The sequence below is a fragment of the Littorina saxatilis genome, linkage group LG12, assembly GCF_037325665.1.
Source record: "Littorina saxatilis isolate snail1 linkage group LG12, US_GU_Lsax_2.0, whole genome shotgun sequence".
Lineage (NCBI taxonomy): Eukaryota > Metazoa > Mollusca > Gastropoda > Littorinimorpha > Littorinidae > Littorina > Littorina saxatilis.
The window spans coordinates 3,918,221-3,990,309 of record NC_090256.1 but is presented as its reverse complement, the minus strand read 5'-3'; the positions used below and the strand labels follow the sequence as shown (position 1 = coordinate 3,990,309).

Here is a 72,089-nt window from a genome sequence, read left to right as displayed (position 1 = left end):
TTTGATTTATCATTTATAGTTTGAATTTTTCTTTAATGGAATTAGTCCAAATGTAAATACATCTAAGGTTGCAATATTGTTTTCTTGTATATACCCTTAAAACTACCACTTCGTGTAAACAAAATTTAATTGTAAAAAGAAGTGTTTGTTCAAGGGAGATAATTTGAAGCGAATTTGTTTTTAAATCAGTAAAACTGCGTAGTGACATCCTCCATTAAATAAAAAGAATAAGGAATAAAGGTATACACACAGGTTGTACCCATTTTCTTGATTGCACTGCTTTTAAGTAGAAAGCTTTTTTTCTCAGAATTATTTTACAAATAAAATTCAAGGGAGGTAATTGATATGATAAAAAGGAAGAATTTTTCTTTTCTTAGAATACTGTACACATTTAGTAAAGTATAATTTACAAGACAAAACACAGGGTTTTTTGGTTTTTTTTCTGTGCCTACTACTTGACAAGAGAACCACGAGATTTGTGCAGATTATTTAAAAAATTTCTGTACAGTATATTTTACAAAGACAGATCCATACAATATATATAATTTTGTAATAGATGTTTACAATTTGTGGGTATGGGTTTTTTTTTAAATCAACAGTTCGGATAGCCACAACAAGTGTGTTTGTCTTGTGATTTGAGAGCTTTAGCACTGGATGCTTAGAATCCTCTTGATCATTTACTTCAGTAGGTTAAGCCACCTTCTCCAAAATCTTCTCTCCTATTCTGTGCTTACTACAGTGGGTTTGACAAGAGAACCACGAGATTTGTTTTTGTACATATGTTGCTTTTATTCTGTACACTTTAATATTTGCACCATTTTTTTTTAACTGTGTTTTTTCTGTTTTTTTCCTGTATTCAAAGTGTGTATGGAAACCACAACCTGTCACAGCAGTAGGCCTATTATTAATCTGGATCTCCCTGCTAAGAACGTAATTAACAGAACGTGTGCATGTAGCTAAAGAACTTAAAAAGAATTTCTGCTACTTCACTCAAAATACGTCTATCCTCACACTCATATTTTCTTAAAATAATATTTGTTCATACAAACATGTTTGCGAATTATTCAATTTTGCGTAAAATATTCAATTACGATTTCTTTGTGTGTTGCAAAATTTTGTGATAAAATTATGCAAGATCAAATTCAAAACAGCAATAAAGCTGCTGACGGCAGAATACCTCTGTTGACTTCTCTATCTGTTGGGTCAAACTATGCCACAGGCACGTTTCTTCTAGTAGCTCAATATCATGTGATACAGTCTCAAAGACAGAACAACGCAATAACCTTTTTTTGTGTAGATTCGATTGACTTTTTCCTGAAATAAAATATTCATGAAGCGGGTTCTGACTGAGTTAATATTTTTCTGGAAAGCTGAACAACGCAATGCGTCTTTGACTGGTGAAGAAGCAGGACTGGAGCTTTTTGTATTGTTTGTCGTTGGTTTTATTACACACGCACTCACATACGGTCAACAAAATGTTGCATGTTCCTCCTTGACAAACAAATGCCTGCGTAAGGCGAAAATACAACATTTAGTCAAGCAGCTGTCGAACTCACAGAATGAAACTGAACGCAATGCAACGCAGCAAGACCGTATACTCGTAGCATCGTCAGTCCACCGCGCACGGCAAAGGCAGTGAAATTGACAAGAAGAGCGGGGTAGTACTTGCGCTGAGAAGGATAGCACGCTTTTCTGTACCTCTCTTCGTTTTAACTTTCTGAGCGTGTTTTTAATCCAAACATATCATATCTATATGTTTTTGGAATCAGGAACCGACAATGAATAAGATGAAGGTGTTTTTAAATTGATTTGGACAATTTAATTTTGATAATAATTTTTTAATTATATTTTTAATTTTCAGAGCTTGTTTTTAATCCAAATATAACATATTTATATATTTTTGGAATCAGAAAATGATAAAGAATAAGATGTACGTAAATTTGGATCGTTTTATAAAAAAAATATTTTTTTTACAATTTTCAGATTTTTAATGACCAAACTCACTCATTAGTTTTTAAGCCACCAAGCTGAAATGCAATACCAAACCCCGGCCTTCGTCGAAGATTACTTGACCAAAATTTCAACCAAAATGAGAGCGTGACAATGCCGCCTCAACTTTCACGAAAAGCCGGATATGACGTCATCACAGACACTTATCAAAAAAATGAAAAAAACGTATGGGGATTTCATACCCAGGAACTCTCATGTCAAATTTCATAAAGATCGGTCCAGTAGTTTAGTCTGAATCGCTCTACACACACACACAGACACACACACACACACACACACACACACACACACACACACATACACATGTATACACCACGACCCTCGTCTCGATTCCCCCCCTCTACGTTAAAATATTTAGTCAAAACTTGACTAAATATAATGATTCTTTTGTTCAATATGTGTTCACGTGCTTCATTTCTGGGGTGAAAGTGTAAAATATATCGATGGATTGATAGAACAATATAGCCTCAAGTTCACCGCACCAAAAAATACTTATCAATCAACATTGTCATCACTCGATCAGCTATTCCATCTCTTTCATGTGTGTGTGTGATGGTGTGAGCGTGTGTGTGTTTGTGTACGTGTGTGTGTGTGTGTGTGTGTGTGTTTGTTAGGCCAAAAAAAAATAGGTGTGGTTACGGTAACATAGCCAAAAAAATTAGGGTAGGTAGGTAGGCAATCACTTTTTTTTTTAAACTTTTTTTTCTAATGTGTACAAATTAAACCTACTTGACAGGGAAATAAGTGTGCGACACGGGCGCTTTCGCTTTCATTGCGTTTTTTGCACTCGTTTTTATATTTAGTCAAGTTTTGACTAAATATTTTAACATCGAGGGGGAATCGAAACGAGGGTCGTGGTGTATGTGTGTGTGTGTGTGCGTGTGTGCGTGTGTGTGTGTGTGTGCGTGCGTGTGTGTGTGTGTGTAGAGCGATTCAGACTAAACTACTGGACCGATCTTTATGAAATTTGACATGAGAGTTCCTGGGTATGAAATCCCCGAACGTTTTTTTCATTTTTTTGATAAATGTCTTTGATGACGTCATATCCGGCTTTTCGTGAAAGTTGAGGCGGCACTGTCACGCCCTCATTTTTCAACCAAATTGGTTGAAATTTTGGTCAAGTACTCTTCGACAAAGCCCGGGGTTCGGTATTGCATTTCAGCTTGGTGGCTTAAAAATTAATTAATGACTTTGGTCATTAAAAATCTGAAAATTGTAAAAAAAAAAAAAAAATTTATAAAACGATCCAAATTTACGTTTATCTTATTCTCCATCATTTGCTGATTCCAAAAACATATAAATATGTTATATTCGGATTAAAAACAAGCTCTGAAAATTAAATATATAAAAATTATTATCAAATTTTTTTTTTCGAAATCAATTTAAAAACACTTTCATCTTATTCCTTGTCGGTTCCTGATTCCAAAAATATATAGATATGATATGTTTGGATTAAAAACACGCTCAGAAAGTTAAAACGAAGAGAGGTACAGAAAAGCGTGCTATCCTTCTCAGCGCAACGAATACCCCGCTCTTCTTGTCAATTCCACGTGCACTGCCTTTGCCACGGGCGGTGGAGTGACGATGCTACGAGTATACGGTCTTGCTGCGTTGCGTTGCGTTCAGTTTCATTCTGTGAGTTCGACAGCTACTTGACTAAATATTGTATTTTCGCCTTGCGCGACTTGTTTTTTTTTTGTTTTTTGTTTTTTGACAAATGTAATAAAAAGTTATAGGATCGGCCCCTAAAAATAGGGTAGGTCGGGTTACCGTAACCACACCTATTTTTTTTTTAGGCCTTAACAAGCTTTGAAAAACGTATGTTTACCTTGCTCTAGATCTACTGATTTTCGTAGGCGGAGACTTCTCTGCCGTGAGGGCGGCTTCGTTTCCCTGGCAGAATTCAACATCTTGTACAGATCTGCCGGTGATTTTCTTTTCCTCCGCTTCGTGAGTCACTTGATCCACAGATTTAACGAACATTGAATGTTCTTTTGGTTCTTGTGACGGAAGTACAATCAAGGAATTAAGTGGGCATTCCTGAGTCCTCTGCTGGCTTCATGTCCAAAATACGTAAACCGGAAAAGGAAGCGCATCAAAACCAAAATGGCAGCCCCCATGAAATCCGAAAGGTCAAGCAAACAAGTCGTGAATAGTGTCAGACTAACAGGCCTCCTGAGCGAGCCACTTTCCAAGGGCAGCTAAATTCGCGTGTGGAAACAGTACTGTCGTCTGGGATGCCGTTTTCAGTATTCTGAGCGTTGAAGAATTTGTAAAGAGAAGAAACGATAACAGCAGGAGAAATAAAAGTCGTGTGTGCTTTTTGGGGGGACGATTTCGAGTTTGAATCCGTTCTTGCACATGCTCCAAAGCGTGTAAATAGAGAATACTACATGGCTTGCTGTGTCGTACCAGATTTACACGAGTTGGTTTTTTTTTAAATATTGAACTGCGAGCGAAAGCGAGCTGTTCACTATTTGAACAAGCAACGAGTGTAAATCTGGTACGAAACAGCAAGCCATGTAGTATTCTGTTTATCCTACATACTGTACTTATGTGTATTTTACTGAAAATGTCCTGCAGTCGAGGCAACTAAATTGAAGACGCTTGTTTTGGAACCTTGATCTCTTCTAAAGCCTCGTGCAATCTATTACGTCAAAGCAAAGAAACGTCACTCTGAAAGTGTGGCGTGACGTGTTAGCCTCTAAAGATTCATCGAGGGTAATTAGCGAGCGCAATTTTTGTGACTTTGGCATCATAAGCAGTGGAAAAACAGGTCCCTGCCAGACTTGCTTGACATGACCTCATTTACATGATATACACACGGGTGATTTGAACGATTATTATCTCACGGGTGTCTCTCTCACGTATGTAGGATAACATACAATCTTGCACACGTTTGCTTTAGTAGTGGCAAAGAAGGAAAGCGTGTGACATAGTGTTATGTATCGATTGGACATGGGATTTCTCTTCTTTGAGCCATGTGACGTCAGAGGCCGACAAAACTTCATATAAATTAGGCGTCCAGCCGAGACTACAAAGTAGTGCATGTTTGTGTGTGTTCAATCATAAAAACTAAAAGGAATTCTAACCAGAATCGATCGACACATTAATGTCATTTGTACTTTTGACCAAAATAATAATATGACATGTTTCATAGATCTCGACAGTCATTGTTCACCTCGACAGGTAGCGCGGTCTCGGAGGAACACTGATTGTCTCGATCTGTGTAAAATGTCATATTTCGGTCAAAAATACAAATAAAAATGTTTTAGACAAGACAAGACGCGACAAGATGCGACAGGACACAACAAAACCAGACCACAAATCTCTGTTTGCGGGTAGTGGCATAGATAGGCACACACCGTTGGTTGTGTGTGTGTGTGCGTGTGTGTGTGTGTGTGTGTGTGTGCGTGCGTGCGTGCGTGCGTGCGTGCGTGCGTACGTGCATGCGTGCGTGCATCCGTGTGTGTGTGTTGTTGTTGTTGTTGTTGTTGTTGTTGTTGTTGTTGTTGTTGTTGTTGGTGGTGGTGGTGTTGTTGTTGTTGTTATTGTTGTGGGACTCCTCAAATAGTTCTCAGGTGAGAAAAAAAAAGTTCGTTACTCATATATGACTCACCATCTTTCGGTACCGCCATGTCACTTCATTGCCCTTCCTGGGATCGAAGCCAAAGTACTTATGGCCAGCAATCAACATGCCCAGGCACAGTAGGTCGTTCTTCAATGACACCAATCTTACATAAATTGGTTCACGCTCCCTACGCGTTCTCTTATTGTCCGAAGGGGGCTGTTGTGCTTTGTTCTTCTTGGCGCCGTTTCGGTCGTGAAAATTACCCCAGCGTGCTCTCCGATTGTCCGAAGGGTGGTGTGCTCGGTTCTTCTTGCGTTTGAAGTGGTCTTGAAAACCATCCCCAATGATCTTCTGACTGTCAGAAGACCCTTGCTCTGGGCTCTTCCTGTCGGAGAAAATGACTTTTCCTGTGTTTTCTTGCTGTGATAAGTTTCCAATCCCCAAACCTGCATTTTTCCCAATCGACAACACAAATTGAGATCGATCGACGTTTCCACTGGTTACTGCTTGAGATTTGTTTGCGCTGGGAGCTACGTGTGCTCCCCAAACCAAAAGCTGGTCTTTCCCCTGGGCAGGTTTCCCCGTCACAAGGGCTAGGAAGGCTTGATCGTGATTGTTCTCCAAAAGCTGGTCTTTCCCCTGGGCAGGTTTCCCCGTCACAAGGGCTAGGAAGGCTTGATCGTGATTGTTCTCCAAAAGGTGGTCTTTCCCCTGGGCAGGTTTCCCCGTCACAAGGGCTAGGAAGGCTTGATTGTGATTGTTCTCCAAAAGCTGGTCTTTCCCCTGGGCAGGTTTCCCCGTCACAAGGGCTAGGACGGCTTGATCGTGATTGTTCTCCAAAAGCTGGTCTTTCCCCTGGGGAGGTTTCCCCGTCACAAGGGCTAGGACGGCTTGATCGTGATTGTTCTCCAAAAGCTGGTCTTTCCCCTGGGCAGGTTTCCCCGTCACAAGGGCTAGGACGGCTTGATCGTGATTGTTCTCCAAAAGCTGGTCTTTCCCCTGGGCAGGTTTCCCTCGTCACAAGGGCTAGGACGGCTTGATCGTGATTGTTCTCCAAAAGGTGGTCTTTCCCCTGGGCAGGTTTCCCCGTCACAAGGGCTAGGACGGCTTGATTGTGATTGTTCTCCAAAAGGTGGTTTTTCCCCTGGGCAGGTTTCCCCGTCACAAGGGCAAGGAAGGCTTGATCGTGATTGTTCTCCAAAAGCTGGTCTTTCCCCTGGGCAGGTTTCCCCGTCACAAGGGCAAGGAAGGCTTGATCGTGATTGTTCTCCAAAAGGTGGTCTTTCCCCTGGGCAGGTTTCCCCGTCACAAGGGCAAGGAAGGCTTGATCGTGATTGTTCTTCAAAAGGTGGTCTTTCCCCTGGGCAGGTTTCCCCGTCACAAGGGCAAGGAAGGCTTGATCGTGATTGTTCTCCAAAAGCTGGTCTTTCCCCTGGGCAGGTTTCCGCGTCACAAGGGCTAGGACGGCTTGATCGTGATTGTTCTCCAAAAGGTGGTCTTTCCCCTGGGCAGGTTTCCCCGTCACAAGGGCAAGGAAGGTTTGATCGTGATTGTTCTCCAAAAGGTGGTCTTTCCCCTGGGCAGGTTTCCCCGTCACAAGGGCTAGGAAGGCTTGATCGTGATTGTTCTCCAAAAGCTGGTCTTTCCCCTGGGCAGGTTTCCCCGTCACAAGGGCTAGGACGGCTTGATTGTGATTGTTCTCCAAAAGGTGGTCTTTCCCCTGGGCAGGTTTCCCCGTCACAAGGGCTAGGAAGGCTTGATTGTGATTGTTCTCCAAAAGCTGGCTCTTTCTCCTGGGCAGGTTTCCCCGTCACAAGGGCTAGGAAGGCTTGATTGTGATTGTTCTCCAAAAGCTGGTCTTTCCCCTGGGCAGGTTTCCCCGTCACAAGGGCAAGGAAGGCTTGATTGTGATTGTTCTCCAAAAGCTGGTCTTTCCCCTGGGCAGGTTTCCCCGTCACAAGGGCTAGGAAGGCTTGATTGTGATTGTTTTCCAAAAGCTGGTATTTCCCCTTGGAAGGTTCACCCACCATGAGGGCTAATGGCGCTTGTTTGAGTTGGGCTATGGGCTCTTGTTTGTGCTCCAATAGCTGGTCTTCCCCCTGGACGGGTTTCCCCGTCACACGAACTAGGGGCGCTTGTATGTGGTGGGCTATGGGCGCTTGTTTGTGCTCCATTCGCTGGTCTTCCCCCTTGGAAGGTTCCCCCGCCATGAAGGCTAACGGTGCTCGTTTGTGATGGGCTAGGGGAGCTTGTTTGTGTTCGCTTAGCTGGCCTTTTCCCTGGGCGGGTTTCCCCGTCACACGGAATAGGGGCGTTTGTTTGTGGTGGGCTATGGGCGCTTGTTTGTGCTTCATTCGCTGGTCTTCCCCCTTGGAAGGTTCCCCCGCCATGAGGGCAAACGGTGCTCGTTTGTGATGGGCTAGGGGAGCTTGTTTGTGCTCCAATAGCTGGTCTTTCCCCTGTGCTGGTTTCCCCGGCACACGGACTGGAGGCGCCGTGGGCGCGTGTTTGTGCTCCAATAGCTGGTCTTTCCTCTGGACAGATCTCCCCGCCACGAGGGCTAGAGACGCTTGATAATGTTCCCGGGAGCTTGGTCCAGGCGGCAACGACAACGACGATCGGCGATCGGCGGAGCGGCTGGGGTAGAGGGGGAGGGGGGGGCCAGTGAAAGAAAAGGGGAGGGGGTAGAGAGATGGTTTGACAGCGTGTGGACCGAACAGCTTCTGACGATATGACTCCGTGTGCCGGTTAAGACCGTCATAATCAATAAGCAATTTGCTCAATCCTCGGACCTCTCTCTTTGTTTTGCCAACTAAAACCAGACCTGTTTGTTCTGGGATCCACTCTCTGCGGAAGTTGCTCAAGGAGGTTGACAGAGGGGATCTGCTTCTTCGTGACAATTTCTTCCGTGCTGGGAGAACTCTGTCATCCGATAGACTGCGCATTTGCCAGGGCATTAATGCCAAAAACGCGTGCTTTTCCGTTGTGGCATCCTTTCCATTTCTGAGACCGGAGCTGGAACTATTATTACGAACGTACGATTGCAGGTGCTCCGCTTTGTTCAGAAAGGAAGCTCGTATTGATCTATGGCGGGTTGCTGATGACATTTCACTGTTCAAGGCGAAGTTAATGGCGAGAAAAGCAAAATAGAAATGGGGAAGACCCATCTTTCACGTTTCGCGGCTAATTCTTTCAGACACGGTGCACAAGAATATGTGTTCCAGTAAAGGAGTGTTCCTTGCGTCATTGACGGTCGTATGACGTCATTAAACGTGTTGTCGCTTTTCCGGACTGAACCACAGGCGCTTGAAACTACTTGACTGGCAAGTTTTGTTATTTCATGGGTCTCAGTGTCGTCTGTGTGGGACATGTATACAGACAGAAAACCTTGCTCTGCTCTTTGTCTAGCCCGGGTTATCCCTTTCATCAGTCCTACGCTGTTTAAACTAACAATGTACTCGTTCCGTGTCAAAAATAGTATTAGCAAGATCTCGATGTGGCACTTTTCAGCACGTGTACGGGAACGTGTACGGGTAACGTCATAAAATATAGTGTTTACGTCACGCGTTTGCCAAGATCTGCAGTCTTGGTGGGAGCAAAACAACGTATGCATTGGGAACATTAGAGAAAAAAATGAGTCACGCCGGAGTGACGCAATATCTACATGTACGCGTACAGGTCTTTGCTACACAATAATGAGAGAGAAAAATGTGTGTGTGTGTGTGTGTGTGTGTGTGTGTGTGTGTAGCAAGGACCAAGGCAAGAACAGATAACTCCAATCTTTGTCCCCAAAAATGGCCAAAACATGGGGTCAAGGCATGGTCAATTAGTGGGGTTGGAAAAAGACGGATATTGGTTGAGGAGACAGTTCATCACGTATGAAAGTGGGAAGGTAGGGGAAAGGCTCCTATTATGGACCGGCTCCTAATATGGACCACCTCCTGTTCTGACAAACTAACGGCGCTAGAGTGCTCAAAACAATTTCATTCGCTTTATTCACCCTCTCTGGATGAGTTGCACATGTCAAAACAGTTGCAGAAACACAAACCTCAAAACCGTTAGGCTTTTTCGCTTTTTTTCACTTTTGGCAGCGTTCACTCTAAATGTGCCGCCTAAAACGGACTCGTTTCTGTCCACAGCCAAAGCTTTCATAACACAAAAATGGCTATATATGACAGCTAAGGCAGTATTTGTTACATTCTAACAGTGTGTACCCCGAGTTTCTACTGCAAACAAAAAATAATAGCAAAACCTCAAAGTATGTGTGAGTCCCCTAATATGGACCACCTTCAACAAATCGAAGAAAATAAAAACTAAAGGCAATTTTAATTAATTCATTAAGAAGCTTGCTGAAAATAACCTATAACTAGCCCTCGAGATTTCAAAAAAATATAACAAATAGTCTTTTTTTTGTGGAAGTTGATAATTTCACTTATTTTCACTCTGTTTTTGATAAGCTTCTTCAGTTTCCTGGTGTGCTTCAAATAATGCTCTCATCAACCCGAAACAGCTAAATCTAAAGCATAATTATTTGAATTAGTCTGACTTGCACACTAAGTTGTATCATGTTATTTTGAAGTAAAGGGGGGCTTTTTACAGTGATTCGCGAAGGCCGCTTCACTGGTCCATATTGGGCGCCCAGGCTCCTAATATGGACCATTTGTGATTTTTTCTGTATTTAATTTTTTCTGAAGGTCTATCAAAGCTATTTCACTCTAATTAGGCCTAACTGTTCAACTAAGAGAGAAGGACTACCAACCACAAAATAAAACTTCTTCGCAAGAAAACAAGCTAGTTATCAGCAATAAACAAAAAGTGGTCCATATTAGGGGCCCTTCCCCTATAACTCAAAGGTGAACCCGTTTTCGCCTTCCACAGTGCTAAATGTGTGGTGAAAACGACGAATTGAATTGTTTGAGAATGTAATTTTCTGCTTTCTAGATCGTGCACCATCACAGTCTTCACAGTTTAGTGATATGTGAAGTCCCAAGAGTGCAAAACGATGATACAAATAAAAATTCGAGGTGGGGAAATATTGTTTTGCGATCGATGTAACTTTCCCCTGTTTCTTACAGGCGAAAATTGGCGAGTGGGGCGAGGAAGTACCGTTTCTTGGGAACATCTCGCCGCGAGTGACGCTAGCCGAAAATGCAGCATGACAATTTATTTTTAAATTTGTATCTGTGTATACAGTTATAATGTATTAAGTTTGATGTGATAGTTCTTTGATTATATTGTTTTCTGTACTTGTTGACCCTATATTAGGGCGAGGGCTGGATGTAAAAAAAAGCAATATTCTTGCTTATCAAGAATGGCTAGATAAGCAAGAATATTGCTTACCCTCGATAATAAAGATTTTGTCTTGTCTTGTCTTGTCTTGGGCTTGCTCGCTTGGCGAAAAAACATGGCGGCCACGCAGCTGCCCATCCGATTGGCTGTCCATGGTTTTTTACCGACCAGTGCAGACGACCTTTTCGGAATCAAGCAATGGTGTTTAATTCTTGCGTAGCTAGCCATTAAACCGTTTCATAGACAATCTCGCCTCGATCCTAGCTTCGCGAGCGGCTAGCCGAAAGAATATTTCGCCTGAAAGAAACACGCGTCAGGTAACACTCCCAATTTCCGAGTATTGACGAAGATGTCCGGAAGTAATCGAGCTGTCTGGTGAATGGCCTTGTCGGCATTCTTCGATTCCTGATTATCAATTTTTACAAAATTGAATGAATTCCACAAAACGTTGTCTTCTTCTGAGTTAGCGTTTTGGGCCGCCGCTGCTTCCAAAACTGGTAAACAAGTCTATATGCATGACGCAAAAGTTTGGCGTCATCGGTGTTATGACGTATTGCTTTGCGAGTGACATCATCTTCTTCTGGTCAGGCAAAAAGTGAAAGTAGATCTTGCGTGATTTCACTGTTATGTGTGTTTCCGCATAAGCGATATTTTAGGGTAGTGTTCATGGCTTTTTCGGCAGTGGCGAACATATTTTCTGTCTTCCAAAAGATCATAGAACATATCTGCATTTGTACTATAAACATTTACTATAGAGAACGGGTTTATGGCAATTTAAATTGCCTTTGATAAAAGCCTAAAAGTCTGATATGTTACAGTGAAATACTGGCATTCATACAACATACATATAATTATTATAATCATTTTAATAGTTTTGGGGGGAAAAACTTTGTTTGTACATAGAATAATGATATGATAAACTTTCTTCATAATTTTCATGATTCTGTTTTAACAATTCTACATTTGAATGGGGGGGTCCCACTTTTTTCACAAAACGTGCCCGAGTGGTGTGTGCACCCTACCCAATTAAAATCATCACAACAGATACATTTTAGTTGCAATTCACAAAAATAAAATATGTTCTGGCTTCTAAACTCCCATGCATTAAAAGAAAAATGTAAATCTCAAAAAGTAAAAATTGGTTGGTCCATGCTAATGTTAGTGTGTGTGTGTATGTGTGTGTGTGTGTGTGTGTGTGTGTGTGTGTGTGTGTGTGTGTGTGTGTGTGTGTGTGTGTGTGTGTGCAACGTTGTCAGTGTCCATAGTGGACTCAATCGCACGGGCTACTAACTCCTAAACCTGCACCGTTACTCAACCTTTATTGACTGACATCAAGACCACAACACTTTTTCACGAAATCGACAAGAAAACAAAGTGTCAAATCTGACCACCCAAAACACACACGTACAAAGCCAACACATCGCTGAAAAGGCCCATGCAGCTTCTCCACGAGGGTTACGAAACTCAAACACACACACACACAGATAGCCTGAGAGCCAATGCATACTGCCACCCCTAAAACTGAATGTACTCATGGACTGAGCTGTCAGCGATTGGACTCGTCTTCTTTGGTCAGTGTAAGTAGGGAGGGCTGTCTCAAGTACTTGAAAAGCGACTGTTCGCATGATCGCCCCCAATATGCATGAATGGACTCGGCCGTAAGCGAAGAGACGAGTCTATTTCGTTTAAACTGAGTAGGTGGAGAGGGTAGTATTGCAAAACGTTTTTCGTGTGTTGCTTACAAACGGAAAACTTTTTGTCTCTTCTCAAATAGAACGAGGAGGAAAGAGAAGAGATGTGTTTTACGTCTAAATGTCATTATCCTGCTCAAAAACGGACAAAACAAAACATCCCCAAGTTCGGCGACCTTTTGGTTTTTGAATTGGCCGGACAAACAAATAACAAGTCGCGTAAGGCGAAATTACTACATTTAGTCAAGCTGCGGAACTCACAGAATGAAACTGAACGTAGTCCGCCGCTAGTGCAAAAGGCAGTGAAAGTGACGAGTCTGTTTGGCGCGGTAGCGGTTGCGCTGTGCTTCATAGCACGCTTTACTGTACCTCTCTTCGTTTTAACTTTCTGAGCGTGTTTTTAATCCAAAGATATCATATCTATATGTTTTTGGAATCAGGAACCGACAAACAAAGAATAAGATGAAAGTGTTTTTAAATTGATTTCGAAAATTTAATTTTGATCATAATTTTTATATTTTTAATTTTCAGAGCTTGTTTTTAATCCAAATATAACATATTTATATGTTTTTGGAATCAGAACATGATCAAAAATAAGATGAACGTAAATTTGGATCGTTTTATAAAACAAATATTTTTTTTACAATTTTCAGATTTTTAATGACCAAAGGTCATTACTTAATTTTTAAGCCACCAAGCTGAAATGCAATACCAAAGTCCGGCCTTTGTCGAAGATTGCTTGGCCAAAATTTCAATCAATTTTATTGAAAAATGAGGGTGTGACAGTGCCGCCTCAACTTTTACAAAAAGCCGGATATGACGTCATCAAAGACATGTATCGAAAAAATGAAAAAAATATCCGTGGATATCATACCCAGGAACTCTCATGTCAAATTTCATAAAGATCGGTCCAGTAGTTTACTCTGAATCGCTCTACACACGCACATACACACACACACACACACACACACACACACACACACACACACACACACACACACACACACACACACACACACACACACACACACACACACACATACACCACGACGCTCGTCTCGATTCCCCCTCTATGTTAAAACATTTAGTCAAAACTTGACTAAATGTAAAAATCAGATCGTTGATCAGAAAATGGACCTGATTACCGTTTCCTTGATGTCAAGATGGCGATCGTCCAATGTTCATGTTTTTATATTTAGTCAAGTTTTGACTAAATATTTTAACATCGAGGGGGCATCGAAACGAGGGTCGTGGTGTATGTGCGTATGTGTGTGTGTGCGTGCGTGTGTGTGTGTGTGTGTGTAGAGCGATTCAGACTAAACTACTGGACCGATCTTTATGAAATTTGACATGAGAGTTCCTGGGTATGAAATCCCGGAACGTTTTTTTCATTTTTTTGATAAATGTCTTTGATGACGTCATATCCGGCTTTTCGTGAAAGTTGAGGCGGCACTGTCACGCCCTCATTTTTCAACCAAATTGGTTGAAATTTTGGTCAAGTACTCTTCGACGAAGCCCGGGGTTCGGTATTGCATTTCAGCTTGGTGGCTTAAAAATTAATTAATGACTTTGGTCATTAAAAATCGGAAAATTGTAAAAAAAAATAAAAATTTATAAAACGATCCAAATTTACGTTTATCTTATTCTCCATCATTTGCTGATTCCAAAAACATATAAATATGTTATATTCGGATTAAAAACAAGCTCTGAAAATTAAATATATAAAAATTATTATGAAATTATTTTTTCGAAATCAATTTAAAAACACTTTCATCTTATTCCTTGTCGGTTCCTGATTCCAAAAATATATAGATATGATATGTTTGGATTAAAAACACGCTCAGAAAGTTAAAACGAAGAGAGGTACAGAAAAGCGTGCTATGCAGCATAGCGTAACCACTACCCCGCTCTTCTTGTCAATTTCACTGCCTATGCCGTGAGCGGTGGATCACGAGTATACGGTCTTGCTGCGTTGCATTGCGTTCAGTTTCATTCTGTGAGTTCGACAGCTACTTGACTAAATATTGTATTTTCGCCTTACGCGACTTGTTTACATTTAGTCAAGTTTTGACTAAATGTTTTACCATAGAGGTGGAATCGAGACGAGGGTCGTGGTGTATGTGTGTGTGTGTGTGTGTGTGTGTGTGTGTGTGTGTGTGTGTGTGTGTGTGTGTGTGTGTGTGTGTGTGTGTGTGTGTGTGTCTCAGTGTGTGTGTGTGTCTGTCTGTATGTGCGTGCCAGTGTGTGTGTAGAGCGATTCAGAGTAAACTACTGGACCGATCTTTATGAAATTTGACATGAGAGTTCCTGGGTATGGTATCCCCAGACATTTTTTGACTCACATGCGAAGCAAAAGTGAGTCTATGTACTCACCCGAGTCGTCCGTCCGTCCGTCCGGCCGTCCGGCCGGCCGGCCGTCCGGAAAACTTTAACGTTGGATATTTCTTGGACACTATTCAGTCTATCAGTACCAAATTTGGCAAGATGGTGTATGATGACAAGGCCCCAAAAAACATACATAGCATCTTGACCTTGCTTCAAGGTCAAGGTCGCAGGGGCCATAAATGTTGTCTAAAAAACAGCTATTTTTCACATTTTTCCCATTTTCTCTGAAGTTTTTGAGATTGAATACCTCACCTATATATGATATATAGGGCAAAGTAAGCCCCATCTTTTGATACCAGTTTGGTTTACCTTGCTTCAAGGTCAAGGTCACAGGAGCTCTTCAAAGTTGGATTGTATACATATTTTAAAGTGACCTTGACCCTGAACTATGGAAGATAACTGTTTCAAACTTAAAAATTATGTGGGGCACATGTTATGCTTTCATCATGAGACACATTTGGTCACATATGATCAAGGTCAAGGTCACTTTGACCCTTATGAAATGTGACCAAAATAAGGTAGTGAACCACTAAAAGTGACCATATCTCATGGTAGAAAGAGCCAATAAGCACCATTGTACTTCCTATGTCTTGAATTAACAGCTTTGTGTTGCATGACCTTGGATGACCTTGACCTTGGGTCAAGGTCACATGTATTTTGGTAGGAAAAATGTGTAAAGCAGTTCTTAGTGTATGATGTCATTGCTAGGTTTAGTTATTTGACCTTGACCCTGAAGGTCAAGGTCATGTCAAGGTCAAGGTCAAGCATGTGAGTCGTATGGGCTTTGCCCTTCTTGTTTTTCATTTTTTGGATAAATGTCTGATGACGTCATATCCGGCTTTTTGTAAAAGTTGAGGCGGCACTGTCAACCTTATTTTTCAATGAAATTGATTGAAATTTTTGGCAAAGCAATCTTCGACGAAGCCCGGACTTTGGTATTGCATTTCAGCTTGGAGGCTTAAAAATTAATTGACTTTGGTCATTAGGCCAAAAAAAAAAAATAGGTGTGGTTACGGTAACATAGCCAAAAAAATAGGGTAGGAAGGTAGGCAATCACTTTTTTTTTTAAACTTTTTTTTCTAATGTGTACAAATTAAACCTACTTGACCGGGAAATAAGTGTGCGACTCGGGCGCTTTCGTTTTCATTGCGTTTTCTGCACTCGTTTTCTTGTTTTTTGTGGGGTTTTTTTTGACAAATGTAATAAAAAGTTATAGGGTCGGCCCCTAAAAATAGGGTAGGTCGGGTTACCGTAACCACACCTATTTTTTTTTAGGCCTTATAAAATCAGAAAATTGTAATACTTTTTTTTAATAAAATGATCCAAATTTACGTTCATCTTATTCTTCATCCTTTTCTGATTCCAAAAACATATAAATATGTTATTTTCGGATTAAAAACAAGCTCTGAAAATTAAAAATATAAAAATTATGATTAAAATAAAATTTCCGATATCGATTTAAAAAGGAATTCATCTTATTCCTTGTCGGTTCCTGATTCCAAAAACATATAGATATGGTATGTTTGGATTAAAAACACGCTCAGAAAGTTCAAACGAAGAGAGGTACAGAAAAGCGTGCTATGCAGCACAGCGCAACCACTACCGCGCTAAACAGGCTCGTTAATTTCACTGCCTTTTGCACGAGCGGCGGACTACGGTCATTGTGAAAAAAAATGCAGTGCGTGCAGTTTCATTCTGTGAGTTCCACAGCTTGACTAAATGTAGTAATTTCGCCGCCTTGGCGCGACTTGTACTTCTTTGTCGCTGAGTTTAATCCCTTTCTTCATCTTTATTTTCCTCTTTGTCTTTGCTTGTTTACCCAATGGCCGAACGGATTTCAAGTTACCGAGTCAGTGTTCGATCTAAGAAGATGACAATGGCATGGGGTTCCGAGTCTGTACTTATTTCATGTCCGGTTTCGGAGTTGTGTTTGTTTGTTTGTTTCACGGTTTGCTTGTATACTGTATGTTTGTTATGCGGCAGTGGCTCAATGGTTGTGCAGGGGCGGACGAGGGGGGGGGCACAGGGGGCACGTGCCCCCCCCCCCCCCAAAAAAAAAGAAGAAAAAAAAAGATTTTTCTATGCTGATTCTATGACCATTTCTAAGTTCAAATGGCACCAGATGGCACCATTTTGCTTCTTTGGGCAAAAAAATTTTCCGGGGGAGCATGCCCCCGGACGCGAATTTGCGATTCCTAAACCCCCCGGACCCCCCTAGCAAATTCGGGCGCTTCGCGCCCATCACATTCACTTTCGATTCAAAGTGCCCCCCCCCCCCCCCCTTACAAAGCAACTGATCCGCCTCTGTTGTGTATCATAGGAGACATTTTCTTTTGTGCTGCTTGTTTCTCAGGGTTTGCGCGTTTGTTCTCCTTCGTTATGTAATAATCATTTATTTATTTATTTACTTATTCATTTATTTATATATTTATTTAATTTTGTTTGTTTGTTTGTATACTGTATGTTTGTTATGCGGCTGTTGTTGGTTGTGTATTTTGAGACGTTTTCTTTTTGTGTTGTTTGTTTTCTCAGGTTTTGTGTGTTAGTTCTCCTTCGTTATGTAATACATATTTATTTATTTATCTATTATTTATCTATTTAAAGTTTATTTTATTTCAAGTACTTTTTTTGCGTCACAATCTATTTTTCTATCTTGTTTCTTCAGCTTCTATTCTGTAATCTGAGTAATGAACCATTCAAAAAGCTGTATGTGTAATTATGAGATTATCGAATTTGGTAACATCAACCATGTTGTGCTTTGTTTGTTCGGCGATACGGGACAAGGGATACAATCCAAGCTGTTTTGAGCGCATAACTTGCTAGAGTGACTTCCCTTCCATAGAGATTCGAATCGGACCAGTGAAAATCGCTGTTATCCTCAACTGCAAATGCATTCTCATTGGACGAGTCAAACTGCGCCCGGTTTGAACAGGAAACGTAAAGACAACAAAATGCCGAAACCAGTGAAAGAGAAAAACCAAAACATCCAAGTTGCTGTGCGATGCAGGTAATTTGTCTTTTCTTTCGAAGTCAAAAATAAAATGGCCTCGCTATTTTTCTTCGATTTCGTTAGAACACTCGATAAGCTCGATCGCAGCATGTTTCGTCAGTTTTATTCGCTGTAACTAGACTACTAACTCAGTAACTGTTAGGGTTGCCACTCCGACAACACTCCGTTGAGTGATTCATTCTCAAAGTCAATGGGGCAGTGTCAGGGCTGGGCACAGTTCATGTATTCAAAAGTACAAACCAAGTCAATTTTGCCTCAGAGTTAGAGCAGTCAGAGACACATTTCAAGCACATTTGGAAGTAAAGTAGTGAAACTGAAAGCCTGTTTCAATGTCAGTGTCACGGCATGTTTCCTTCATTTCATATTCATAAACCACCCCTAATTTTAGTGCTAACATTTTAGAATGTGTTCGTCACGTTTGAATACACCCGTGTTTTGATTTTCATAGGTACACTATCCACTTTATCTTTCACTCTAGGGAAATTAGGCGCACCAACCGAATTGAGGATAATTGCCCTCACTATCTTGAAGAAGAAGAAGAATAATACATGTGGATTTGCACTGTACATCAGTGTTTGTAATTTGTATAGAATACTGAATAGTGCTGCTCAGTGTCATATATCATTATCAGTAACATAACAAAGAGCGTTTCTCAGTCTCACTCACTGTGATTGTGACTCAGTCACTGCATGTCTCATGGATATCGCACGAGAGCTACTCAAACACCGAAACGGTCGATCCATACCATCCCATTCCATTTCCTAGCATTAAATGACTCTTGAACATAGCCCCCAAGCCTTAATTTGGAACAGATTGAATTCAAGTTCATTTTTAACACAGGAAAAGCTAGGTCAACAAAATCAGGTTTTATTATTGATAAATATCACAATATTAAAAACCACTGTATCACTATCAGCAGGGTTTCATTAACTAGTGCGCCATTGGCCATTAAATCTGAAAATGTCCCATCACAATTCCCTTCAGTGCGTCAAAGGGCGCATTGAGATTACATACCACTGCGCCAACAATGGTACACTTTACGTCAGAACACACACACATACGCACACACATAAAGAGATAACACGATATAGCGGCTAATTCTCAAATGGCACCATAATCCACCATTTTGCATCTTTGGTCAAAACGCGTGCAGGCCTCTTTGGCACTTCTTGCCTTCGACTATGTCCCATCGGAATTTGGTTGAGGGGGACAAAAGTCCCATTGCCTTTTTCTCCCAGGCTAAACCCTGTATCAGTGAATGTGTACAGTGGAGCTAAGATCACAAGCTTCACTGTTACTGTGTTAGTACATTATTAATATTATTCTGCAAATTTGGCAGAAGTTTACACAGTTTGTGAGTTGAACTGAAATCCAGGATTTGTCGTTTGCACATATAATTATAAAGTGAAATTGAAAATAGCCCATAAGGCATTAACTCCATAAGAATATCCTTCAGCAAGTCAATGTGTGCATAGACTGATCGAGTTTAAATGTACCACTCTCCATCCTGGAGTATGAATCTGAATGAGTCTGACAATGTTACATCAGAACACAACACACACACAATTAATGAATTATGTAATATGACAGTGGCAAATTCTAACTCTTGAAACCTTAGGTCACAGGTGGCACCTATTTTGCATCCATTCTTCTTTTTTAGACACAAACATTCCCTCAACACCCCAACCCTAGCCTGCTTCAGTGCTTGTACTGACCAATGCTTCATCTTTTCCCATCAATTAATTGAATTATTCAATATTTGGCTGAAGGGGGTCAAATAACCTTATACTTATTAACTTCCGAACTTATAGCCTTTTTTCTCTCAGGCTGAACCCTGGAAGCTTACAGAGTAACATTAACAATCACATGTTAATAGTGAATTATTCTTAATGTAATATTAATAATGGGTAGTTTTCAAAACATTTCCTGTAAATGTAATCAAATGAATGGCTTTATTTTATTTCCGTTCAGGATTAGTTTTTATATTTAGTCAAGTTTTGACTAAATATTTTAACATCGAGGGGGAATCGAAACGAGGGTCGTGGTGTATGTGCGTCTGTCTGTCTGTCTGTGTGTGTGTGTAGAGCGATTCAGACTAAACTACTGGACCGATCTTTATGAAATTTGACATGAGAGTTCCTGGGTATGAAATCCCCGAACGTTTTTTTCATTTTTTTGATAAATGTCTTTGATGACGTCATATCCGGCTTTTCGTGAAAGTTGAGGCGGCACTGTCACGCCCTCATTTTTCAACCAAATTGGTTGAAATTTTCGTCAAGTACTCTTCGACGAAGCCCGGGGTTCGGTATTGCATTTCAGCTTGGTGGCTTAAAAATTAATTAATGACTTTGGTCATTAAAAATCTGAAAATTGTAAAAAAAAAATAAAAATTTATAAAACGATCCAAATTTACGTTTATCTTATTCTCCATCATTTGCTGATTCCAAAAACATATAAATATGTTATATTCGGATTAAAAACAAGCTCTGAAAATTAAATATATAAAAATTATTATCAAAAATTTTTTTTCGAAATCAATTTAAAAACACTTTCATCTTATTCCTTGTCGGTTCCTGATTCCAAAAATATATAGATATGATATGTTTGGATTAAAAACACGCTCAGAAAGTTAAAACGAAGAGAGGTACAGAAAAGCGTGCTATCCTTCTCAGCGCAACGAATACCCCGCTCTTCTTGTCAATTCCACGTGCACTGCCTTTGCCACGGGCGGTGGAGTGACGATGCTACGAGTATACGGTCTTGCTGCGTTGCGTTGCGTTCAGTTTCATTCTGTGAGTTCGACAGCTACTTGACTAAATATTGTATTTTCGCCTTACGCGACTTGTTCTTCTTCTGATCGGCAATAACTACTGTGAACTTCATTAATGAAGATAACATTAAAATTATGACTATCCTGAATAGTTAATTGCTTTGCTGTTTCAGGCCAATCAACTCCACCGAAAAGCGCCAGGGCTCTTGCTCCGTGGTCAGCTGCGATGCCGACAAGCGTGAAGTGTTTATCAAGGAGAAGCAGGGGATTTACCCTCACTGTAAGACCTTCACCTTTGATCATGTCTTCCCTCCAACAAGCAAACAGATGGACATCTACAATGCCATGGTCACGCCTGTTGTTGAAGAAGTCCTCATGGGTTACAACTGCACCATCTTTGCGTAAGGACTTGATAGTTTTGTTATTCTGGGAGGGATGGAGCGTTGTTGTTTGTCACTTGTCTTCTGCGTTTCGTCTTATTTCTATCAACTCTTCAGTCTTGTGACATGTTTGTGTCAGCTACAACTATTATAGAGTGTAATGTTTCTGAATTGTCAATGCTGGGATAATGTCAGATCTTGAGTTCCATGTGTGTCCATGTGAAATTGTTATACTTCTATACTAGTACTGAAACTGTTACTGTTGCCACCACTGGTATCAGTATCACTCCCATTTCTTTCTCTCTTTTTTTTTTTACCTCGCCTTTTCAGTGTTTGTGACTGTCTGTGTATTGTGTGCCACAGATGTCCACTGAGACATAATTTTCTTTTTATGAATTTGATCTAGTCTTTTGGGGGTATATTTTGTATCCATTTCTTTTGTGCCAACAATGACTTTGTTTTGAACTCGATTGCTGATCAGTTACAATTCACATGAAAATATTGTGCTCAACAGTAGTACTTAACATATATTGTTTGTACTCATTTTCATTGTTGCAATTTGTAAATTTCAGTTACGGTCAGACTGGCACGGGAAAGACATTCACCATGGAGGGGGAACGGACAGATGACCCCAGCATCTCTTGGGAAGATGATCCTTTGTCCGGACTGATTCCTCGTTCTATGCATCAGATCTTCGAGCAGTTGCAAAGCCAGGTCTGTTCTGAGTATACATGTATACCTAGTATAAGTATTATTTTCATTGGATTATTGAATTTCAAAATGACATTTTGCAGCCACTTCGTTGTTTTTTTCTGCCTTGTAGCAAGCAAGGCATGGTTGTAAATAGTTAGATACTTTCATTATTCTTCTCTTCTTCTTTTGCTTTAAGGAGGTGGAGTTTTCTGTGCGAGTATCCTTCCTGGAGCTGTACAATGAGGAGCTGTTTGACTTGCTTGGCTCCACTGATGACCCCCTCCGGCTTCGTATTTACGAGGATGCAACCAAAAAGGTACACATGTGCTAGTATTTTTGTGTTGGTTGTCTTGGTCAGCATACAGCTGATGAGTTATACGTAACAGCTGATGAGTTATGCATAACAGCTGATGAGTTATACATAACAGCTGATGAGTTATGCATAACAGCTGATGAGTTATACATAAAAGCTGATGAGTTATGCATAACAGCTGATGAGTTATACATAACAGCTGATGAGTTATGCATAACAGCTGATGAGTTATGCATAACAGCTGATGAGTTATACATAACAGCTGATGAGTTATGCATAACAGCTGATGAGTTATACATAACAGCTGATGAGTTATACGTAACAGCTGAGCCGGGTAGACAGTGGAACCCCCCTTTTAAGACTTCCAAACATCTGAGAAAATCGGGTCTTAAGATGGAGATTGGGGGGGGGGGGGGTAAAAAATGAGGTTAATTTTACAGAGGTAATGAAGAGAAAGTCTGAGAAAACAAAGTCTTAAAAAGTAGGGGGTCTTAAAACGAGACTTCCACTGTAGGACTATAAGCCCACTGTAGGACTATAAGCCCACTGTAGGACTATAAGCCCACTGTATGACTATAACAATAAGCAGGCATGGGAATTGTCCGCCAAACGACGGATTTCCGCCGAATTTGTTTTTTTGTTCCGCCGAAAATGCAAAAGTGTCCGCCGAAAAAATAAAGGGGGGAGGCACACAAAAAAAAGCACCGGTTACTTTGGCCTTTGCGCAAAAGCCCGCGAAAACTTTCCGTACTTTGTTCACGCACTGCTACCGCCCGCCTCAGTTACTTGAACTTGTATGTTTGAAAGTAAACCAGATTGCACAGATTGTGTTACAAGTTACATGTTCCTGTTTGTCTCAGATCAATTTTTTAACAAATTTAAACCATATAATACATGTATATATTTTTTTTCTTCCAAAAAGCAAATATTGGTACATTTTTGTACTAAAAACTCTGATTCTAAGAACAGAATTTAATGGCAAACTTGGAGCTCAGATGACACCAGATTGCACCATCTGGGTTCTTTGGAGAAAAAAATTTCCGGGGGGGCATGCCCCCGGACACCCCTAGTAAGGCTAGGCGCTTCGCGCCATCGACATGACGCTTCGCGTCTTCAGTTATAAATTTTCCGCCTTTTTTACAATTTTCAATTCCCATGCCTGAATAAGCCCACTGTAGGACTATAAGCCCACTGTATGACTATAACAATAAGCCCACTGTAGGACTATAACAATAAGCCCACTGTAGGACTATAAGCCCACTGTAGGACTATAAGCCCACTGTAGGACTATAAGGCCACTGTAGGACTATAAGCCCACTGTAGGACTATAAGCCTACTGTATTTTCGTGGCAACATCTTTTCAACCAGCTATGGCAACAGTCAAATGTCGCTTTCAGCCTTTCTCAAATTTATATATTTTCAACAGAATGCCTTTTTCATGCAAGTTTTCAAGCAGGCAGATGTATCTCAAGTTTCTCTACCGTAGTACACAGTTTTAGCAACTGAGTAAATCGCTGTCGGCCAAACCGGCACGGTTGGCCTAGTGGTAAGGCGTCCGCCCCGTGATCGGGAGGTCGTGGGTTCGAACCCCGGCCGGGTCATACCTAAGACTTTAAAATTGGCAATCTAGTGGCTGCTCCGCCTGGCGTCTGGCATTATGGGGTTAGTGCTAGGACTGGTTGGTCCGGTGTCAGAATAATGTGACTGGGTGAGACATGAAGCCTGTGCTGCGACTTGTGTGTGGCGCACGTTAAATGTCAAAGCAGCACCGCCCTGATATGGCCCTTCGTGGTCGGCTGGGCGTTAAGCAAACAAACAAAAAAGCTGTCGGCCAAAAAGTTTTGAATCAAAAATGTCTCGCTGTGGCTTTCATTTTCTTTTCTGCTTTGATGTGCAGGGTTCACTGATCATCTCTGGGCTGGAAGAGGTGGTGGTGAGGGGCAAGGAGGAGGTGTACAACATCATGGAGAGAGGGGCCAGTCGTCGTCAGACCGCCGCCACCCTCATGAACGCTCAGTCAAGGTGATCATTGCCCGTAGCTTTGTACATCGACTGTATGACAAAGTCTTCCAAGAATGACAGATACCTACTACTGTATGACATACTCTGTTCATTATTTTGTAAACACCCAATATGGAGCAACTGCCCTGCCCCCTACTTTATGTCAAACCCTGTGCATAGGGTATAGTGTCGAGTAAACACCCAATATGGAGCAAATGCCCTGCCCCCTACTTTATGTCAAACCCTGTGCATAGGGTATAGTGTCTAGTAAACACCCAATATGGAGCAAATGCCCTGCCCCCTACTTTATGTCCAGGCATGAAAATTCTCCGTATTTTCCGTATTTTTGAAAAAAATAAACCGTATTTTGTTTTATTTTCAGTATTTTTCCTTTTTTTTTTTTTTTTTTTTTAAATTTTTTTTTTTTTTTTTTTTTTTTTTTTTCCTAGTCATTGTTATAGTAAAATAGTTTTGGGGCCATGTTTGAATCCAATTTTAAGGCTCAGATAGCCCCAGATTGCACCAAATTGCACCCTTGAACAAAAAAATTTCCGGGGGGGCATGCCCCCAAACCCCCCTAGAAGTCTTGGCGCTTCGCGCCTGCGAAACTTGGCACTACGCGCCTGCGAAACTTGGCGCTACGCGCCTTCGAATTTTGTTTTCAGTATTTTTTTTTTTTTCAGTTTTCATGCCTGATGTCAAACCCTGTGCATAGGGTATAGTGTCTAGTAAACACCAGACCCCCACGTTTGTTCAAAGGCTTTTAGAATGCCCTCCTGCAAGTAAGATTTTGTATTTTTACCCCCCATCCATGTAGTTACGAGTGGGGAAGGCGTGTGGGTGTTACATGCATTATACCTAGGACTTATTTTGATGATAGTGATTCTGTTTCAGTCGTTCCCACTCGGTGTTCTCGGTCACCATTCACATCAAGGAGAACACGGTGGACGGAGAAGAGCTACTCAAATGTGGAAAACTCCACCTGGTAACTCTCTACTTTTTCTTTTCCTGTGGGCGTTCAATGGAATACCTTCCTTCCCTTGAACGCATATCAAAAATGAACATTGTTCGCATTTTTTTTGCTGAATTAATTTTGCACATTGCCGCAGGTGTTATTCATTGAATTAATTCAGAAATAGATTTCCATTTTGTACAGAAAGCAGCCTGGCTGTAGTCTGTGTACTCACCTGAATAAACATTGCACACTTCTAGGGTTGGATGATCTTCCATTGCAGAGTCTGGTTGAGCTTTGTCAAATTTCAAGGTCACAGTGGGGTCATGATCAATTCATAAAAACTTCACATTGAGTTGGGTTTTTTAGCTGGAGCCTTCAAATTTCACACACTTGTAAGTTTTGATGATCTTTAGACAAGACATAAATTCGGCTTGTTTTCGTCAAATGTAATCGTCACAGCATGTGTCGCTGTGTGCAGGGGTGGATATGTGTTATCACCATAAAACAAATTAACAGTGCTGCGACAGCACTGGAAAGTCTCATTGATAAACAAGAAAATCACCAAGAGTTTTTTTCTGTGTTCAGGTTGATCTGGCTGGCAGTGAAAACATTGGCCGTTCAGGGGCTGTGGACAAACGTGCCAGAGAGGCAGGTAAGGTTGAAACAGTGTTTGATTGTCAATAGCAGAGTGCTTTATACATAAATGATGATAGCGAGGCTTACTGCAAACACTGTTACACATGTTTGCTTTGTAAGTAACTTCCCCAATCAGCACCAAATCTAGCTTTATTAGTTTATACGCACAGGCAACTGTTTCAACAGAATTCATAAACGCGTAATCTGAATCAGTCACTCCCCTTCTGTAGGATTGGTAGCAGCTATCTGCTCTGTAGGCATACTTTCTTTTTCAGAATTATTTTTCTGCATTAACCGTTCTGCCCTTCCTTGATTATCTGGAGGTCAGCACAGGTGTGTTAGCGGTTAGAAATTATTCAGTAGTATGTCTGAATCAGTCAAGGAGTTTTGGATAAGCCACAAGCTTGCATGGTTTTCAATCTTTCAGGTAACATCAACCAGAGTTTGCTGACTCTTGGACGCGTCATCACTGCTCTTGTGGAGCATCGTCCTCATGTTCCCTACAGGTAGGCTACTCAAACCATGATGCATACAGATTACTAAATAAAATGCAGCAGGGACATTTGGCAAGGATTGGAGGGGGTGATTTTTATTTGATGGTGAGACAAAGAACAAATTGCCTGAATTGTCGCCTCGATGACCTTCATTTTAGCTGCCATTCCTAAAAGATAAGAATTGAGTAGAAGAAAAGTGTGTTGTTTATACATGTCAAAGTGTGTTGTTTATACATGTCAAAGTGTGTTGTTTATACATGTCAAAGTGTGTTGTTTATACATGTCAAAGTGTGTTGTTTATACATGTCAAAGTGTGTTGTTTATACATGTCAAAGTGTGTTGTTTATACATGTCAAAGTGTGTTGTTTATACATGTCAAAGTGTGTTGTTTATACATGTCAAAGTGTGTTGTTTATACATGTCAAAGTGTGTTGTTTATACATGTCAAAGTGTGTTGTTTATACATGTCAAAGTGTGTTGTTTATACATGTCAAAGTGTGTTGTTTATACATGTCAAAGTGTGTTGTTTATACATGTCAAAGTGTGTTGTTTATACATGTCAAAGTGTGTTGTTTATACATGTCAAAGTGTGTTCTTTCATTCTCTTATTTCATTAACAAAATTTATCAGAGTAAGGACTCGTCCACATTTCCTCAGATTCAGTGGCCACCAAGACTATTCTTGAGATGATTAACTCATGTCCACACTAGACATATATAATGTCGATCTCAAATATGTTCTCCTCGAATCCCATCTGTGTCATGTAATTAGGCGCTGAATCAGCATTTATCAATGTGTTATTTTACAGGGAGAGCAAACTGACCCGACTCCTGCAGGACAGTCTGGGTGGTCGCACTAAGACGTCCATCATTGCTACCATCTCTCCGGCATCCGTTAACCTGGAGGTACTGCACTTTATTTATCTTATAATAATAATGATAATAATAATAATATGGGAGATTTATAGAGCGCTTTACGTTCTCTAAGCGCTTTACAATGAAAAAAAACATACATATACATACAAAGCAAAGCGAAAAAGCATGTGCAGCAGCATTCAGCACACAAGTGAACAACGAAACACTACATCAATACAAGCTGCAAGCATACTAACACAGGCAAAACATTCAAACATTCAAACACCTGATCAAAAATGCACCATATTGAAAATAAACATTAATCAAAATACTGTGTGAAGAAGTGTGTTTTAAGGTTTGATTTGAAGGAACAAAAAGTTTGGCAGTGTCGGATAGAGTAAGGGAGAGAGTTCCACGCAACGGCTGCAGAGTGGGAGAAGGCTCTCTGGCCGTGCTGTTTGCGACTAAAAGAAGATAGACGGAATATTCTAGTGTCTACAGAGGAGCGGAGGGATCGTGAGGGTGTATAGAGTGTGAACAGGTCATCTTTACTTTATTCTCCCATTGTTGGCAAATTTGCATCACTTCCACTGAGTACCGCTCAGCAACACCAGAGTTGCATTGCCCTGTCACAGGTGTGTGACTTCCACTGAGTAATGCTCAGCAACACCAGAGTTGCATTGCCCTGTCACAGGTGTGTGACTTGATGGGTGTATTCATCTACCTGCATTTCTGGCAAAAAGGCTGGGGTCTTTTATGTGCCACAGGGGTGGTAGGTAACAGCCCTGAAATTGGCGAGTATTTTACTCGCCATGGAAAGTGGAAACATGTAACTGGTGAGTAGAAATGTTTATCTACTCGCCAAAAGCGAGTAAAGTTGCTGAAACAAATGGTTCGTTTGGCGAGTAAAATTTGCTCTCTTGCTAGTACATTTTGAGAAGCACTAGCCAAAAGCTAGCGCATCATTTTTTGGACTTTCAGGGCTGGGTAAAGCGTATCTCAGTCATAACATACAGTTGACCTGTGTCTGGTCTGACCTAGATTCGAACCTCTGACCACAAGTTCAGTGCTCTAAGTCTAACAACTGAGCTACTGGACCCTTCTAGTGATCTGAATGGTTACCAGTTTGTAGGTCTGATAACAAACCAAAATACTTGTGAGTTATCGCAGATCCAACAGCCTTTCATTTTCTGTCCTTTACCTTTGCATGGCAGTGGCTCAACCTCTGTCTACTTGATTACCAGTACACAGCTTGATGGTGCATTATTGTATTATACAGTATATGTTCATGTTGTAAACGCTTCACAGGACATGACTATACTAAGGATGACGGTTGCTAGTTCATCTTAATGCTTTTTATTTTGTCAAGTGCCAGGACACTGCTTCTGCATAGCTCTCAAACAGGATAGCTGAGTTATACCATTCATATCATGAAACTACTAAAAACTGATGTGTTAGTTTAAATTGGTGGATTTTTTTTTCATACCCAGGAAACATTGAGCACATTGGATTATGCATTCCGTGCGAAGAACATCACCAACAGGCCAGAAATCAACCAGAGGCTCACCAAAAAGACCCTGCTCAAGGTTTGTTGGCCACTTTTTCTTGAGCAGAGATGTGATTATTCTCATGTCAAAGATCATCCTTTCTTTTTGTTCTTGTCATCTGCATTTTTGCATGTGTGTTAACTGTTATTATGTGAATGCAGTGCTCCCGTTGTGCAGTGGATTTCCAAGTGAGTAACCACTATAAATACGCTCAGATGTGCTTCTGATTGCAGCACTCTGAATGTACATTTCTATACCTTCCTAGAATATCCTCAGGGAAATGAGTGTTGGTGTTAGGTAGATATGTGTGTTTTCTGTGTCGGACAGAACCTTTTCAATTCAAAATGTGTTTTATTACAGGAGTACAACGAGGAAATTGAAAGGCTTCGGCGAGACCTACAGGCTGCCAGAGAAAAGAACGGAATCTACATAGCGGAGGAAAATTATGTGTAAGTTATGAGGAATGCAAACAGTTTGTGTCTTGACCTATTTATCTGCATGGTCCATGTTTCAATCTTTATCTTTCCTGCTCAGAACTGGTTTGTCTGATGATTTAAACGTTCAGTAATTTAAAGCCATATGTACTCGATGACTATACACGCTAATTGCTTTACCAACAGCTGGAGACAGACTAAATTAAGTTCCCTGCAAAATATTGTGGTCTAGGACCCCTTAAATGTTGAGATATTTGAATTTTCATTTTGATCTGGATCGTCCTATTTATAGATTTGGCAACACATGTAACGTTGATGCAAGGGAGAGAACACCGCGGCTTTGTTGACATCCTCACTTTTTCAGAGGCTAGAACAAGCTGTAATGCATGTATTATGGTCCGCGCATGGTGACGTATCGTCATTATATGGTCTTATGGTGCGTTTGACATCGATTGTGGGCAAACTACACTTTGTAAACACGGGAGTGCGTTAGTATGCCTTTAAGAGTCACACTAAAAGTGTGATGGGTGAGCTTTGTCTGTTATTCTGACTACTTCCAATCATACCTCATGTAGCTTAAGAAATAGTATGTCATCTGGTGGAAATCATTCAAATTGATTTTTGTAAAAAGGCATGACATTTTCCACATGCAGCATCTTTGCGTATTGAAGTGAACGGTAACTTCAAGCCCAAGTGTCCCCAGATTGCAGGTGGCCTGTCATGAGAGGTATAGTTTGGTGGAAATGATAAGACCAAAGGATTCCACCTGTCCTCCATTGTCCTTCACATGACAGGTACCACTGTATGTTCTAGAATGAGTTACCGCCACATGATGAGCAGTTTTTCAATTGCTGGTAGGGCACAGAGTTTGAGAAATAGATATAGTGACAGGTGTATTTTGGTGGAAATGATAAGACTAAGGCCAAAAAAAAAAATAGGTCTGTTTACGGTAACATAGGGTGAAAAAATAGTGTCGGTAGGTCGGCTTTTTTTTTTTTTTTTTTTTTTTCTCCCCTCTCTATGATGTTTCACAGTTCATTTCTTCTCATCAATCCCTGTTTTTGCCCAACATAACTATAAACAGTACTTTGAGCTTACCTCCCTTCTGTCGTCTGCTGTTTGAGCGCAAACAGCTCTATTTTGGATGCGTTTTTTTTTCAGACGATCCAAAAAAAAGATTAGGGTCGGGCCTAAAAACTAGGGTCGGTCGGGTTACCGTAAACAGACCTTTTTTTGGGGGGGCCTAAAGGATTCCACCTATCCTCTATTGATGTGTCCTCTTCTCAGAGGCGCTTCACATCACAGGTACCACTGTATTTTGTGGAAAAGAGTTAGCGCCACATGATTAGCAGAGTTTCCATTGCTGGTAGGGCAGGCAGTTTGACAATGATAATGTTGACGTCAGCTTCAACTTCTTCTTTTTCTCACTCATAACATTCAGTTACCTCCCTTTACCTATTTGACACTTTTCGGTCTCATTTGTACTGTGCCATACAAAATAAAATATCCAGTACATTCACTTGTCTCCCTTGTATTAATGAAACTTTTCTGTGTTGTTTGAACAGTGCCATGCAGAATAAAATTGCTCAGCAAGAAGACAGCATCAATGAATTGGAGGGAAAAATTGCTGCTGTCACTGATGAGATGAACAAGGTAAGAAGGATGCCACAGCTGTGGCGTGGACCAAGACACAGAAATGGTTGAAACACGTTTTATCTGGAATTATTACAGATTGGGGGTCTGTATTATGGTCACCCACTGAAAATTGACTCGATGTAATATGCATGCACGGGGTTGGTAGAGCCAGTGGGTGGGGTGTGCTATCCTGCCTGGTAAAAATACACCACATCATTAGTTTAGCCCATCTGTTACAAGCATGACACGTACAAAAAAACACCTGGCATGACTTCTCTCAGAATAGCTCTTTCATTGTATATGGAGCTGCAGTTCATAGACATGCGTACCATGGTGTGTTGGTGTTGTTGTCATCCTCCACTTTGTTAACAGTGCCGTGTCTTTTCACTGAACAAAACCACTCGGGGAAATTTCTTGCAAATCAAATTGTGAAACATGTAATCCCACTATCCTCCTTTTTGGGGTCATTTATCCATCCAATCTCCAAGTAATGCCCGTCCTTAACTGGGCAAAGTCTACTGCACGAAGTCTACTACACGAAGTCTACTTCGCGAAGCTGGCCGCACGAAGCTTTAGCACTGAGTTTTGGCGAAGCTGGCCGCACGAAGCTTTAGCACTGAGTTTTGGCGAAGCTGGCCGCACGAAGCTTTAGCACTGAGTTTTGGCGAAGCTGGCCGCACGAAGCTTTAGTACTGAGTTTTGGCGAAGCTGGCCGCACGAAGCTTTAGCACTGAGTTTTGGCGAAGCTGGCCGCACGAAGCTTTAGCACTGAGTTTTGGCGAAGCTGGCCGCACGAAGCTTTAGCACTGAGTTTTGGCGAAGCTGGCCGCACAAAGCTTTAGCACTGAGTTTTGGCGAAGCTGGCCGCACGAAGCTTTAGCACTGAGTTTTGGCAAAGCTGGACGCACGAAGCTTTAGCACTGAGTTTTGGCAAAGCTGGCCGCACGAATCTTTAGCACTGAGTTTTGGTGAAGCTGGCCGCACGAAGCTTTAGCACTGAGTTTTGGCAAAGCTGGCCGCACGAAGCTTTAGCACTGAGTTTTGGCGAAGCTGGCCGCACGAAGCTTTAGCACTGAGTTTTGGCGAAGCTGGCCGCACGAAGCTTTAGCACTGAGTTTTGGCGAAGCTGGCCGCTCGAAGCTTTAGCACTGAGTTTTGGCGAAGCTGGCCGCACGAAGCTTTAGCACTGAGTTTTGGCGAAGTGGACTTGAGGCTTAATTAAGGACCGTCTTAATCCATTGTGTATTGTCTCCTCAGCTGTCGGAAATGTTCTCGGACACCAAGCAGGAGCTGGAGGACACCAGCAACAAACTGACCATCACTAGCGGCAACCTGGACAAGGCCACCACTGTTCTGACCAAGGCCAAGGTCACGCTGCAAGAAACGGAGAAAGATCGGGACCAACACGCCTACCTCCTGTCTCAGCACGTCAAGACTGAGACGCAGCTCTTCTCTGAAGCTTCAGAGGTCAGTGGTGATACCATGCAGTTATTTCCTTTCATTTTTAATTTACTTACTTTATTATACCATTTTCTGGGAAATTGGGGTTGCTTGCTCCCAGTGAAAAGCTGGCAGTAACAAAGGTTGTACTACGCTGGTGCGCGCGTGTTTAGGTGTAATCAGCCACCTGGCAGTAACAAAGGTTGTACTACGCTGGTGCGTGCGTGTTTAGGTGTAATCGGCCACCTGGCAGTAACAAAGGTTGTACTACGCTGGTGCGTGCGTGTTTAGGTGTAATCAGCCACCTGGCAGAATGACGAAGGTCTTTTATGCGACATAGGGATGGGGCATGGATACCGTCTCTGAGCTGTATGTGTGCAGCACGCACCGGTAGATTTGAGAAAAGACACCTTTTACAAGTCAGGTAGCATTTTGATAGCTACTGAGTTTGATTTTGCATGTTTGATGGTCCAAGTCTCCTTGCATCTGTATGACTTTTAACAAACATACTTGCCTGCAGTTGGACTGAGCTTTCCTTGCTTTCAATAAAAGTTTTAGTTGAATTGACTATCTGCCGAAGTTTTCCTTGAAGGGGATTTAGCCTATTTCTGTAATTTGGGGTTCATGTCTGTGTTTCCAAACATTCCAGTATTTCCTGAATCAATTACCAATAGATCCTTGCAGCAGGGAGGTCTAAAGATGGTTTGCATCTTTACTTTACACAAAGTCATTTGAATGACCTGGGTGCAAGTGCATATGCTGGAAGCTGGTATTCTGGCCGTGTGCTGAGTGAGAATCAAGGAAAAGATGTGGCAGAGCTTTTGGCCGATACATTCACCCATGTCCATTTATTGCCCTCTCCAATTTAAGTTGCTGGGAACAACAGAGTCCTCCATCGGAGATGTGCATGGGCTGCACGCCAAACTGGATCGCAAGCGCAACGTGGAGCAACACAACCAAGAGGTGCAGATGACCTTCCAGGAGCGTTTCCATAGCAACCTGGGCGCCATGAAGCAGGAGGTGATGGACTTCACCAACGGTTATCACACAGTCAACACGCAGACAGTGGAGGCTTTGGGTGTGTTTTCTTTGCTTTTTTTTTTATCTTGAATTTGTGCAAACACATTCAGAAATCTCATCTTATTTTCAAGGCTACTGAAAAACAGAACTTTAAACTGCCCCCACCATCCTTTCTCCCCTCCCTCCACCTCCCCCTCCCTCCCCCACAGGCAGACCGGCTATATTAACACACCTGTCCTTAAAAGAGTTCTATCGAAGCCTTTGTGAGCAGATGTTCAGTCAAATTCTAAATGTTTGGTAAAGTTACAGACTGGTGAAAGAACAGGTGAAATGTGAGATCAAATTGTCTGTGAAAGAACAGCTGAAATGTGAGATCAAATTGTCTGTGAAAGAACAGCTGAAATGTGAGATCAAATTGTCTGTGAAAGAACAGCTGAAATGTGAGATCAAATTGTCTGTGAAAGAACAGCTGAAATGTGAGATCAAATTGTCTGTGAAAGAACAGCTGAAATGTGAGATCAAATTGTCTGTGAAAGAACAGCTGAAATGTGAGATCAAATTGTCTGTGAAAGAACAGCTGAAATGTGAGATCAAATTGTCTGTGAAAGAACAGCTGAAATGTGAGATCAAATTGTCTGTGAAAGAACAGCTGAAATGTGAGATCAAATTGTCTGTGAAAGTATATAATCCAAAAAAACCAAGGGATCAGTTATGGAACGTTTTTAGGCATGACTAAATATGCAAGACACTCGCAACCTAATAGCCTTTGAAGTGAACAACCAGAGAATGAGAAAATCAAAACTTGTTCTGTTTCAAAAAATGGCGAGAGTAACTGTATGTGACAATGTAGATTTGTGATCACAAAACATTTCAGATTGTGGTATTGTCTTGTTTCAGGGTCAGCCCTGAAGAGACAGGAGGGCTTCACCCAGCAAGTTCAAGGCGAGTTTTCAGCCCTGTCTTCCTTGGTCAGCATGCAGCTGGCCCAGCTGACTGGTCAGCAACAGGAAACGTTTGACATCGCTAAGGAGCAGGCTGAAAGCCTTGCCTCCGCAACCAGCAAAGTCAGGGTTAGTAATGATAGAAAACTCATTTTTAACATTGCTTCACAGGCTAAAGAACTCTCCTTGGATCCGCAACTTTTTTTCTTTTTTTGACTCGCATGCGAAGCAAAAGTGAGTCTATGTACTCACCCGAGTCGTCCGTCCGGAAAACTTTAACGTTGGATATTTCTTGGACACTATTGAGTCTATCAGTACCAAATTTAGCAAGCTGGTGTATGATGACAAGACCCCAAAAAACATACATAGCATCTTGACCTTGCTTCAAGGTCAAGGTCGCAGGGGCCATAAATGTTGTCTAAAAAACAGCTATTTTTCACATTTTTCCCATTTTCTCTGAAGTTTTTGAGATTTAATACCTCACCTATATATGATATATAGGGCAAAGTAAGCCCCATCTTTTGATACCAGTTTGGTTTACCTTGCTTCAAGGTCAAGGTCACAGGAGCTCTTCAAAGTTGGATTGTATACATATTTTGAAGTGACCTTGACCCTGAACTATTGAAGATAACTGTTTCAAACTTAAAAATTATGTGGGGCACATGTTATGCTTTCATCATGAGACACATTTGGTCACATATGATCAAGGTCAAGGTCACTTTGACCCTTATGAAATGTGACCAAAATAAGGTAGTGAACCACTAAAAGTGACCATATCTCATGGTAGAAAGAGCCAATAAGCACCATTGTACTTCCTATGTCTTGAATTAACAGCTTTGTGTTGCATGACCTTGGATGAAGGCAAGGTCATGTAAAGGTCAAGGTCAAGCATGTGAGTCGTATGGGCTTTGCCCTTCTTGTTAACATTGCTTCACAGGCTAAAGAACTCTCCTTGGATCCGCAACTTTTTTTCTTTTTTTTTTATAGGATAGCCAGAGAGAGAAAAATAAAAAATTGGGGCCAGAGAAAAAAAAATCCTAAAAATAAATGATTCAGGAGAAATTTGTACAAGTCCATTTTCACATCCACTTTGGTTCGCCATGTCTTCTAGCTGTGAGGAGAGACCACCAAATGCCTTTAAAATTGCAAAATGTTGTTTTGGGCATTGCCCATGAACCCAACTGTGGCTAGGGCAGCCATTAGTCCCAGACCAATTTATTCCGCAGCTGTTGTTCTCTTCAGTTTGTGTTCTTATCAGCAGGATTTATTGTGTTGGTGTGTCTTGTGCACTATCCTTCATGGAGGGCACTTAGATAGTAAGGCCTAAAAAAAAAATAGGTGTGGTTACGGTAACCCGACCTACCCTATTTTTAGGGGCCGACCCTATAACTTTTTTATTACATTTGTCAACAAAAAAACACAAAAACCAAGAAAACGAGTGCAGAAAACGCAATGAAAGCGAAAGCGCTCGAGTCGCACACTTATTTCCCTGTCAAGTAGGTTTAATTTGTACACATTAGAAAAAAAAGTTTTTAAAATAAAAGTCATTACCTTCCTACCCTATTTTTATATTTAGTCAAGTTTTGACTAAATATTTTAACATCGAGGGGGAATCGAAACGAGGGTCGTGGTGTATGTGCGTGTGTGTGTGCGTGCATGCGTGTGTGTGTGTGTGTGTGTAGAGCGATTCAGACTAAACTACTGGACCGATCTTTATGAAATTTGACATGAGAGTTCCTGGGTATGAAATCCCCGAACGTTTTTTTCATTTTTTTGATAAATGTCTTTGATGACGTCATATCCGGCTTTTCGTGAAAGTTGAGGCGGCACTGTCACGCCCTCATTTTTCAACCAAATTGGTTGAAATTTTGGTCAAGTAATCTTCGACGAAGCCCGGGGTTCGGTATTGCATTTCAGCTTGGTGGCTTAAAAATTAATTAATGACTTTGGTCATTAAAAATCTGAAAATTGTAAAAAAAAATAATTTATAAAACGATCCAAATTTACATTTATCTTATTCTCCATCATTTGCTGATTCCAAAAACATATCTTCTTCTTCTTCTTCGTTCGTGGGCTGAAACTCCCACGTACACTCGTGTTTTTTGCATGAGTGGAATTTTACGTGTATGACCGTTTTTTACCCCGCCATTTAGGCAGCCATACGCCGTTTTCGGGGGGAAAAAAACAACAAAAAAAACAACAACCAAAAAAAAAAAAAAAAATATATATATAAATAGGTTATATTCGGATTAAAAACAAGCTCTGAAAATTAAATATATAAAAATTATTATCAAAATTAAATTGTCCAAATCAATTTAAAAACACTTTCATCTTATTCCTTGTCGGTTCCTGATTCCAAAAACATATAGATATGATATGTTTGGATTAAAAACACGCTCAGAAAGTTAAAACAAAGAGAGGTACAGAAAAGCGTGCTATCCTTCTTAGCGCAACTACTACCCCGCTCTTCTTGTCAATTTCACTGCCTTTGCCATGAGCGGTGGACTGACGATGCTACGAGTATACGGTCTTGCTGAAAAATGGCAGCTACTTGACTAAATATTGTATTTTCGCCTTACGCGACTTGTTTTTGGCTATGTTACCGTAACCACACCTTTTTTTGGGGGGCCTAACATCTAACATAATTATATACTTCAGTCGTTCAACTTGTGGAGTGGTTAAGTATGTTACCTTTTTTTTCTCAGGCTGATGAAGACGCCCGACTATCTGATATATGCAGCCGCCTGGTGATGACAGGCATGGGTTCCATAGAGGAGAAACTGCAGCATCTGGTGACGGAGGTCCAGTCCATGTCTGACTTTGTACAGCAGCAGGTCAGTGGCGCTGATGTTTTTGGATGTTTTGGCATGAACAAGTTACTTTATCGCTCTCTCTCAGACTCTCTCTTCTCTCTCTCTCTCTCTCTCTCTCTCTCTCTCTCTCTCTCTCTCTCTCTCTCTCTCTCTCTCTCGCTCTCTCTCTCGCTCTCTCTATCGTTCTCTCTCTCGCTCTCTCTTGTTGCATGCGCTTTCTCTCTCTCCCCCTTCCCTTGCCCCCCCCCCCCCTTCTCTTTTTGCCCCCTCCCCCCCTTCTCTTTTTCTAAAATTCTCTCTCTGCCACCATCACTATCCCTTGGATTTAGCAGAACTTTTTCAATCAGTGCAGTATTATGATGTGAGGTAAAAACAGTTATTTCCAAGTTAAAACATCTATTGCAAATATTTTTTTAATATCATGCTGCACTCGCTGACAGGTAAGAAAAAAACACCAGATAAAATGAGAGGGAGCATATTTTATAGGGGGGAATCACTTGTGTGGGATCTGGGTGCGCAGGTGGGCATAATTGAGAGGTGGCAGGAGAGGCTCAACAGTAAGTATTTTTGTTTATCTTGCTTCCAGTAATGAAAAGAGTTCCTTGTGTTTTCAGAAAGAAGAACAGGAGAAGCTGATGAAGGAGCAGCAGGAGCAGCTGTGGGAGAGCATTGTGAGGTTCTCAGCCCTGGTGGAGGAGCATGTCGATCAGAGCAGCCAAGAGATGGAGACCCTGCAGCAAGACACGCAGAACCACACCGTCATGCAGGACGGCATCAGCCAGGTACTGTCTCGCAATACAATGCTACATTGCAGGTGTCAAGTGATATTTTAGCAATACAATGCTACATTGCAGGTGTCAAGTGATATTTTAGCAATACAATGCTACATTGCAGGTGTCAAGTGATATTTTAGCAATACAATGCTACATTGCAGGTGTCAAGTGATATTTTAGCAATACAATGCTACATTGCAGGTGTCAAGTGATATTTTAGCAATACAATGCTACATTGCAGGTGTCAAGTGATATTTTAGCAATACAATGCTACATTGCAGGTGTCAAGTGATATTTTAGCAATACAATGCTACATTGCAGGTGTCAAGTGATATTTTAGCAATACAATGCTACATTGCAGGTGTCAAGTGATATTTTAGCAATACAATGCTACATTGCAGGTGTCAAGTGATATTTTAGCAATACAATGCTACATTGCAGGTGTCAAGTGATATTTTAGCAATACAATGCTACATTGCAGGTGTCAAGTGATATTTTAGCAATACAATGCTACATTGCAGGTGTCAAGTGATATTTTAGCAATACAATGCTACATTGCAGGTGTCAAGTGATATTTTAGCAATAACTCATAACTCATAACATTTTATTGATCCAACAAAGGAAATTAGATATTTTAGCAATACAATGCTACATTGCAGGTGTCAAGTGATATTTTAGCAATACAATGCTACATTGCAGGTGTCAAGTGATATTTTAGCAATACAATGCTACATTGCAGGTGTCAAGTGATATTTTAGCAATACAATGCTACATTGCAGGTGTCAAGTGATATTTTAGCAATACAATGCTACATTGCAGGTGTCAAGTGATATTTTAGCTTATGTAAGCCTGTCCTTAACTGGGCGAAGTATACTTCGCGAAGCTGGCCCCACGGAGCTTTAGCACTGAGTTTTGGGTAAAAAGACTTTACGAAGTCGACTTCAGGCTAAATTAAGGACCGCCTTTATGCACAGAGGAATAGCAGGTGCCCTTAAATAATCGAGAGGTGTCAGGTCCTGCTGTTTTCCTCAAGATTTTGAATTATGATTGTTTTGGTGTTGTTGGTGGGTGTTTTGGGGGGTATTTGTTTGTTGTTTTGTTTTTAAACTTATATAGTTTTACCTTCTTTCTAATCATCTCAGAACATTGAGAGCAAGCTCCAGGAACTGACTGCCTTGATCTCCAAAATGTCTCAGAACGAAAGCAGCTTCACCACCAAGGTCAGTAGCTTCTTTCTCTGCTTTTATTGGACATCCATCACCTTACAGGGCATGTTTCTCTATTTTGATCATACTTTTGATAAGCATTATTATTTTGGGGTGCAGTATCAATTAAAATCCTCAGTCACACTCTCCAGTTTTGCTGACATGTGATGCCTTGAGAGAAAACTAAAACCATACATTGAATGAATGAATAAAAAAAAAATTAACATTTTTTTAAAAAAACCCAAGAAAGGTATGTTTCATTATTAGAATGTTGACAGCCTATTTCTTTTTGGGACCGCAACACGGTGGCCTAGTGGTAAGGCGTCCGCCCCGTGAGCGGGAGGTCGTGGGTTCGAACCCCGGCCGGGTCATACCTAAGACTTTAAAATTGGCAATCTAGTGGCTGCTCCGCCTGGCGTCTGGCATTATGGGGTTAGTGCTAGGACTGGTTGGTCCGGTGTCAGAATAATGTGACTGGGTGAGACATGAAGCCTGTGCTGCGACTTCTGTCTTGTGTGTGGCGCACGTTAAATGTCAAAGCAGCACCGCCCTGATATGGCTCTTCGTGGTCGGCTGGGCGTTAAGCAAACAAACAAACAAACAAAACAAAAATTTGTTTTTGGATTTCAGATATTGAATGTGTTTCTTTTTTTGTAAAGTAAAACCTGACCTTCGAATGAACAATGAGCACTTTTTCTGGAGTTGTGATCCTTCAATCTCAGCAAGATGGATTTAGCATTAATCAATCAATATGAGGCTTATATCGCGCTTATTCCGTGTGTACAGTTCTAAGCGCAGGGATTTATTTTTTTTAATTATTTTTTTATGCGATTTGCTGGAGCTTGTTTCTGACAGAAAACACCAATGATACAAACACCTGTTCTGTCTACAGACTGAAATTTGTATTCACAGTTTTCAGCTTGAGGAGGCTCTGCAGCTTGATCTGTGTCTGAATGCCACCGGCAACTCCTACCATCCCCCAACCCCAACCGTCTCAAGTACTTTCAATTTTCAGACTTTCTTCCAGATCCACCCATAGAACAGCAAGTTTTAAAGAGAAATTTCATGTGAATGATACATGTACCTGTGTCCTTTATCTTTCGTGCCCCTGGAAGATTATTATCTCCCTTTGCTTAGCGGAAGCATTTAGTATCTGTTTTTGTTTTTCAGGTCGCATCTCACCTGGAAAATTCACAATGCTCAGAGAACCTACTCCGCTCCCAGGCACAAGAGTGAGTATATATTTTTATTTCAAACTGATGATTTGACAAGTATGTACTAAACATACACAGACTTCCTATTGTTTTGTATACACAGCCAAAGTAAGACTGTTTCAAAATGTTGAGTTACTGTACTAGCTTTTGGTCTGGAGTACAGAAATGTATAAATGATTTAATGTTCATGATTGCCTGCCAGTGACTCGAGCAAAGACCATGAATGTTCGTTGATTTTCTCTCCCAGCAGACTGGGTGCTGAATTGTGCAGAACTGTCTGTTGAAAGATAGTGTTGAACAGGTTTTACAAGCCTCTCCCAGCAGACTGGGTGCTGAATTGTGCAGAACTGTCTGCTGAAAGATAGTGTTGAACACGTTTTACAAGCCTCTCCCAGCAGACTGGGTGCTGAATTGTGCAGAACTGTCTGCTGAAAGATAGTGTTGAACACGTTTTACAAGCCTCTCCCAGCAGACTGGGTGCTGAATTGTGCAGAACTGTCTGCTGAAAGATAGTGTTGAACACGTTTTACAAGCCTCTCCCAGCAGACTGGGTGCTGAATTGTGCAGAACTGTCTGCTGAAAGATAGTGTTCAACACGTTTTACAAGCCTCTCCCAGCAGACTGGGTGCTGAATTGTGCAGAACTGTCTGCTGAAAGATAGTGTTGAACACGTTTTACAAGCCTCTCCCAGCAGACTGGGTGCTGAATTGTGCAGAACTGTCTGCTGAAAGATAGTGTTCAACACGTTTTACAAGCCTCTCCCAGCAGACTGGGTGCTGAATTGTGCAGAACTGTCTGCTGAAAGATAGTGTTGAACACGTTTTACAAGCCTCTCCCAGCAGACTGGGTGCTGAATTGTGCAGAACTGTCTGTTGAAAGATAGTGTTGAACAGGTTTTACAAGCCTTGCAAAGATGTTTGACCTTGAAGCACAATAAAATCATTTAATTGCCTGTCTTTATGTCCATGGAACAGTCGCATGGACAACCTGAACAGCTTCTTGGAGGAATCGGCAAAGGCTCGCCAGGATATGCTCGCTGCTCAGTGTACAGCACAGACATCTCGCTTGGAACAGGTAAGCTTTTTACACCCTGCTCTTTCATTTTTGAATGATTACATTTCATTGTACAGCGGAACCTATGTTCTAAGTCCCTCCATTATAACACTCCCTCAACAGTCAGGCCTTATTGTCAATATAACACTTACCTCGACAGTACTATTCTTGCACATTATCTATTATAGGCCGAAAAAATTGGACAAAACGCTGAGTGGGTACAATTATCTCCCATAACCATGCGCCACCGTGGATCCCAAGCACTGTCCGAGTGCTTCCCCCTTACAGGATGTAGGTGGCGCGTCCTCTTTCTTTTTTCGCGCGTGTCAGACCGGCTGTGTTTCTGCTACGCTCCCGGATTATTTTGGACTAAGAGGCTTCTTTTCTGTGTGGACTATCACCTGTTGGATTATTGTGTGTTATTCCACTTCTGGCTTGAGGCTACGTTGTGTTTCCTTCAACTTGTGCCTCCGTTTTTGTGTGGCGGACTCGGCGTGCCTCCCGTCCTACTTCGTGGTGACCGGTCGTCTGCTTCTCGTTTCGCCGCATTCACTTGAGTATTGACCTAAATTTTCTTTGAATTTTGTTAATTCTCGGTCTTTAAGGGTACGTACAGGGCGAGGTAGGATGTCTCGTCCTGTTTTGGGCTCTGGTTCTACGGAACCAGAGTCTGCCGGGGGCAACCCTTCTCCGGGCGCCCAGCGTTATGTTTTACGCACGGAGAAGGGGATCTTTCGGCGCTCCGACTCTCCCTCCCCAAACGCTTTGCGTTTGCGGCGAGGGAGGGCGGAGAAAGCCTGTTTGAGCAAGCTCAATGCGAGCTTGCTCAAACAGGCTGGGCTTGAGCCTGGGACTTCGGGCGGGGCTGCGCCGTCGAAGGTTCGGGGAAGGTCGAGGGGAAAGAAAAAGCTTCTTTCTCCTTCTCCTTCAGTGGAACAGGCTTCCCCCCCTTCGACGCCGTTGTCCGGCCCTCAGTCTCAGGCTTCAGCTCCTCCCGGTTTCAAGCCTGGGGGGAAGGTTTCCTTCTCCTCCCTGGCTCGAATCCGGGGGCAGGTCGATTCCCAACCCTCTTTGGGGGTTGGTGAATCCGATCTAGGGGCTACTGGAGAGACTCAGGTTTTGACAGCCAACGGCCATACCACGTTGAAAACACCGGTTCTCGTCCGACCACCGAAGTTAAGCAACGTCGGGCCCGGTTAGTACTTGGATGGGTGACCGCCTGGGAACACCGGGTGCAGTTGGCATTAAAATCTTCCTTTTCCGGTGCCTCTCCTGTGCCCTCCTCGGTTTCCACCGCTGTGGAAGCCAGGAGGGACACGGGTCCTCCTCTGAACTCCCTCGCTGGGTCGTCTGCTGCTGTTTCGACAGTAGTTTCGGCCTCCTGGGGGGGGAGATCGGAGGAGATGACGGGGTCTCTGAATTCCCTCCCCGCTGGGGTTGGGATGCGAATTGACCCCGTTCAGGGCGGTCCTGTGGGGGCAGGGGTTTCAGGCTTCGTGCCTACGACCACTGCTACTACGGTTCCCTCTGACGTCCGTGTGACTGGTGGCTGTCCCTCTTGTTAAGACGCTCCGGCCGACTAGTTACTGGACGTGGAGGTGTTCGACAGAACGTGGTACTTCTGTCGAATGGTCAGGGCGACGGGAACATTGTTTCTGTTGCTCAGACCGACACCTCCGACCGGACCGTCTTGACCCCACGCCATTCCTTAGCGTCTGGTGTTCGGGTGACGGATGGTCCGGACCAAGGGTCCGGAACGTTCCAGGCTTACGGGTCGGGATCGAACCGGACCCACGGGTCCCGACTGGACTTGACCTCCGGGTTTGGTCCGGACGGGACCCATGGTACGGGACCGTACCGGACCTTAGGGTCCGGTACGGGACAGTACCTCTGGCCCTTGCCGGACCCCCGGACCTACGGGTCCGGATGGTACGGTACGGGACCAGTGGTTCGGTCGGGACCGGACCACCCGACCACCTCTGTTGGTCTGGGTGGTCTGGCACCGAACCGGAACACACCGGACCACCGGACCTACGGGTCCGGATGGTACGGTACCGGACCAGTGGTCCGGTCGGGGCCGGACCACTCGACCACCTCTGTTGGTCCGGGTGGTCTGGCACCGAACCGGACCATGCCGGACCTACGGGTCCGGATGGTACGGTATGTCCACGTCCGACCGAGCCACCCGAACACTTCTGTGGGTACGGATGGTTCGGTACCGAACGGGACCTCCGGATGCTACGGGACCGGACCGAACCTACGGGTTCGGATGGTCCGGTACCGGACCAGTGGTCCGGTCCGAACCGGACCACCCGACCACCTCTGTTGGTCCGGATGGTCTGTCACCGAACCGGACCATACCGGACCACCGGACCTACGGGTCCGGATGGTACGGTAGGTCCACGTCCGGACCGAACCACCCGAACACTTCTGTGGGTACGGATGGTTCGGTGCCGTACGGGACCTCCGGATGGTACGGGACCGGACCACAGGACCGGAACATCGGACCACCCTATCGGATCGGTCCGGACCACCCGACCACCTCTGTTGGTCCGGATGGTCTGGCACCGAACCGGACCTACGGGTCCGGATGGTACGGTATGTCCACGTCCGGACCGAGCCACCCGAACACTTCTGTGGGTACGGGTGGTTCGGTGCCGAACGGGACCTCCGGATGGTCCGGGACCGGACCGGACCTACGGGTCTGGATGGTCCGGTGCTGGACCGGTGGTCCGGTCCGGACCGGACCACCCGACCACCTCTGTTGGTCCGGATGGTCTGGCACCGGACCACCGGACTTACGGGTCCGGATGGTGCGGTGTGTCCACGTCCGGACCGAACCACCCGAACACTTCTGTGGGTACGGATGGTTCGGTGCCGAACGGGACCTCCGGATGGTACGGGACCGGACCGGAACACCGGACCGGAACACCGGACCACCCTACCGGACCGGTCCGGACCACCCGACCACCTCTGTTGGTCCGGATGGTCTGGCACCGAACCGGACCTACGGGTCCGGATGGTACGGTACGTCCACGCCCGGACCGAGCCACCCGAACACTTCTGTGCGTACGGATGGTTCGGTGCTGAACAGGACCTCCGGATGGTACCGGACCTACGGGTCCGGACCTACGGGTCCGGACCTACGGGTCCGGACCTACGGGTCCGGACCTACGGGTCCGGATGGCCCGGTGCCGGACCACCCGACCACCTCTGTTGGTCTGGATGGTCTGGCACCGAACCGGACCACAGGTCCGGATGGTACGGTATGTCCACGTCCGGACCTAACCACCCGAACACTTCTGTGGGTACGATGGTTCGGTGCCGAACGGGACCTCCGGATGGTCCGGCACCGGACCGGACCACCCTACCGGACCGGATCGGCACCCCCGACCGGACCGGACCATTTCTTTTCTGATCAGACCCGATGGGTTCCTGTTCAGTCTATAAATGGCGGGGGTTCGTTGGCTGGGCTGACCCAACAGTCGCAGGGTTGTTGTTTTTCTCCCCCTTCGGCTGCTGGAGACGTTTCGTCTTTGGGGCAGGGGTCTTCGCGGCCTCTTGCTTCTGTGGGCGTTTCTTCACAGCCTGCTTCATCGCTTTCGGCTCTTCCCCCTCAAGCTCCCTACACTCCTGCTTTTGAGGAGTTGTCGGGAAGTGAAGAGGAGAGTGAGTCGGAGGACGATAGGGAGGAGGATCAGGGTCGCCCTGAGGTTAACACTGATCCTCTACCCTTGCCGGTTTCTGATGGAACTTCCGAAGCTATGCTTCGTACTTTCCAACAGTACATGACAGACATCACGCGGCGTCTTGACGTCACGGATGCCTCTCTTAAGCGTCTGTCGTCTAGTGTTGACACACAGGACCTGGACCCGGGGTCTGAGGACGAGAGGCAGGAGGCTCGTCCTCGCACAGCTAGAAGGACGTTTGAACAGTTTCAGGACGTCCTTCCCTGAGACGCCCTCTCGTCCTTTGAGTCCGCTTCGGCCCGGGCGCGGGAGGCTCACGCCGCGTCTGCCGGCGGCTCGTTTTATGAACGATCCGGCCGCCGGCAATTCGCGTTCCACCCTAGTCTTAGTGCCACGGTGGAAGCGGCAGCACATCGCCTGAGGAGTACAGATTCACGTGCTAACGCGACCTATGTTCCTCGGGAGGACGCGGGTTCAGTGCCATGCTTTCCTTCGGGAGGCGCACCTCCACTGTTTCCTCGTGTCCAATCTGTTTCGTCCCTCCCTTTTCCCTTTGACTCTCGAACTCTCCCTTTCCAGACTTCGAGTGTTTAGGGTGGGGCTGACGGTGATGTGTTCGTTGGGGAGGTGCCTTCGGTCAAGAAGGTGGAACTGAGCTCTGCTTCGTTCCACAATCTTGAGGCCACCGTTTCTTCCACAGTCGAGGCCCAATCACAGGCCTTGACATGGATGAGCACGCTGTCCACACTGTTGGACCCTCCCGATCGGGCAGAGTCCGATTCCACTCGGGTCCTTGACACGGTTCGAGTGGATCGGGCTTTGCATGCCGTGCGATCGTGCGTGACGTCTGCGGCAGAATTGGCCATTGGAACACGGGTCCACTTTATTGGCCCTGTTCCGTGATCATTTTCTGCCTACTTCTATAGTGCCTCCGGATATGAGGAAGAGTCTGAGGAACACGTTTCCTCAGCCTTCTTCCCTCTTTCATCCGGACACTGTTCGTTCTGTGGTGGAGTCCACACGCCAGAGGAACACTGATTCTCTGATGGTTGGCCTCGCTGCTTCGGCGACGGCGGCGGGGAGTAAGAGAAGTGCTACAGTTACCTCCAGCTCCCAGCCTCAGAAGAAGAAGAAGAAGCCAGTTTCACTGCCTCCTTCTTCCTCCTCTTAGGCGCCTGTTGCGTTCCCAAGCAAGACGAATGGTGCTCAGACAGGTAAGGGGAAGCAGCACCACCAGGGGGGGTGGTCGCAAGCCTGCGCCTGCCCGCCAGCAGAATTTTCAGTGAGTCCCGGCCCTACGTTGACGCCCCCTCAAGTTGCCCCTCTTTCGTCCGTCGGTTCCCTTTTTCGGGCCCGCGGCATGTGGGGCAGACTGGTCTCCAACCAGTTTTTCTTGAGGGTGGTGTGGTCGGGGTTTTCTCTACCGCTGTCGTCACAACCTCCATTGTCCGCTCTAACCTGGACGTTCCCCCCTCCTCGAGACCCTGCCAGATGGCAGGCTCTTCAGGACGAGGTGAACTCGTTGGTCGAGAAGAAGGCGGTCTACCCCCTTTCTCAGCCTTCTCCGGGGTTCTGCTCCCGCCTGTTCACCGTCCCCAAAAAGGACGGCCGGTTCAGGCCGGTGTTGGACCTCTCCACCTTGAACTTGTACCTTCACAGGTGCAAGTTCAAGATGGAAACCCCTTCGTCGGTCCGGTTGGCCATCCGGCCAAACGATTGGGCCATGTCTGGGACCTCCAGGATGCTTACTTCCACATCCTGGTGGCCCCGGGGTACCGACATCTGCTCCGGTTCGTTTGGGAGGGCACAGTGTTCGAGTTTCGGGCCCTCCCATTCGGCCTGTCCTTGGCCCCTCTGATTTTCAACGGGGACAACAACACCACATGCTTAGCTTACCTTCGCCACCAGGGGGGCACCAATTCTCGGTCCCTCTCCCTGTTGGCGGAGGAGATTCTGCTCTGGTGCCAGACCAATCAGGTCCGGATGTCAGTCCAGTTCGTTCCGGGGAAACTGAACGCCCTGGCCGACATTCTCAGTCGGAGCGATCAGGTTCTCTCCACAGAATGGACCATCGCTCACAACGTTCTACAGCGTCTGTGGGCAAGGTGGGACCGTCCTCTGATCGATCGGTTCGCAACTCGATTCAGCGCTCGGCTTCCCAGGTACGTCAGCCCCTTTCGAGACATGAATGCGTTCCACTTGGACGCATTCACTCTCTTGTGGAGGCTCCTCGATGCTTACGCCTATCCCCCGACATCTCTGATTCCGAGGGTGCTGGCAAAATATCTGCAGGAACGACCAAGACTGATTTTGGTCGCGCCTTACTGGCCAACAGCTCCGTGGTTTCCAGATCTTCGCGGTCTCACCCACGTAGACCCTCTACCTCTGGATCTGGACGGGGGAGGTCTGCTCCAGCCTCGATCATGCCTCCCTCATCCACGTCCAGAGAGTCTGTGCTTGACCGCATGGCTCTTGTGCGCTCCAAACTGCTTGCACTAGGATTGCACAAGAGTTCAGTAGAGTTTTCCTTGAACGCTAAGAGGCGATCAACTAATCAGCTCTACGACTTACGCTGGAGAGCTTGGGCCACCTTCGCCTTGTCCAAGGGGATAAAGCCGCTTTATCCCTCAACACAGGACTTGGCCAACTTCCTGGTGGAAGTGTATCAAAAGAAGAGTCTTTCTTCTAAGACTCTTCTTGGATACAGATCTGCCATCGCTTCCACGATTGCGGCCGCTACTGGTCGCAGATCTGAACACTTGATCAGGTCCTCCCTCATCGCTAATGTCCTTTCGGGTATTAGCAATGCAGCGGTGTCTAAACCTCGGGTTTCATTTCCCAAGGGGGATGTCTTTCTGGTCCTCAAACTCCTGCGTAGCAATGAGTTTGAACCCCTGGCAGGCATCAGTATCAAGTTGCTGATTTTTAAGACTAATTGTTCCCCATCGCTTTAGCCACTTGCCGTAGACTCAGTGGTATTCAAGCTTTGAGTGGCCTGGACTTTGACATTGAGTTCACCACACAGCAGTGGTTGCCAGCATGGTCACGTCAGTCTAAGATATGTTTCTTGGGTATATTTTCTTTTACGGTAGTACTGTTCGAAAATTGCCTGGGTATCTTAATCCTTGGATTTAAGTGATTTTGATTAAGGAGTTTAATACTCTACATATCACCCTCACACCACTCTGGTATTCTGTGCAAGAATAGTACTGTCGAGGTAAGTGTTATATTGACTGTAAGGCTTCTTTTTAAGCCTACTGTCTATATGATACTTACCGAGACAGTACTATTAGAGTTTCCCTCCCGCCTCCCCTCTTGATATGTTATGGGCTTTTTGAGGGTCTGCAGCTCATAAAGAAAGAGGACGCGCCACCTACATCCTGTAAGGGGGAAGCACTCGGACAGTGCTTGGGATCCACGGTGGCGCATGGTTATGGGAGATAATTGTACCCACTCAGCGTTTTGTCCAATTTTTTCGGCCTATAATAGATAATGTGCAAGAATAGTACTGTCTCGGTAAGTATCATATAGACAGTAGGCTTAAAAAGAAGCCTTACATTCTCTGACATTTGTTTTGTAGAGTCACTAAGTCCCTCCATTATAACACTCCCTCAACAGTCAGGCCTTATTTTCTCTGACATTTGTTTTGTAGAGTCACTAAATGTACCTCCATTTTCATTTTAAGACTTGCTCTTTTATGACCTATATTTGTACGATTTTATATGGTTTTAAAACAGCTACCACATTGCGCACGAGATTTCTCCACCGATTTCAAAGCTCCACCACATTATTGCATCATTGTGTCTTTATGTTTGAATTGCAGTTTACATATATAGTCGCATATATAGTCAACTTGGCTCCTGCGACGTACCATACCAGAACCAGCATGTTAGATACTAAGAAATGTGCACACTGACAGTCACAATTCATTTTTAAATGTTTCAGTGTGGGTCGACAGTGGAGGACTGCCGTGTAGCCAACACTCAGGTGCAGAACGAGCTGCATTCAGCCCTTGAGACTTCGCAGCAGGTAATTTCTACAGAAAGAGGCTTACACAATGATTGGGGGAGGGGGGGGGGGGGTTGGAACCAAAAAGTATCACCCTCACTGGATTAGCTGCCCCTTGCTAAGTCTCACTCGGCCACTGGTGTTCTCTGCGAAATGTTTATGGTGTAGCTCCTGGTCTCGCCTTTGCTAAAAACAACCCTTACAGGAACAAGTCAAATACAAATTTGAATCAACTTTTGTAGCTGGAGACCATGCACACAAAAAGTCAGACAAACAAATTTCGAATCAATTTAATTTTAGCTGGAGACCACACAAAAAACAAGTCGCGTCTGCACCATGCTTTAAAGTTGTTGGCACCCCTTACTAAAAGGGCGTGGTTTGACTTGTGACAAGAGCGTTTTGGTTTTAGACGCTATCCCAGTGATGGCGCTAGTTTTTTCTCAAACCAGTACGCAAACTTGTATAATGCAAACAGTCCAGAAAAAAACCGGTAGGCTGGTCATTGGAACCAGTAAGAGTCCAGAGTACTGTTGACTCACATGCGAAGCAAAAGTGAGTCTATGTACTCACCCGAGTCGTCCGGACGTCCGTCCGTCCGTCCGTCCGGCCGTCCGTCCGGAAAACTTTAACGTTGGATATTTCTTGGACACTATTCAGTCTATCAGTACCAAATTTGGCAAGATGGTGTATGATGACAAGGCCCCAAAAAACATACATAGCATCTTGACCTTGCTTCAAGGTCAAGGTCGCAGGGGCCATAAATGTTGCCTAAAAAACAGCTATTTTTCACATTTTTCACATTTTCTCTGAAGTTTTTGAGATTCAATACCTCACCTATATATGATATATAGGGCAAAGTAAGCCCCATCGTTTGATACCAGTTTGGTTTACCTTGCTTCAAGGTCAAGGTCACAGGAGCTCTTCAAAGTTGGATTGTATACATATTTTGAAGTGACCTTGACCCTGAACTATGGAAGATAACTGTTTCAAACTTAAAAATTATGTGGGGCACATGTTATGCTTTCATCATGAGACACATTTGGTCACATATGATCAAGGTCAAGGTCACTTTGACCCTTATGAAATGTGACCAAAATAAGGTAGTGAACCACTAAAAGTGACCATATCTCATGGTAGAAAGAGCCAATAAGCACCATTGTACTTCCTATGTCTTGAATTAACAGCTTTGTGTTGCATGACCTTGGATGACCTTGACCTTGGGTCAAGGTCACATGTATTTTGGTAGGAAAAATGTGTAAAGCATGTGAGTCGTATGGGCTTTGCCCTTCTTGTTTTTGTTTTTGTTTTACCGGCGCGAAAAAACCCGGTAGTTCTAAAAATCAACTGGTAGGTCATACCAGCAGCCAATTTTGTTCCGGTATTTTCTAGTTTCAACCGGTAATTGCAGGTTAACACCAATACTGTATGCCATAGTGTTGTCTTTCTGTTGATATATGTGAACAGCTCAGATCATGGGTAATTTTAACACCTTCACATTTAAATGCTTATTTTATAGCCATCCATTGAATTGAGAAGAAAACAAAGCATACTAAACTGCTAAGCATGAATCAAACAATAAGAAAATAAAAAGAACCAACAGCATCGTTTTGTATGTGTGGGTAGTAAACACGTTTTATTTACAAAACACGGCGGAAAATGGCGACAAATTTGTTGCACAGCGACAGGTCACTTTCTTCAACCAAGGCCAGTACTTTCATACATGACAAAGGAAAGCAAATATGGCCTGAATAATAAAGTTATAGTGTTCCTTTGCGTGTCTGAGTGATAAACTGTTTTAACCAACTATCTTCTGAAACGTAATTGCACTCAGCAGATTTGTCTTCCGCTCATAACTTTCGTGTCACACGGTCTTTGCGACAAACAGATAGATCGCATTCTCGCAGAAAATCATTGACAACACAGACCAGTCATTTTTAGCATTGCATTTGAGAAGGGCTACTATTATAGTGTGTTTTAAGAAAGAAAAACATTACAGTATCGGCAGAACACGACCAAATGAGTTTTCGTGTCACAGCGTTATGGGCGTGAGATTGTGTTCTCACACTGTAGCAAAATCATTGACAACACAGACAAGTCAGTTTTAGCATAGACATTGGGAAAGGCTACTATTATAGTGTGTTTTAGGAAAGAAAAACATTATAGTATCAGCAGAACACGACCAAATCATGACAAATGAGTTTGCGTTTTGGGCGTTATGGGCGTTTTTTCACACTGCAGATCATATCTCAAAAACTACGGAGTGGATCTTTATGAAATTTGATATGGATATTTTTGACTGGATTTTCTCATAGAAGGTTTTTCCGTTTATTGATAGGACAGTTTGATGACGTCATATTTTACCGTTTGCCAAAAGGTCGAGGCAGCACTTTCACAGTTACAGTTTTTCATCAATTTGATCGAATTTCTTATCACACAATCTCAGATCTAGGCCGGATTATAGGATTGCATTTCAGTTTGGTCACTTAAAGTTTTGTTATTGAAATGTTTGTTCGAAATATGTCATTTTTTCACATTTTTAAAAACTAATATTTGAAACAAAAAATTTATATTGGTGTATTCCCTATTGCGTCCTGTATCTAAAACTATATAGTTTTGTTGTTTTGTATTGATAATTATGCTTAAAAATGAAGAAAACCGATAAATAACCACTATCTTTATTTATGAAAAAAGACACTTAAAAACAACTTCTATCTATTCCTTACCATTTTCTGATTCCAAATATATATAGTTTCATGGTGTTTGACGTTGAAAATAGGCTAAAACTTAACAAACTCGGATCGTTGAATGGAAATTATACTTCCAAGCTCCGTGCAGCTGACAACATGATAAAAACACATCATTTCAAGTGTGGAACACGCTCATGACGTCATACTGAAAGGTGATGAATTAGGCTTCACCTTGCGATGTTTCATTTCAAACATGGTAACATTTTTAAAGGGGTTTCTTTCTCAGATTTCTGTTTGCCCTCTGTCTGTCTCTCTATGTCTCCGTCTGTTTGACTGATTCAATTAAATGTGTAATTACTTAGTTTTGCAAAAGTCAAACTAAGTAGGATATACCTAATTGATTCAGGTCTCTAAATTCTTATTGTAAAATTGTGAGTTTTATTCAAAACAAATTTAATTGGTGTTTTAAACTCAATAATGGGGCATGCTGTGATGAGTAGAAGAATGTGTGCTTACGAGCAGAAAAAGCCCATCAAAGTCAAGAATCGTGTTTTTCTTTTTCTATTTTCACCTTGTAGCTTCATACAGACACTAAGCAACAGTGTAGTTCCACTTCCAGTGCAATATCTTGTACTTTAATTTTGACCATCTGTGTAACACTTTATTGACCCATGATCTGAGCTGTTCACATATGTAAAGCTGGTGCATGTTTAGGTGTTGCCCACTTTCAAATTGACTGTCCAGGTTTACCTTTCACAGTCACACATGTATCTGTACTTCCCAGATTTGTGGTACATTGTAACTTACGGGTAGAAAAATGTCTCACTTTCCGAGACTTGTAGCCACCAGTTGTGACACCAAATAAGGTTCTTGTAAAATGTCTCACTTTCCGAGACTTGTAGCCACCAGTTGTGACACCAAATAAGGTTCTTGTAAAATGTCTCACTTTCCGAGACTTGTAGCCACCAGTTGTGACACCAAATAAGGTTCTTGTAAAATGTCTCACTTTCCGAGACTTGTAGCCACCAGTTGTGACACCAAATAAGGTTCTTGTAAAATGTCTCACTTTCCGAGACTTGTAGCCACCAGTTGTGACACCAAATAAGGTTCTTGTAAAATGTCTCACTTTCCGAGACTTGTAGCCACCAGTTGTGACACCAAATAAGGTTCTTGTAAAATGTCTCACTTTCCGAGACTTGTAGCCACCAGTTGTGACACCAAATAAGGTTCTTGTAAAATGTCTCACTTTCCGAGACTTGTAGCCACCAGTTGTGACACCAAATAAGGTTCTTGTAAAATCAGCAGGAGGTTAGGAGCCCTTTTTGTTGATTACTTGGCGGCTGGTAAATGATATCAAAGTGATCAGTCTTATTTTTTGGATTCCAATTCCAATTGTATTACTGGATTTGTAAGCAACCCCTAATTATTCCCCGTTGTTTTAAGCTATACTGTAGTGAAAATCTTTTCTTTTATTTATTGCTTTGCTTTTTTCTTTCATGTCTATTTGCTTGTCTTGTGTTGCAGGTGTGGGGCCAGCATGTCAGCAGCATCTCACAACAAGTGGACAGCCACTGCAAATCTTTCATGTCTATTTGCTTGTCTTGTGTTGCAGGTGTGGGGCCAGCATGTCAGCAGCATCTCACAACAAGTGGACAGCCACTGCAAATCTTTGCAGACTCAGCAGGACAGCCTCCAGAGTGCCACTCAGGTAAAACAAATGTCTTTTTTCGTGTTCATTTTCATTACTTTATTACCTTATTAAAGCAGGTCTTGTCCTCCCAGTGGAAAGCTAGCAGCAACAAGAGTGACGCTACCCAGGTGGGCGAGTGTTAAGATGTAATCAGCTACCTGCACTGATGGCAGAATGATCAAGATCTTTGAGTTTTACAGGCCACGGGAGAGGTACAGAGATACCGTCTCTGGGTCTGCACATAAAGTTGACCCGTGTCCATCCCAGCCTAGATTCCAACTCACAACCCAAGGATCACAAGTCCAGTGCTCGCGCAACTCACTTCATGCAGCCATGCTCACATACATGATGTCTGTATTCCAGAAATTGTCATCAGAGAGCGCTGAATCCCTAGCAGGCCTGAAAGCCAGTGTGGCGGAGAGCCACTCACAGACCCAGGCAGAAAACCAACATCAGCGCCAGCTTACAGAAGACAGTCTGAAACAAACGACGGCGTTTTCACAGTCCCTCACAGCCGGTGTGGACGATCGAGGCGATGAATTGGACATCTTCCTCAAACAGGAGCTGAAGGAGGATGTGCCCACAGGTAAAGATGGGTGGAAATTTGTCATAAGTTTGGGTGTCGTTTGTTTTTTACAGGGCACTCGCATGAAACATCTATGTGGAGTAGTTTGCTACCGCTGAGGGCAGATTTGATTTAAGGGATCATGCTCATTGCAAAATTTTGCATTTTTCACATCCATACACATTTTAGCCATATAGCTGTGCAAAATAGGTTTTGTTTTGCATCAACCTACAAATTACTCAAGTCAGCAAGACCCCTGCATACTTTCTATGTGTGGGGGTTCCTGTGTGCATGCTTTCTGCCCTGAATTTGCTGCTCATGGGGGGGAAAAGGGACAGCTTGAATTTAAATGATAATCATACAAAATAGGACAGAAGAAACTCATTTAAACCCAGTCTCTCTTGTTGCTGTAGATGTTGTGATCATCAAACAAACTGTCAGTCATGACTGAGTTAGCCTTTTTCTGATGAGATTTATAAGACATGCTCATTAGATGCTGCAAGTGAAGTAGAATGCACTATTCTAACAGGGATGTCGTTAGGCGTTGGACATCGGACATAGACCGATTAAAAGGCTCAAATGTCCGATTCACATAGCCGCATGGCGGTCAGATGTCCTATCGTTTTCAACTGAGTGCAGATCTTGCGTTTTCCTAACTGTTTGGGGGTATGAGTCGTTTGCGTACATAGAGGTTACACCACGAGTGTTTTTTTATATATGGCTTGTATTTCAGTCAAGACCCAGCGGATGAATATCAAAGTGTGACGAAAACATCAAGCGTTAGTTGTCTGTTCAGATGAGGCACTTCTGCACATACCTTATTCCAAAGGCACGTCTGTCTATGTCAAGTCGGTGCATAATGGTGGCTTGGTTGTCCCCGTCAGTTGAAAGCCTCTTACACGGATTTGACTGAATACCTAGTGGTTACACACGCATCTTCTGAGATCTTGGACACCTTCATCGTCTATAGGGCCTACTGCACCGCAGAAGAGCTAGAAATACTCACAAAATGCATTAAACAGCTTGTCCAGAGAACACTCATAGTCGATGATGTACCGATAAGGGCGTGTGTACCGGGCACGCTGTAACTTCACATGAGCATAGTCTGAACATAGCAGTGCTGGTCGGACGGACTGGGTTTTTAACGATTGCTAGTTTGACTTTCGTTTTAGTTGAGAGCACGAGCACACACACTCAAACACATACGCAGATGCACATACGGCTTGTCATGTTGATCACAAGAAAGAAATAGAACAGCGAATAGAAGGAAACATATTAGATTACGTCCCCTTAATATGACGCGATGGACAACAGACGTCATGAAATCTATGACGCTACGATGATAGTCTCGGCAAGTCGAGACTAAAACTCAGCTATAACACTGAACGACTCTCGTGCAAGTTCTCAAAAGCGTGGGTACCCCTTGCACATCCGGTCTATAGGTACATGTGCATTTTGGAATGTCAAGGACGACAGAAAGTAGAGCCAGCTATGATGTATTTCGTGCACCCTTATTTATCCTCTATTTTATGTGTTATAAGAGTGCAATAGTTACATCATAGATGTAACAAGAGAACAATGGAAATACAAGAAATATACCTAAAGTACATTTACAGAGACAAAGAAGGGAGGTCATGGGATATACCCGTCTACAGCACACTAAAGTTCGGAGTACGGGAGACAACTCCAACTGACCAAGGCTCGCGTCTGGTTTAATTTGCTTTCGGTTAGAGATGAAGCGCACGGCACTGAATTATGCCGACGAAAAAAACTAAAGCCTGCCAAAGAACAGCAAAAGCTGAACACGTTTGGCGTGTCAGCGGCATCGTGTGCTACATTAGGGCCAAGAACATGGGAAAACACGGCTAGCATCATTCTGGAAAATGCTAGTGCCATGGAATGTTAATGTCGCCGATGAAACCTCCAGAATCACGGAAAGTAAAGTTTCGTCACTGTAGATGGTGTCGGTACAGCAGAAAATTCACACTCAGGCAAACGGTATTTTAATAAGGTTAACTATTCATGGCTGACGGGCCCTGTTTAGTGCTAGTTGGTTAGAATTTGACTGCAAAGACACCATAGGCAAACTATTTTGTCGAATCTGCCAAGAAAAAGCTCTGTCAGGAAATCATGCAGTGTGTGCCAATCAAAGTAAGAGTGCTGACGTTTTGGTTACTTTTTAGTTTGTGTTTCTTTTTTGTGTGTGTTTCCTGTTTAAAACAAAAGTAATAAAACAATATACGCACACAATGTTGGAGCATATACTGATATGTGTGTGTGCACATGATTTTGTGTTTTGCACAAAATTATAGTGTCCTATTAAAATGTCTGAAAGCAGTCAAATGTCCTATTGATGCCGAAGAGCTCAGGACATTTGTCCTATAGGTATGCATTTGTGGCAGCATCCCTGTTTAAGAGTGACTGATTTTCAAAACAAAATCTGAACATTTCTTTGAACAGGTCAAACACCACAGAGGCGAGAGTTCTCATACCCTCGCGCACTGACCAAGACCAAAGAGCACAAGGAGCTCCGTAGCCAATTTGAAGACGGCTACGCCCCTGGACCCGACCCCTTCCCCCTTCGTCTGACCCCTCTCGACCCCACGGACCCCACAGAGGAGGAGGAAGGCATTGAGATTGCTGATTCTCTGTACTCCTCCAGTAATGGTCAAATGTCAAACCCAGGTTCCACAAATTCTTCAATGCAGGTATGTCAGTTGTTTTATTTAACATTGTCAACTGATTTTTCTTTCTCTTTTGTAACAGTTTGAAGTGGTTTTCATGAAGGGTGTAGAGGGAGGTTCCGTTTGAGTAGACCATATGTGACCCTCCACCACGGAATGAGTCGCATGTCACCTTTGCATGATTTTCATATTTTTACATTTTCCTACAGAGTTTGTTATGCTCTATCCAGTGGTGAAGACCGTTTCAGAAAAGAGCGAAAACTTTTTGAGTTATAAGCATGTGACTAAGGTGACCCTCACACTGTTACCAGACACTCCCCGGACTTATATTAAGCCTAGTGCAGAACCGCGCGAGGTGACATGCGACTCATTTCGTGGTGGAGGGTCACATTTGCAGCTCTGGTCTTTTTGGTGTGATTTGTGTTGTACTTTGATTGTTGAGGATAGGTTTAGACATAGACCAAATAGCCTGGACCGCCAACTCGTCACGTGACTCTTCGAGGTTACGACGCTCGACTTTCAGGGGCGCTTAGCGTCCGGTTTGAAAGGCCAGCGATTTGAAGACAGTGAAAAGAAAGCACGCTCCAGTTATTTGTGACAATGGGAGGTGACAATGAACTGGATTTTTCTAAACTTAACAAAACTCATCGAAAAACATGTTCCATATGCACTTTAGCTGAGGTTATTTTAGCATTTTCAGAACTTACCTCGGCACCTTCGTCCATGTTTACAATCGACACCGGATATGACATCCCCCTGATTTCTGAAAGGCCATGTAAGCGTAGGTTCCTAAATGCGAGAGACCGCTACCTCGTAATAGAGAGAAAGAGCGGAGAGATAGCTAGTTGGCGGTCTAGGATAAATGGTCTATGGTTTAGATTATTAGACCTCAAAGTTGTGTCCTCTTTTTAAAAAAAAACCTACTTCAGTTTGGTCAGCCCAGTTTAGTAGATACCATACATAACATGCACTAACATTCATGCATCGGTTAGGGAAGTAAGGAATGATCGGAATTAAAGTTAAAGATGTACAACTCAGGTTGATCCTGTTTACACCAACTCTTTATAATACGTCATTACATGCATACTTAGATAAAGCATCTCTATAGAATACATTTGATTTTTACATCTACCTTTTGGTGGTTCAATAGCCTAACCCTGTGTTTGACTAAGCTTTTTTGTTGTTATTCATCCTTTGATATTATAATCCAGTTTTTGATTAATCTAGCTTCATCCACTCTTGTCAGATTGTCAGAAAATGATATTTCAGATAATTTGCTAACTCTGATCAAATTTTTTAACCTGAGTTGAACTTTACTAATACAGTAATTTTGAAAACAAAATCCGAGGAGAGGAAGAAGGTGAGTGTGCATGTGTGTGTGAGATAACATATAATAATAATAATACGAATATTTATAACGCGCACATATCTCACCAACAGGCGACTCAAGGCGCACATACACTCATTCACACACACATATAAGACCACATAAGGAGTGTGTGCGTGCTACTGTGCTTCCAGACTGATGAGATCAGTTACAATAGCAAGCTCATCATCATTACCTTGAATAGACGAGTTGTGGAAATAACTGCCGGGTTTGTATGTGTTGTAAAAGAGCGAATACTCTTGGAAAACACGAGGCAAGATTATAGGCCAATGAATAGTGGGCACGGACCACGTGCAGAGGGTGTGTGGAGACCCACCCCTCGCTAGTGATTGGCCTTTAATGTCACGAAAGTAAGCTTGCCTCATATTTTCCAAGAGTGTCCCCTCTTTCACAACGCATACAAAGCAGAGTTATTCCCGAACATCGTCTAGTGTAAACAAGAACTACAATTGTAGAGGTTGTTATTTTACCCGGTTTTGCTCTCAGACGGGGCCTGATGTGGATGATGGCAATGTGAGTGATGCCGGCAGTGAGTGTTCTGTCGCCTCTGCTACTTCGGGTGTCTCTTCCGTTAGTGGGCGCAGCAAGGTAAATAAGCTGACAGTCTTGACAGTGTGAAACAATGTGGTTTTGTGCGGTTTTATATCACCCACATTCCCCTTGAAAGCGTAGTAATACTAGTATATTGATGTCTTCTATTTTCAAAATGACCTCACAATGGTTGATGGACGTTTTCCTGACCCAACTTTAAATGTGTGTGTGTGTGTGTGTGTGTGTGTGTGTGTGTGTGTGTGTGTGTGTGTGTGTGTGTGTGTGTGTGTGTGTGTGTGTGTGTTAGCTGAAAAGGGAGGTAATTTTGAGGAACAGTGATCTATGATGACAAAAACATTTTTGTGTTTTTGTACATTGTATGTTCCGAATTTATTCAGTTACTGTTTTCAACTCCTCAACTTTGATGTTATGTTCAGAATATTAAGACTCTTGTGAAAGTCTTCGGCTTTTTTGTCTGATTTGTTTTGAGCAAAGGGAGTTGGATTAGCTTGAAAGTATGAAAGCGACTATCTGGTAAACATAATCATTTCCTGAATGAAAACAGATATTTCCCCCATCATGTGATTGTGAGCTCTCTTTTGTTTGTCATCACTTCATTTTGCTGGCTCATGCACATGATGTAACACTTGTACTGAGATGTTATCTAACACACATTTCTTTGATTGCACTGAAAGTTTTCTTTGTATCTTTCACTTTTAGTGTTCACTGAATTACTCATGAAAGTGGCTTTTAATCTTTATATTATAATTATGTTTGAATCCTTTCCCTTCAATACTATATATAAATCATATTAAAAACTTCATCTGTGTTGCACATAAATACCCAGACCCTTGTCTTTCATCGTCAATTTCTCAATGATAACAACAGAAATATATGTCAGGAAATTTTTTGCGCACACTGTACCATACCTTACTTCATTGCCTGGCCCCTGGGGATTTGCCAGATCGTTAACTACAGAGGAATACAAATGGATCATTAGATATAGAAATTGTTAAAGCAGTATCAATTGTGTTGCTAAAGTGGATCATTAGATATAGAAATTGTTAAAGCAGTATCATTTGTGTTGCTAAAGTAGATCATTAGATATAGAAATTGTTAAAGCAGTATCATTTGTGTTGCTAAAGTAGATCATTAGATATAGAAATTGTTAAAGCAGTATCATTTGTGTTGCTAAAGTGGATCATTAGATATAGAAATTGTTAAAGCAGTATCAATTGTGTTGCTAAAGTGGATCATTAGATATAGAAATTGTTAAAGCAGTATCATTTGTGTTGCTAAAGTGGATCATTAGATATAGAAATTGTTAAAGCAGTATCATTTGTGTTGCTAAAGTAGATCATTAGATATAGAAATTGTTAAAGCAGTATCATTTGTGTTGCTAAAGTTGATTCCACATCCCTTACAAAAAGTTGTAACATTTGTGTCTGTCATTGGCTCACGTAAGTGTAGCCTATGCGATCGTAACTTTGTCTGTCTGTGCGTGCGTTTGTGCGTGTGTGCGTGTGTGTGTATGTCTGTGGTAGAAACTTTAACATTTCCGAGTCTATGTGTGAGTGGTTATCCAAGACTATGGATAAAGCTCGCATAAGATTACGTCACGGTCAAAAGTGTTTGACGTCAATTAATGCATCATGACGGCATGCCTCCCTGTAGTCTTTCTCTCTCGCGTGGTGTGTGTGGTCTCGGTCATTGTTATTTTGAGCGGGCCGAGACTATTTGGCAGTCGTGTCCCTGTAAGTAGGCTACATGCAGACAGACAGATCTAGATCTAGTGTCTCTCTTTCTTGCACAGTGTCACCTAAGCTTACTGTGTGTGTGGGTGTGTATGTGTGACGGAGTGATTGAGTTTGTGTTACTGTTTGTCTATTTCTTACGTGAGCCTTGAAGGCTTCGCCTCTTGTTTTACTCACGTGTCTTGTGTTCTCCTCCTACAGCAAAGTGTGGCATCGCTGGCCTCAGATGTGGAGACATGGAAGGAGAACAAGCCCAAAGTCATGAGACCGCCTAACACCAACTCGGTCCGCAAAACAAAGGCTCCCCGCACTCCCAAAAAGGGCACCACTCCCAACCCCAAGTCGGGGGGAACGACACCGGTCAAATCCAAACCCGCCACCAAGCTACCGCTTCGCAACAACGTCAACGTGTCCTGAGAAGACCAAAACAGCCTCCTATTTTATTGCATTATACGCACCTGTAAATTTCTCTGCTTGGGATGCAGTGAATGTGCAGAGACATCATTTTTTAAAAACGGACATACCAAGATGAATGCATTGTACAAAGCTACCCGCAATGAAAGGACAACCTTGGGAACAGCTTGCAGTTGCCCTACATTGTGGTTGGCCTGACAGGTTTTCAATGTATTGTTATGATAACAACGGGACAAGAGAAGGTGTCCTCCCATGGCAGAGGCCTCACATCACAGGTACCCCTGTGGACACTTACAATAATAAGATGGCAAATTTCAACAAGATGGCAATCCAGATACTCAAAAATGATTTTGCTTGATTGGAAACTGAATTATGTTGTGCATCTGTCGTTTTCTTCACATGTTGTGACCTTTCATTTACTCAGGAAGCAGCATTCTTTTTTTTTTTTAAACAAGATTTTATCAGGGTGGCATGTATATACGATATAAACATTTGTGGCCACACAACAAGCTAAGCTTATATTAAGTGTGGTTATAAATATGTACATCTAGATAGGAATTGTTATTTCACGTTATGTCAAGGTCATAGAATCACTTATACCCTTATGAGAACGCAAGACAGACAAGATACAATTTTTACACACACACACAAAAAAGAGGAAAAAATGCAGCAAAAGAATTAGAGGATGTGACAGGACGGGAAGGACTGCAATATCGGGGAGATTCCGGGGGGGGGGGGGGGTTAGAGAGACGATGAGAGACTTTCACAGACTTGCTAGATCAATGCTTCTGCAGCAGCAAAAATTTCATTTACAATGTCGTACAAACTAATTAAGCTGAGGTTAGTCATGTGAATACACACAAAAAAACTTTAATAAAAAGATTCACTCAAAACTTGACCTTCAGTAAAAACGTAAAACAGCATGACCTGCCAATAATCAAATACTGGATCATTGACATGGTGACCACAGGGTAATCAAAATCTATCACTTAACCTTATAAAACTATGTACCTTTTCGAATATTTTAATGTTTTCGGTAAAACGTAGGTTTGGCAGACCAAACAATAAACATTGTACATTTTGATGATCATTCGGTAATGTGTGTATAGTTAGTCTTCGGACATCATCGTAATTACTACAAAATAAGCAGCATTCCATTGAGAAACGTTTATCGAGAAGTCACATTGTGGATGCTGGTTTTGGCATAGGGAACCTTATCTAAACGAAAGAGTAGTGCTTACAAGAAGAACTACTCAGTACTGATAAGGATTTTTTTTAAAGAAAATCAAAAGAAACTAAGTTTATAACCACAATAAAATTGGCATCGCATCACATGCTGACACAATCACATGGAAACGCGAAAGTGAAGCATTCATGATACTAGCTTGTGTGTAATAGATATTTTGATGGAACTTGGATGAATGGTGTACTCACAATTTTTGTTGTTGACGTTGTAGTTTTTGCATTTTAAATATGCATGAAAGTATGTCAATTTTTAAAATGTGTTTTGGACTTTGTATCTCTTCCTCCTTGCTTTTAGTACACTGCCAGACCTTGCCTTCGAAGGCAGTGTAGTCAAATACTGTTGATTTCAATTGATGTTTTAAATTTCAAATACAAACAAATGCCAGTATACTGTTGATTGAATTACATTGCTTAGAGTTCTCTGGCAATGCAAACCAAGAAAACTGAGAGACAGGAAGGAAATAAGGAAGACTTGGCTAGCTTTCAGTTTGACATGTCACTTGGTCTGTTGAATGAACCAAAAGTTGCAAGTCATGTTTGATTTGTGTGCTCTGAAGACACATGTAATGCATCAAGATGTACAGTTCTTTGTCCATTATGCTTTTCTTTCCTGCTGATTAACTGACTACAGACACCAGACGGTGTTCTTAATATGATGTGCTTACACATGTATGTTATTTCAGGGAGCACATTCCAGCACATTCTGCCTCTATTCTGTACTGTTTTGCTGATATGATTTTTCTGTGTACCACCTCTCTCTCTTTCTCTCCCCCCTCTCTCTCTCCCCTCCCTCTCTACCCCTCTCTCTCTCCCTCTCTCTCTCTCCCTCCTCTCTCTCCCTCCTCTCTCTCTCTCACCCTCTCCCTCTCTCATTCACCTTCTCTTCCCCCTCGCCCTCACTCACTCCCCCCCCCCCCACCTCTCTCTTTCTCGCCCTCTCTCTCTCTCTCTCTCTCTCTCTCTCTCTCTCTCTCTCTCTCTCTCTCTCTCTCTCTCTCTCTCTCTCCGTTTGGTGTGCCTTTAACGATAGAGACACACTATATCATCACTGACCAAACAATTCTACTGTCCAGCCTGACTAATGACTGAATTTCAGAATGTAACTTGTGTGAAACAGTGCCCTTGTGTTCTAAAATTGGATCTTTTCTGTCCAGCAATAGTCATACTGACAATGAAGAAATGTTTTACTACTGGATTTTGACCATTTTTATGAAGGGAACAAATAAAACGGTGCTCATAATAACTTCATTGGTTTGTGTGTGTGCGTGCGCGTGTGCGTGAGTTCGTCCGTGTGTGTTTACATTGTTGCCAGCTCGGTCAGTAAAAACACACCCGGCACCCAGCGGTCTAATTCTCGACTCTCACGTCAAGTATGCAGGCTCTTTCGCAATAAGATCAAGTTATTACAGAGTACGTGTATTGTACAGAACGCCTACACCTTAAGTAAACCTGTGGGAGCATTGACAAGAAATAGCTGTAGGTAATCTACGCCAAGCAACATTCGTCAGCAAGAAAAGGCCTAGGCCTGTGTTGAATATTTGCCAGAAGGTGGCGCTAGCAACAGACAAGTAAACCAAAACTAAAATTATAGACATCATTATGTATGCCGTTGGTGAACAGGTTTAAACTCCATCCAGCAATTCAAAAGTACCAGTGCACTAAGGCATTAGACGCTGTTCTGGTTCTATATAATTTTAGTGGACCCATCGACCGGTGTGAGTGTTGACTGAATGAGAGGACCTAAAACGTGCATGTGTCTTTGTGAGAAGTCGCTAGGGTTATAGTCTTGGCTTTTCAGTGCGTTTTGGGGTAAACTAAACACACACATATACAAGCACGCGTCGCAGTCTTTTTTATTCCAATACTGAACAGTGAGATTATCATGTTCTGTGCGCATTTTTTCCTAACTAGACTGACCACAGTGACGGAGCAATGAAGGCCGTATAAATCAGTTCAAGTTTGCCCTGGAAATCACTCAAGGTATTAAACACGCGCGCACACACACTGACAAACCCCCAAAACACACACACACTAACACGTACCCTTCTTGGGGCAGCCGGTCAGTCCTCTGTCAGTGGCTAAGGATGTCTGAATAATTGTCGACGTGATAACAAAAAGATAAGTATGAAAAGGTGGAGGGCTGAGCTGGATTAGTAAGTACTGCTCAGCCCCATCATGACACAGTTTGTTATCTCAGTGAAGATGACGACATGCCCGGCTGGGAGTGACGCAGTACAAGCTGAATAATTTCGGAGATTCCCGATATTACTAATGTTTTCTGTCCAGGCAAATGGGCCTAGGCCTTTTCGTATTATTTTTGCATCCACGCAATTTGTGGGCGCTCAAGGATCAAATAAGTACACATGACAGGATTCACAAAAGGCTTAGGCCCAGGCAAAAAATCGGTCAATGTCCGTATTTGAGTCATTAATTTGACCAAAAAATGACATGGCACGGTTTAGTTTACCGGGTGTACAATCAATTAACAAATAAAAGGGTCTGAAGTGGAACTGAATTACTGGACCAGGTAGCCTTTACGTTGAAAACAATTTTTTTTAATCGGATGTCGTCATTTCCCTCCTGGTCTTCTTCTTTTTCTAGCTAGCTGTATTCACAACACATTGTCAGCACTTGGCAATATGTGTGTGTGGCCACTCAGTGATGGCGTTCAAAATGTGAATGTTGTCATCTTCTTTTGCTCAGTTCTGAATTTCTTCTTCTGAACTTTTTCTTTTTCTTTTAATCTTCTTGTGTCATTTTGAGTGCAGCGGACACAAAGTCGGTCGGCCTGATACAGTGTTTACCGGTCAGGTACGGGTTGCTGATTATCAAAGGCGTCATAGTCAAAGATGATTGAGAGGTCAGCCTTGATCCTTCCTTATCCTTAGCGGATTATGACTTTATTCAGTTATTCTGCAGAAAAGACAAATGCTGGAGAAAACCCGTTCTTTTCTGCAGCATTTCTGAATAATGTCATCTTTTCGCGCCGAAGCAGCGTTTTTTTCTGCAGCAAAACATTTTACTGCAGTAAAACTTGAAATCAAGAATGCTGTGCAGTAAAACAAAATGCTGCAGAAAAAGTGTAAACAGGTTTTCTGCAGTAAAACAACAGCACCGTTTTACTGCAGCATTCACGGTGCTGTTGTTTTACTGCAGAAAACCTGTTTACACTTTTTCTGCAGCATTTTGTTTTACTGCAGCATTCTTGATTTCAATTTTACTGCAGTAAAATGTTTTGCTCCAGAAAAACCCATTGCTCTCGCGAAAGATGACATCATGCAGAAATGCTGCAGAAACAAACAGTTTTTCTCCAGCATTTCTGTTTTTCTGCAGAATAACTGAATAAAGTCATAATCCGCTAAGGATACTTCCTCACCGTAGCTCAGCCAACACTGACTGGAATCATGACAGCATGCCTACCCTTCTGAAGATCATTGTACTGTAGGAGTTCTAATGCATGTCTGCATTCACATCTCATCTGTTTATTCCAGAATCGACTATGTGTAGGTCTACTTCAGTTCAGCTTTGGTCCGGCATTGTGTTCGTATGTGTGTGTGTGTCAGTGTGTGTGTCAGTGTGTGTGTCAGTGTGTGTGTGTATGTGTGTGTGTGTCAGTGTGTGTGTGTCAGTGTGTGTGTCAGTGTGTGTGTGTATGTGTGTGTGTGTCAGTGTGTGTGTGTATGTGTGTGCTCTCAGTTGTGTTTTGTACACAGTTCAGCCAGTCGTATCTAAATCAGTGTAAGTCTTAATTTTTAGACAATGTCCACTTGTTTAGTTCATTTTGTGTGTGGGTGTGGGTGTGTGTTTTGTGTTTGTATGTGGGGTGTTTTTTGTGCAAATTATTCTATTTAACGTCTCATCTGTTACATTCCCAAAACTGCATCCAGTCTATTAGTATTACATGTACATGTTCCACACAACATTGACTTTGTCTTTCTTCTTCTTGCATTGTTGTTGTTGTTGTTGTTGTTGTTCAAGTTGTGTTTTTTGTGTGTGTGTTTTTGTTTGTTTGTATATTTCTGTTTTGCATAGCTGCATCTAGTCTAGCTATTGAAGTGTGTATATAATCGACCGTATGTCCACATCATTCGTGCGTTGTGACTCTTCCCATTACCGCAATCACCATTTACATATATATATATAGGCCGACATGTTTTTTAGTGTCTGTAATATCCGGTTTATCATTTGTCACTTCTCAGTCTTCCTCTGGACATCTTCTTCTTCCGACTTCAGTCGTCCATTGTCACGAACTCACATCCTTTACTAGTGTTGTCACGCAGGCTTCTTTTTTCGCTTCCCGTTCTTTATACGAAAAGATTCACTTGTTTTCAATGTCAGCCTATTTGCATTTCCTCGAAGGGCAAAGCCTACACTAGCCATTTCGAACCCTTACGTAAGATTCCGTCATTTGCTTCTCTGAGCACTGGCACCAACTCAAAATAACTCCAGATCAAGTTCCTACACAACCTAAAATAGCATACTGACAGTAGCTTCAGGAACGATCGACCTGCATACTGAAGAACAACTCGCACAGTAAATGGCTTGCAGCCATGAGCGAAACATGATTTTATACTTTTTACAAAGATGATAATTTCTGCTTGCGAAGCATGGAAGTGGATGGGATGTTAGCCTGTGTGTGGTGAGAATATCAGTAGCACCACGTAAACCAGGTTGTAGCAAAACTCGTGACAACTCCGGTTTTGCAACTGACTTCATGTTTGGACACGCCCACGCACGCGCAACCACACTGCTTGCTGACAAAGATATCTCTTTCTCTCTCTCTCTCTTTCTCTCTCAGTTTCTCTCTCTCTTTGTTTCGCTAATGAAGAGAGGGAAGAAAATCTCAGCTTTGTGCTTGTACAATTTGCAAGCAAGGCCGTGCCCTTGCCATTGTGTGCAGACTTAAAACTACAGCCGGGTTTTGGTGCAACAGCACGAGTAGGCTAGACTCCTCTTGCTGGGATTTTACGCGGAAATACAGTTTCAGTTGCATGCTTGTATTCCAGTCACTGATGTAACTCAGTATCAAAAACCCTTCCAGTCAGTCGGTGCACCATGAATTCCCGCGGTCAGTAATAGAGGAAAAAAGTGCTTACCATCTAAAAAAAATTCTTGGAATTGATTGCAAAAATTAGCTAGGGATTATACATGTATTTATTTCTGCTGAATACTTTCGTTACATTCATGGTCAGGTTGGGAAAATAACTCTAAAATTTCTTCAACAGAAACAATGGAAACACTGGAATCCTTTTGAATAGACTACCTGTCATTGGTCTCATAGCACACACTTGCGCTGAACGTTTCAACCTAAAAGTCTTCTTATATAGATATTCGGAAGAATACAAAGGAAAAGAAAAGAAGAAATAAAGAACAGATCATTGATGACAGCAAGAAACTAACTCACCTAACAATCATTGTTTCTGTTCGGTAACATCCTCGTAAACAGTCGTTTGTGATTAATATTTCTTGGAATCGAGTGCAGAAAATAGCAAGTGATTACATACATTTATTTATACTGAAAGATTTCGTTATAATGTTTGCGGAAAATAATCAGAAATTACGCTTTTTTGTGTTGAATTATTTCCACGTAAATTTCCTGCCCTGGGTGCTACTCCTCCAAAACTTCAGGTTTCGTGTGTCCAGTGTCATAGTCACTTGAAGGGCTTACTGAAATGGGTTTTTTTACCAACTGATGAAACAGTCCACTTTTATTTTCTTTTGTCTTGATTTTTGCCGCACATTCAGCAAGATCTGAAATTACAAGAAAGCTTCAGTGATCCAGCCCGTTTCTGGTAAGTAAGTATTTTACAGAATAAAGATGAACAGCACTATCATAGTCATCCCTTTGTTGGCCGTCCCCAGACTGACCGATCATCCATTAGCCTCAGTGTCCATTGTCCCATAACCATTCAAACGAACTGTGTCATTTAATGCTGTTAAATGCTTTTGCAAGTGTGTTCCATAAGGTTAGAACTTTTTTTTTCTCGTGAGAAGATTTAAATCGTTCTGTAAACCATTTGAGGCAGACTGGGGCTTTAAGGAGGTAGGCTACAATACCAAGTATAGCCACGATCCCCAAGACGTCATTTGTTGAAGTTCTATTCCAGTTGTGTCGAACGTCAAACAAACAAAAGACAGAAAGAAAGAAGAAACCACATTTTTTTCAACAGAATCGTTTTCAATGTAAGTAAACACGTTCGGCGAGAGATTTATTTCTCAGAGTCAACTTTGTGTGCAGACTCTCCTCGGTGTCCGAACACCCCCGTGTGTACACGCAAGCACAAGACCAAGTACGCACGAAAAAGATCCTGTAATCCATGTCAGAGTTCGGTGGGTTATAGAAACACGAAAATACCCAGCATGCTTCCTCCGAAAGCGGCGTATGGCTGCCTAAATGGCGGGGTAAAAACGGTCATACACGTAAAGTTCCACTCGTGCAAAAAACACGAGTGTACGTGGGAGTTTCAGCCCACGAACGCAGAAGAAGCAGCAGAAGAAGGAGAATGTAAGTAAAAAGGTATACGTAATGCATATTCTAAAAAAAATAGATAAATTCTGCCGTTTTTAGTTTATCTCCCAGGAGAACATTGAGAAGAATGTTCGAGAATCAAGATATAATCGATAGTTAAGTCACCTTAGAAGTGAGAAAAATCACACCTATAAAGTCAACGGTTGGCTAGCATGAATGCAGTGGAACTCCCCTGAACGAAAAAAACCACACACTTATAACTGAGAAAAACAATGTGTGAAGGAAGGAAGTCTTCAAAGTCTGGAGCACGGAGAACATTTGCAGCTGTTTACAGGAGGCCATCTTGGAAAGAAAAGAATATTTAATAAAGACGATAACGATGACCAATTGAATTAATCGTATAATATACTGAGTATATTATACGTACTGTAAAAAAAAGAAGACACATGTATGGGATGGGAGTGTCTTGGTTTCTTTGTACAGCCGGTAACCATATCGCTGTCTATCATTTGCACTAGAGATGGCTGATTAGGCTTTATAAGGCCTATTACTCTTGACTTAATAACAATAATAAGTACGGAACGCGTCTTTGCTCATATAGCACTGACGTTATTAATTTTAAGTGCTGCACAACCCCCCTCCCCCCAAAACAACAACAAACAACAACAACACACAAAACACAAAACACAAAACACAAAACACAGTGTACTCTGTCTGTGGTCAAAAAAGGACATGATGTGTGTGAGTTGACAATCATATTTCAGTCATGACGTATGTATCGTGTTTTCCTTACCCCCAATTTTCTGTTTGATGAATGGAGGGCGGTGTATTGAAGGAACGTTGGGGGTGAGCCCGCGCGGGTAGGGTATGAGGTAATATTGAGATTGAAGGTGGAGAATGAACAATGGGGGGGGGGGGGGGGGGGAGGTCGTGCCGGGAATGGGGGGGGGGGGGGGGTACGAGGGTGGCGAGTTTGGATTGAAGGACCGGGGGGTGGGGTCATGATTTGTCAGGACGCTAGTTGTGGAGGTCACAGGCCTGAATTATGTGTCGACGGATGTTGTATTGAATGAATATCATGTATCATAAACCGGCATTGTTAGCCATGGGATGGCAGACTGATTTTTAAATGTCCGTTGTTGTTTAGTCAGTTTCACTTGTAGGGCACCTTCTGTGAAACAGGAGATGCCAAGCTCTCTAAATATAGCCGACTTGTCAGAGCATCAACAGTGAGGGAGAATTATGTAGGACCAATCTCTTGGCATCTGAGAGAAGAACCAGGCTTTAAGCACGGATATGAATAAGCGACATATTCATCCTCAAAATACAGAATTTGTCAGCTTTGTGCTTTGTGTCTTTCATCTTCTCATTGTGATGGGGTGAAGTAGTGAAGAAGAAGTAGGGGTGCTCAGGCAGGAAGCATTCACATAGAGACGCCAAGTCAGGGGTTGCAGTAACGTGACTTTTATTTTAACGATACCAGAAGTCAGTGTACAACACTTGTGCACAAAACGATCAAAAAGTGGATCTCACAACAACACATGTACACGTCCACTCTCTCTCGCGTCTTTCAGATTTCTCTCAGTTCTCTCTCACACCCTAGCATGTACATACATAATCAAACTTTAGCTAGAGTCACAAACATCCAATCAACATCCTAGTAACTATTAGCAACACAACATTCTAAGATAATAAGCCATTCCATTGGTTAAAGACAAGAAGAAAAGGGGGGGGGGGGGGGGTAAGGGATTACGACCTCTCAACCGCAGCTAACACGCTTCTCCGTATCAAATTCAAAGGAATTCACACCCTCTTAACGAGACTTTGATCTGAGCGCATCAAACATTACCACGCACGTGTTATCGGCGGCTACCCCGGGTCAGCCATAACAGTTACGCAACTGACCACCTGCCAGCTGGTAACAACACCTGCAGGCTCCCCGGCTCCCGTCTCTTTCTAGGAGAGCGGCTTAAGTTCAAAGGATCTACCGGTGACTGAACATGTGCATCTCAAAATTTAACAATGGCATTACACAAAACATAAAGCGATCGGCAACATGAACTACAAACACTAGACTGGAAAATAACAAAACTGTACTCTATAATTGGTGACTGGTCACCCTGTCACATCATTACTAGATTATCATCCCCTGGTTATTACCCCTATGCCAGCCCGCTTAGCGGTCCAAGGCCCACCTCACCAGCATTTCCCGTGTCTTTGACGACACCCAGCGGTTCCGCATTTGTTCTGCATTTGTTATCACTGTGGTTTAGATAGTTGGGTTGCCGTTTTTGTTGTTAGATGTGTTTTGGTAGTGGTGGGCGTGGTGACAGTATCGGTGATGATGATGATGATGATGATGATGATGATGATGATGATGATGATGATGATGATGATGATGATGATGATGATGATGTTGATGGTAATAGTGCTGTTTATATTTTTCTCCATTTTTATAGTTTCTTCTTTTTTGTTGTTACATGTATTTTGGTAGTGGTGGGCGTGGTGACGGCATCGGTGATGATGATGATGATGATGATGATGATGATGATGATGATGCTGTTGATGGTAATAGTGCTGTTAATATTTTTCTCCATACAAATAGTTTCTTAATTTTTGTGAAGGGAATGGTAAAAATAACTTATAACTAGCCCTCGAGATTTCAAAAAAATATATCAAAAACTCTTTTTTTCGTGGAAGTTGATAATTTTACTTATTTTCACTCTGTTTTGGATAAGCTTCTTTAGTTTCCTGGTGTGCTTTGAATAATTCTCTCATCAACCCAAAACAGATCAATCTAAACCATATTTTAATCAGTCTGACTCACACACAAAGTTGTATCATGTTATTTTAAAGTATAGGGGGCTTTTAACAGTGATTAGTGAAGGCCTCTTCACTGGTCCATAGTGGGCGCCCAGGCTCCTAATACGGACCATTTGTGATTTTTGTCTGTATTTAATTTTTGCTAAATGTCTATCAAAGCTAATTCACTCTAATTAGGCCCAACGGTTAACCTCTGAGGGAAGGACTACCAAACATAAAATGAAACTTCTTCGCAAGAAAACAAGTTAGTTATCAGCATGAAACAACAAGTCGCGTAAGGCGAAATTACTACATTTAGTCAAGCTGTGGAACTCACAGAATGAAACTGAACGCACTGCATTTTTTTTTACAATGACCGTAGTCCGCCGCTTGTGCAAAACGGAGTGAAACTGATGGGCCTGTTTAGCGCGGTAGTGGTTTCGCTGTGCTGCATATCACGCTTTTCTGTGCCTCTCTTCGTTTTAACTTTCTGAGCGTGTTTTTAATCCAAACATATCATATCTATATGTTTTTGGAATCAGGAACCGACAAGGATTAAGATGAAATTGTTTTTAAATCGATTTCGGAAATTTAATTTTGATCATAATTTTTTTTCATTTTTTTTCAGAGCTTGTTTTTAATCCAAATATAACATATGTATATGTTTTGGGAATCAGAAAATGACGAAGAATAAGATGAAATTGTTTTTGGATCGTTTAATAAAAAAATAATTTTAATTACAAGTTTCCGATTTTTAATGACCAAACTCACTCATTAGTTTTTAAGCCACCAAGCTGAAATGCAATACAAAACCCCGGCTTTCGTCGAAGATTGCTTTGCCAAAATTTCAATCAATTTGATTGAAAAACAAGAGGCGAAGCCTTCAAGGCTCACGTAAGAAATCGACAAACAGTAACACAAACTCAATCACTCCGTCACACATACACACACACACACACAGTAAGCATAGGTGACACTGTGCAAGAAAGCGAGACACTAGATATAGATCTGTCTGTCTGCATGTAGCCTACTTACAG

At 42.6% G+C, this 72,089-nt stretch overlaps 1 protein-coding gene and 2 non-coding genes across 4 annotated transcripts; all 3 read left to right on the top strand.

Moving 5' to 3' along the window:
* The first annotated feature begins 17,792 nt into the window (after positions 1-17,792).
* On the top strand, positions 17,793-62,605 carry LOC138981091 (kinesin-like protein KIF11). 2 transcript variants are annotated; one of them, XR_011460552.1, is made up of 27 exons: positions 17,793-17,953; positions 20,900-21,127; positions 21,679-21,820; positions 21,996-22,115; positions 24,010-24,134; positions 25,008-25,098; positions 25,654-25,720; positions 26,132-26,210; positions 27,007-27,103; positions 28,543-28,638; positions 28,960-29,048; positions 30,599-30,686; positions 31,926-32,135; positions 32,979-33,186; positions 34,026-34,198; positions 36,775-36,903; positions 37,497-37,664; positions 38,798-38,875; positions 40,031-40,092; positions 41,049-41,148; positions 48,762-48,845; positions 53,124-53,219; positions 53,565-53,787; positions 56,227-56,474; positions 58,324-58,425; positions 60,324-61,077; positions 61,593-62,605. XR_011460552.1 is itself a non-coding variant. In XM_070353924.1 (26 exons), exons 1-26 carry the CDS (start codon positions 17,835-17,837, stop codon positions 60,537-60,539), a joined length of 3,438 nt encoding a protein of 1,145 aa, XP_070210025.1. In that variant the 5' UTR covers positions 17,793-17,834; the 3' UTR covers positions 60,540-62,605. The 2 variants fall into 2 exon arrangements, 1 of the variants encoding a protein (XP_070210025.1); XM_070353924.1 differs by having other exon boundaries at positions 60,324-62,605.
* On the top strand, positions 39,154-39,231 carry Trnat-cgu (transfer RNA threonine (anticodon CGU)). Its single transcript has one exon. It is a non-coding gene; the product is annotated as a tRNA-Thr (tRNA).
* LOC138983388 (5S ribosomal RNA) lies at positions 42,253-42,371 on the top strand. Its single transcript, XR_011461125.1, has one exon. It is a non-coding gene; the product is annotated as a 5S ribosomal RNA (ribosomal RNA).
* Positions 62,606-72,089: the final 9,484 nt, after the last annotated feature.

Excerpts from the sequence above, each read along its gene's own strand:
- LOC138981091 (XM_070353924.1), top strand. The coding sequence starts at position 17,835 with ATGCATTCTCATTGGACGAGTCAAACTGCGCCCGGTTTGAACAGGAAA. Across the intron at positions 37,665-38,797 it reads TGCAGGACGGCATCAGCCAG|AACATTGAGAGCAAGCTCCA; the intron begins GTACTGTCTCGC and ends TAATCATCTCAG. Across the intron at positions 38,876-40,030 it reads AAAGCAGCTTCACCACCAAG|GTCGCATCTCACCTGGAAAA; the intron begins GTCAGTAGCTTC and ends TTTGTTTTTCAG.